Below are 72089 nucleotides of genomic sequence, written 5' to 3'. Positions count from 1 at the left end.
AATTCTAGGTCGATCTGTCCACTCTAACTCCATCAGACCTTCTCCAATATCTATTTGACTTACCAACACACTCACTTCACTGGACTCAAACAGCACTGCTGGTTCCCTGCATTCCAAGTCAACTGGAACTTTGCACATTACATGAGTCACCTGACCTGGTAGTATGACAGCATCTCTAAAGCCGACTGTGACAACAGCGCTTGTGCTCACACAAGGTTGTTTCTGAATGAAGCTCACTATCGCATGGGCTTGGTCAACTTTAATGTCCACTTTAAGAACCAACTTTAAAGGGCCACCTTTAGGAGTTCTGCAAGTGCACAGAGACCGTGCACTGCATCCTTCTTCCCTCTTATTAACCCTCTGGGGTCTGAGAGTGTTTTGGGGCCCTGGAGAAGTTTTGACATGCCCTGACATTTGTGCTTTTTTCAGTATCTGAAAACATATTAATGGCTAAAGTTTGATTACATTGTAATCAGCACAAACTGGGCTACAATAATATGCAAGCAACATTAATGTACATGTTTGTGTTTTTGAGAAAACAACGTTTATGCGTGGTTAGTGAAAATCTACATTTTTTAAGTCACTGAAATAAGGCCATGAAACGCATTCAGAACATTAGTTCACAAGACTTTTGAGAACTGGATGTGGTAGTCTAGAGTTTTTTATACAAGATAATGTGAAAATCACCTCATTCACGCGTTTACAGAAAACAATATATTGATTTAAATTTTCTAAGACATGTTTTGTGATTGAAAGGGAATATGCGAGGGAGTATATTTTAGTATATTTAGTGATTCACACCTGAGAGACAAAAAGCCCTCCTCTAATGGCCCATCAATGAGACTGTGACTGTCAGGTAGAAACAATGAGAGATTCAGAGAATGGAGTTTTAAACTATTTGTATTTTATTTACAACACAGTATCATCAAAACATACATAATGAAGGTCAAAAGCACATTATTGACTACATTGATGTTACATGTACAGCGATGTGAACAGACTTTGTCATTCCTGAAAACTGTTTTCTGGATTCTGTTCAACAAGTGAAACAAGTAAATTATACCTGATATTTAAATGATTGCTGCTTCTTTCCATGGATTTAAGAAACAAAACTCATCATCAGTAGTCCAGGTGGCAGTCTTCATGTAGCATTCATCTGTGGTGCAGGTATCAGAGCACTAGAAAAAAAAAAAAAAACATCTGTGAGCATGTTAATATCAGGAGCATCTGTAATATATACATATAGTATGATTTTGTAGTCATAGACTCACACATGCTTTATACTATCATAAAATATTGACAATTTATATCCGAGAAACTAATTATTATTGTTTAGCACGTTAAACACCTACTCACAAACAGAGTATTAAAAATAAACTAATATTACTTTTATATCCTATTGTTATACAATAAATAAATATGATTTTATAGTCATAAACACAAGCATGCTTTGTATGTATTATACAATACAAAACCATTTTATGTCTAGGAAACTAATTTACTATTGTTAAGCATGTCATAAACATCTATTCGTGAACAGAGTATATGACAGTAGTTTTGTCTAAACAATCTTAGACTATCATTCAGTGTTACAGTGTAAACACTATTACTTTTATATCACGTCATTTTTATTTTATAGAACATTAAAAACATCCTGGCGTCGTCAAACATTTCAATGCAATGAAATGAAACATACTTCATAACGTTTCACTTGATTACACGTAGTCAGGAATTATAGTTTGGAAAAAAATCTAACTACTATAATGTCTACAAGTTATATCACAGTAACACAACAACTAACAAAACGGCCCCAGGGGGTTAACTCCTCGATGACATTAAACCCCAGCAATGTTCCCTCTAATAGCTTTTTTTTCCCACAAGGAAAGGCACCTGAATAGCCAGACTCGGATCATCATTACCAGGCAGGTTTACTGTCAATTTCACCCATCCTTCAAATGGGAGAGGATCTCCATTAACAGCTGAGACACTAAAGTCATCACCATCAATTATCTCTGACAGTGGTCGCAAAGCTTGTTCTGGCAAGCAGTTACTCTTGCAGTTACAGTCAATTATACTAACTTGTGCTCCCATGTCTAACAGCGCTGTTACTGCAAAACCGTAAATGTAGCACTTGAGGATGGCTTTCTTTCCAATGAGCTGGATGACCTGGTCACAAGGACATTGTCTTTGATTCAACTAAACAGCTTTTCTTCCCATTTGAGCTTCTTTCTCTTTCGGTTGGGGCTGTGATTTCTCGGTCACTTGTCAGTGGTTTCTGGTCGTTCCCTGTCACCTTTTACCTTTTTAGACAGCCCACTGCACAATGTCCTTCCTCACCACATGCAAAGCGTGTCTGGAATTGTCTCTCGTTGTTTACTAACATGTCCTTAAAGTTTCCTGGTTTAATGACTCTCAAGACCCCTCTGATGATGTCATTTTCGCTGTGGCTAGCTGCTATTTGCTTAGTTTTACTTGTGTAGCTTATATCAGATCTATGTAGCTTATACCAGGTTAGTTTTCAGCCTAACTCTTCATAGCATTCTGCCAAGTGATTATACTCCATCTACTGTGTTTGTGTGTCAGTGGTAAGTGTCAATTGTTGTTGTTGTGGTATAAGTGACTCAATGTTATGCAAAACAGGTTTTACGTTACAGTTCTGAATTACAGCATCCACATTGCCTTTCAAAAATAACAACTGAGAACCTATTAACCCTTGTACGGTGTTCATATTTTTGTTACACAGCCAGTGTTCGTGAGTCTGGTGGACTCGCTGCATTTTTGGGTTTTTTAATTCAACACAATTAAAAAAAAAATGTTAAAATACTCAACAAACATTTACTTCATCCCAGTTACAAGCAATATAAACAGCATGGATGGTTGATATTTGTCCTTTTCCTTTGTTAGATATGAATTAAAGTGCTACAGCCTTGTGCGAGAATGGCTGGGGCAGAAGCACAAAACTATATTATGTTATCACAAATTGTTAAATAAATTACCTTTTGTTGAATAAATGCTTTGAAATGGAAATATTGAAAACATCAATTTTGGCGATAACCACTCCACCTGAAACGGGCATCAAATGCTGTTTGCCCATCATCCTGCATGCAGTGATGTTGTTTATACTCATAAAGGGCCGATTAAGTTAGCGTTAACTTTAGCGGTAACGTGAATTTACTGTTTTAACATTTTAAATTGTCATGCTTTAAATTAAATAAAAACTAAAACTCAATTGATTGTATTTCATTGGCAAATTTCATAAAAATAACTCAATATTAACTTAAAGTTAAACACAATGATAGAATATTCCGAAATAAGTTATTTAATAAGATTTCATAAAATTTTTATAAATAATAAGATATATACAATTTCATAAGATGTACAATTTCATAAATAAGATATGTAACATTACAATTTCATAAATAAGAAAGACAGTTTCATAAATAAGATAGATACATTAAATTTCATAAATAAGATAGAGACAAACAATTTCATAAGATATACCATTTATCAAACTTTGTGAATATAAACAACAACAAAAAAAAAAAATTAGAAATTAAAAAGGTTGCACAATTAAATAATATATAACTTGTTCATTCTAAGGAAAGTTAGTAAAGCAAAAAGGAAAGGAAGATGTCAGGGAAGAAAAAACAATACTCAAAAGAAACTTTAAAGGAGGCAGTTGAGGAAGTAAAGGCAAAGAGCAAATTTGAGGGAGAGAACAAAAAAAAAAAATGGTATTCTCCATACCACTCTTCAGAACTACAAAAAAAAAACCATGCCCACAATCTTCATTTTAATTCGCCCTGATACCTGCAGAAAAAGAGTTTCTTACTTTTTTTATTTTTTGGATGGTAGATCATAGCTTCCCTGTGTCAAGATCCTTTGTCAAAGTGCTGGCTACTGGTATTATCAAGGAGGGTAGCCGCACTGAGACCACCACTGTGAATTTGGAAAAGGGGCCAAGTGATGTTTGGTGGTCCAGGATTAATGCCCGCCATTCAGAATTGACCTCACGGACAGCAGATTCCCTGGACAGAGCCAGAGGCCATTGAAGATCTCTTCAAATTGTACAAAGCCCTTTATGAGAAGCACAACTTGGGGGACGAGTCACATGTCATCTATAACTGTGATGAGACTGCCTTTGGAGACAAGCCTCGGTCCAAAGAGAAGGTCCTGTGGATGGATGGGCCCCTCAACACCCTCTATGGTATCCAGGAAAAGAGCTATATGGACTTAGAGCTCTTCCTGAAATGGTTCTGCCATTTTTTTTAATCAGAAGAGATTAAAGACTACTGAGAAGAGACTACTTCTGTCAGGAAAAACACGGATTCAGTTGCAGGTACAAAAGGCTGGGAGCCGTATTCAAGGGCAGAGAGGGAAAAAGCATGGAGAGAACGGAGCACAGAGTCCTAGCAATGTCAGAGTGAGGAGATAACAGAGTTCTAGAGTCCCTCTGACGCAACATCAGAGCGGGGTGCTCCCTGTTGACTGCGCTGAAAGGGGCAGGAGTAGAGCAGCTGAAACATACAGCTCTGGTAACACCAGAGCAGGAACTGGGGAACAGGGATCTAGAAAAACAAAAGGCAGAGGGGGGCAAGAAAAAAAGTCAAATAGTATAAACCACACTGTACTTGGAGTTTGGGAAACCACTGCAAGGCATAACAGGACACGAGCAGAGCATAGCGTAATCACACAACAATGGTCAGACACAAGACTGCAGACGAGAGGAGCTTAAATAGAGGGAGAAATAAGGGACTAACTGGTCAAAGGTGTGCCAGCAGCTAATGAGATAACGATGGGGAGGGGGAACCACAACGAGCACATGGCAAACTGTCAAAACACACATGCTCCTGACAACAAACACATACAAGACAAAACCAAAAACTCGCCATATTTTTGCAACAATAATAGTTTCTCATTTTTTAAATGTACAATTTGTTTTAAACAGTTTGTTGTTATTAGTAACAGTTTGCAGTATTCTGATTGATTAATTTAATTAGTTAAATGCAAGTATTTTATATTAAATACAACATGGATGCAATTAATAAGATGATTATTGAAATTGCCCCTACAAATGGAAAAAAAAATGGCCCCGGATATGAGTTCAAGGGGTGAAATATTGCCTCTTAATGGAAAAGATTAAGATTAAATGTATTAATTAAAATTAAAATTTAAATTAAAATTATTAATTTCTGACCCTGGTTGAGAACCACTGATCTAGACTAATAGTAAAGTAGAATAGAGTTATGAAGCTGTCTTTCTTATCCTGAAACTGTGCAGGAAAATTGAAAAATATCTTCATGATTTGGAAGCAGAAACGTTCTAGAGTGGCACTAACAGTGTACTAACAATTAATGCCTTAAGACAGACAAGTTTTATAGGGCCCAATTAAATTGAATGGTTTCTTCTTTTAAAAATAAACTAAACTTTATATACCTTTAAATGGACTGTTCTGTTGTCTTTCTCTTTGTATATTTCCTTTTGCCCTGTTTTAGAATGTTTCACAATCACCAAAGGGTACCATTCATAGAAAAAAAGGTGAAGCATTTTGTTTAAATGTCCTCCAGCTGTCAGTAAGCCTTTGGATTACCAAAGGCTTTTCTTATTTTAACCTTATGTATTGTCTTCGTATAGGATAGGTCACACATTGCTGAAAGGAAAAATCACTTCCTCTGATTTTAGGGATTACTCATGGGTAAGGTTAGGTTTAGGTGTAGGGATGTGGTCAAGATTACATTTTTGGATTTAAATGTTGTTCCAGGGTCAACAACATATGTTGACCCAGGAACACATCTAACTCAGCAAAATCAGGACGTGCGTGCCTTGTGGTTTGGTTCATCTAAACCACTGATGACTAGCTTCCTCAAACCTTTTGTGGAAGAATGCAAAAGTCTTGGACAAACAGGACTTCAGTGGCAGGATCCAGTAGATCACTCAATCAAAACTGCAAGGGTCTATGCATTATGTGCTATATGTGATGCTGTTGCATGACCTTTACTGCAAAATTTCAAACAGTTTAATGGAGAGTATGGGTGTGGGCACTGTCTTCATCCAGGTGTTCAAGTGAGAAAAGGCAATGGGATTGTGCGAGTGTATCCTTTTTTGGGGGATTTACCAGAACTTAGAGATCACAGTACAACTGTGCAAATAGGTGAAATTGCCAAACATAATGAACAAAGCATTTTGGGCATAAAAGGGCCATCTCCAATTGTGGACTTGCCCAATTTTGACCTGATCAATGGCATGGTCCCTGATTACATACATTGTGTGTTGTTGGGTGTTTGCCGGCAAATGGCCACTTCATGGTTTGATTTCAAAAGCTGCAGTCAATCATGGTATATTGGTTTGAATACTGCAAGAGTGGATGGAAATCTTTTAGCAATCAAGCACCAAGCATTTTTTCCCAAATCCCAAGGTCTATTGTTGAGCAAAGGTTTTGGAAAGCTTACGAATGGCAGAACTGGCTTTTATATTACAGTTTGCCAGTCCTGAAGAAGATACTTCCAAACAAGTATCTTTGTTACTGGGCTTTACTTGTGGAGGGTGTGAGCATTTTGCTAGGTTTAGACATTAGCCAAGAGGATATTGACCATGCTCATGAGGCTCTTGCACTGTATGTTAAATCAGCTCAGTCTTTGTACGGTGAAGATCAGATGACCTACAATGTGCATTCACTCCTGCATTTGACTAAGAGTGTTGAGAATTCTGGGCCCAGTCTGCTTTCATGTTTGAGAACTATAATGGCTACTTGCTCAAGCAAGTAAAAAGCAGTAATGCAGTGCCTCAGCAGATTTGCAAAAGGGTAGCATGGTCTCGTGCATTGCCACGCACAGCTAAGGCCTGCATATCTGATATCATATCTCACCTGAAATGAAATCATTCTACACAGACATGACCTCCAGTAAACATCATGTAAGGGACGATGTTAGATATGACTGCACTTGGAGTGCCAAAGATTAGGCCATTGTCTGAAAATGATATGAATACATTGCATGCATTGCTAGATGTCCCCAGGACCTCTACTGGCAAGTACTATAACAGAATAGTTGTCAGTGGAGAGTTCATTCACACCCACCAAGACAAAGAAAAGGAACAACTCTGTTGTGATAAAGAAAGTATGACACCTTGAAAATACTGCCATCTTTCAGTGTGTCAGTGATGACCAACATCACCTATACGAAGTTGGCAAATTTGGAAATTATACAGTGCAGAAGCTGATTTGAGGATGTACTGTCAAAATATCATTGGCCTTTATGTTCATTTTCCTACAGGATTTGAAAGAGCAGTTGACAGCAACGACATTGTGAGACTGTGTATCTACATTAATTGTGAACAGTCTGGGCCTGTTGTTTGTAAACAAATCAGAACATATTACTGTAAAAAAAGTTGAGTCAAATATGTTTCTAGAACAGTGACCTAACATGTTAAAAATGAGGGGTTAAAAAGTGGCTTGAATATATTTGACAGAAAGTCATTTTTGTATATGTGTGTAGTGAACAACAGTCAAGATGGCATTCCAAGGATCAGTTTATGGCAGAGCCCTTCCTAACTGCCAGGTTTGGAGGGAGATGTGCCACACTGTGATTGGATTTTGGTGGAGTAGAATAAACAAATGTTCAGAAACATCAGATAAGATGCCAAGACAACTGCCAGACACCTCTAGCAGGACAGGGAGGGAGACCTCCTGCACCCACGACCACCTAAAAGAGGACTTCTCATTGGACTATGGGTTGACCCTCACCAATCCTAAGGTTTAGGAATGATTGCCATAAAAATTCCTTCTGAACTCTGGATGCAACAGCAGCGGCTGAAACAAAGAAAGGCCACAGAGATCCATTCAAATCCATTCATACCTATGTTTGGAGACCTTAAATTGACGTAACCCTAACCGTATTCACGTCACCCTCACATAAAGTACGGTTTATGTTGATGGCCATTGACTGTTAACATAACAGTTCATGGAAGCAGGCCGAATAACATATTATGGTATAAGTGAGCGATTGTTTTGCAGTTTCCCATCATGTTTGGATGCTCTTCATGATGTGCATAACAATTTGAAAGAGGTTTGGTAAAGAAATATTGCATGGGTAAAATGTTAAAGACACTGTTTAACTTTGTACTCCACTATATGCAAATAAGTTCCACACTAGGGCGGGCAACACCATGGCCACCACAGTCACAAGCGGCCAATAACATTCCTGGAATGGAGAGGCGCCAGATTCCAATCTCCTCCTCATCAGAAAGGGATAAATGTACCCTTCCAAAAGACACACCTTGTTCTGAGTCTCCGACACAGTTGAGACAATAGCAGATCAACAACGTTCTGAGTCTTTCATCCAGAGAGACTGTAACAGACCATCTGTGTTCTGAGTTCCAATGCTGCGAGGGAAAGAACACTTACAGATGCAACGTCCTGAGTTTCTGGCCTGATGAGGAAAGAGACTTCAAGACAACTAAGGTTCAGCTCAGCTCTTAAGTAACCTTCTATATTGCATTCGGCTGCCCTTCAGTTGCAAAGGACCCAGCAGGGACGGACCCCGTCTGACTCTTGCCACTCCGAAAGCAGCGCAGCTCAGTCCGCAAAAGACCTCCGCATAGGTAGACACTGCCTGAAACACACAGCTCCTCGACAACGCAGCCCAGCTGCAAAGGACCCTGTGAAGACCCATCTGCCCAGTCCATGCTCTAAGGACCCCTTTGGCACAACAGAAGTTCAGCAATCTCCAGGTCAGCGCATCGACGGCTACCGGAACGCAACTCTGTGCCCTCCCCACTGTACGCAATCTGCATCACCAGTGGAAGACGTCTCTACCGCCGGACTGATCACCTGACCACGTTGAACGTAACTATAAACTTACCAAACCTCTTTCCTAAAGACCTTGGCTTAGTTTATGCCTGCAGCCTATGTTTTCTAACCTGTTTAGATAACATTTACTTGGGGTCAGCATTACAAACGATAGCTATATTGTTTGTTCAAAGATAAATAAGTAGTTATTTATCGTTAAGCCTACCAGAGCCATTAAGTGGTTTTCCACAAGCAACATTACCATAGAAATCTCTTCCATTGCTACATTCAGCTCAACAGCATTGCATTCTGCCATTCTGTATTCACTCCATTTATTTGTTTTATGACTTATTCGATATTTTCTTTCATGTGTAGTTACCTATTATCTATTAGCAGTGCATACTCATTTATTGGTTTTATCACTAGTTGTTGTATTTACTCTTGCATATCTATGGTTAATAAATTTCATTAATTTTATTACAATTGTGTCTTCCTTGTGTCGATGATCCAAGGCTCTACTAGCTAGCAAAACCACCAAACTTTCAGATAAATCAGTTGACCAACTCCCTCCAGAGTGCAATTCTCAAATTATTGAACGTATTGCCGAATTAACAGTCCTTGACTGATGCATCGAATCAAGCAAGGTGGGAGCTGGTCATTTGATATACTCACATCTGCACCTTGAGTGACGTATGACCCAAAAATCACAGCGTCATTGGTGACGTGAGTCCCCTTCACTACATTTGACATAAACTACGTTAGTGGTGATATGCATAAGAATCACTCTGAGATTTTGAAAAGTTGTATATACTAAACTTAATACTGTGATAAAGTTGTGATATAGAAATTGTCAGATGAAAATGAAATCTGGTGATGTTGGATTTGAAAGAAAAACTGTTGTGTTAAATATGTAACTTTATTGTTATAGAACACACTCTAATAAATAATTTTGTAATCAAAATGTGTGCTTGTGTGTGTAGTTTAAATGTTGTGTTTCATCTAAAAATCAGTATACAGTATATGACTATAGGCATAGAGCTCCACTTAGGACAAGATAAGAGCAAGGGCATGAGTTAAGTACAGCCTTATACTGACTAGTAAACTGCTCTGTTTTATACACATCTCAAGAGATGTGGTGGACATTCATATTAAATGAGCATTCTTTCACTGTTTTTGTATCATAAAAATCTATAAGGCTTTAGTCATATGTAGGACATATATAACATATATGATGCATTTTGCATATGTGGTTTTTGCAGCATATATGTCCCTTACAATATTCTGTTGGAACATATAAGAATCACAGGTGTTTGTAACTAAACTTTTCCATATGGGCAGGGCTCATTAATGATGACTGTTTGGCCAGGGAACAGTGTGAAAGACCGATATAAAGTTGGTTCGACGTTTGACGTTGGATGTTAGATATTCAGCCGCGAAAAACTTCAATACATTCTTAGTGAATAAGTACAATTGCATACAAAATGTCTTATCTGAAAAGCATTAGAAGGTAGAACTGAACACACATCGCAGTTTATTTGTTTTAATCCTCATCGATATGTTGCAACGCATAAATGCTTTAGCAGCGGCGAGCTTGCGTTTAGGTCAGCTAGGGACCGTCTACAAAGTACATGTGAAAGACTAAAACGATTAATGTTTCCCATCGTTTTTTTTTTTTTTTTTTAGTTAACAAAACAAGAACAATTTGTGCACCAATGTGATAAAGATATAAAGACAAACACTTATAACCCTCACTTGCATTTAAATAAGAAATACTGTAAACAAGATATGTGATTGCGGTTGTATATTATTACTATTATTAAATAAATAAAATTAATAAAAGCAAAACAATATTAAATATCATTATCATTCCATAATCCAGTGGTTATGCAGTAGGTTTATTCTAGGTCTTTGTGAGAACATTTTAATGTTCATTGTATTCACAGAACTATGACACCAAAAAGTTGTTATTGAAATAAACCAATAAATAAATTAATTTAAAATAAATACACTTCTGTATCATCTTCATGGTATTTGTCTTGTTTCTGTTTTTATAAGAACATTTTTTATTTGTTTTAGTCACAGAACTATAACAGAACACATGCCATAGAAATTCAACAATTCAGTCAAAGCTGGCAAAAGTGTTGTTTTGCCGTTGCATTGACTTGAATTTGGAAATCAATCTAAAAAAAAATATATATATATATATATATATATATATATATATATATATATATATATATTATGACACTGTTTTATAACACAACTTTAAAGGGTGTGTCTTGTTACAGATTATCAAACATTTTGGTGTTGGTTTTAGCCACAGAACTATAATAGAACAACCCAGCTAGGAATGTTATTGTTGTAAGAATACTCGGAGAACATTATGTTCTGGTAATGTTTTCAGTGGCAAGTTTTATTTTAGTTCCCAGAATATTCTCTTAGGGGGCCGTTCACATATCGCGTCTTTTGCGCGTTCAAGTTCGTTATTTCAAATGCAGACGCGCGGCAGCCGCGCTCATAACGGAAGCGACGCGGCCGTGACGCGCACGCAGTGCGACCCGCTCTTTTTTTCAGGCGCGTCCGCGCCGCATCGAGTTGAAAGCATCTCAACTTTTCAGAATGCCACAAGCGCACCGCGGGTCATGTGACAAGATTCAACCAGTTAGCTTCATCCTTTCCCGTAACAAAACTGAAAGCTCAGCCAAGATGGAGAAACAGCTGATCATACTGTACATTTTTAAATAAATTCAGTAGCAGAGCTACAGCAAGTAATTTTTAGTGCTGGAAATACCTTTGTCCTTTGATGAAACTTCCGCGTCTTTATTGAGAGTGCAGGTCATGGTTGCTTAGCAAGGAGGAGGAAAGGAGGAAAGATCGGCGCGCCTAGAGTTTTCCACGCGTTTTTAGGCGCGATATTTGAACGGCCCCCTAAAAGGTAGAATAACATTCTCTAAACACATTCTACAAATGTTTATTAATAACAACATTATCCTCTAACATTCTGATCAATTTAAGTGGGAAGCTTCACATTGGATATTGGATGTGGACTCAAATGATGCTCAAGTCAAATTTAGGTCGAAAGTATAAAACCCAACCTTTGTTTACACAAGGTCTTATTGAGTTTAACCGAGGTTTAAATGTGGATGTCCTTTTGAAAGTAATAGTTTGGTTTGATGTCACCATTATGGTGAGAAGTGTTTGCTTTAGTTGGGCAAATTGACTCCTGACATCTCAATGTTTTTCTGTAGCTGCTGTAGTTGTGTTACAACAAAAACAGCATGAAAAAATGTGGTCAGCTGAAAGTCATCTATGATGATAGTGACATAGTGATAAGATTTTATGTAAACTAACTTAATTGCACCTTGTGGCAACTCAATAGTTCTGAATACTGATATTCAGCAAAATTTTAATTAGAATTTGTTTTTAATTTTAACATCAACCAAGTTAATTTGACAAACATCAAGTATCAGTGTATGAATCTCAACAATGGTGACTTGCTGCAATGTATTATGGCTGCATCATACAAAACTCATCTAGGGCTCCCAGAATGCATTGCAGCATGAAGCATGTCACCATTGTTGAGATTCGTACACTTATTCTTGATGTTTGTGTCTTTTGAAGCTCTTAGTAGATTAAAATGATTCTGGAACAGTGTGTTAAAAAAAAATACAGGTAGAAACACAAATTATTTGATTAGAACATTGCTGGATTTTACACTGTTGAAGCACATTATTACAGTCACACACATGAGTTTAATTACATAGATTAGACTTTAGATGTGATCAGATCACTACAAGATGATATCAATAACATCAGCAAGTTGTCAACATCATCTGACTACAGTTTTCCTTTCAGTTCTTGCCATGACAAAAACAGCTACAACTGCTAAAGAAAAGAGTCAAATTGTCCAACTAAAGCAAACACTTCTCACCATAATGGTGACTTCAAACCAAACCTTTACTTTCAATCAACATCCAAACCTCTGTTAATTTCAATAAAAACTTTTGTAAATGTATGACAGAAATAAAACCAATTTGGTTTATAATAAGTGAAGCTGGTAATGCTGTTTTTGGAGTTATTTAAAGACGCTGGAGCTTGACTTCAAACAAAGGTTGGGTTTTCACTTTCAACCAAAATGTGACAAAATCTGAGCAATGTAAGTCCACATCTAGTGTGATGGGAAGCTTTATTAAAATGTTAGAGGATAATGTTCTAACAATGTTATCAATAAACATTTGTGGAATGTTTTTAGAGAATTAGATCCTTTTAGGAGAGAATATTACGGGAACTAAAATAAAACGCTGAAAACGTTCCCAGAATATGAAATATTTCTAGCTGGGACATACTATTAAAAATAAAAGCAATACATAATTTAGTTAAAAATAAATACAATCTTCTATCTCAGGTTTAAAGGCTGTGTCTTGTTACAGATTTAATAAAGAATATTTTGCAGTAGTTTTGATTGTCAAAAGTGATGCAGAAGTCACGCTATTGACGTTTTAAAATAACTTGTGAAACCTTGTGAAAAAAGTGTCCTGTATTACTGCCCCCTAGAGGACGATACTGTTGATTTGACTGAGTTTGACATTCAAACTTATAAATTAATTTAAAATCAATACAGTCTTCTATCTTATCTTCAAAGGGTGTGTTTTGTTACTGGTTTCTAAAAGAACATTTTGGTGGTGGTTTTAGTCACATAACTATAGTAGAACACATACTATTGAAAATGAAACCAATGCAAGTAGTTTAAAATAAATACAATCTTCTATCTCAGCTTCAAAGGCTGTGTCTTGTTACAGATTTAATAAACAATATTTTGCAGTAGTTTTCATTGTCAAAAGTGATGCAGAAGTCATGCTATTGACATTAAAAAATCGCTTGTGAAACCTTCCAAAGAGTGTCCTGTGTTACTGCCCCCTAGAGGAACATACTGCTGTTTTGACTGAGTTTGACATTCAAACTATTTAAAAAAATCATTTAAAATGCATACAGTTTTTAATCTCAAACACACAAAAGGTGTGTCTTGTTCCTTGGGCCTAAAAGAGCATTTCCATGCAAGTTGACATACTGTCATATGTAAATCAGGATACATGCTATTGAAGTAAATTCAAATCTGTTAGTAAATTCATTTAAAATGCATGCAGTTTTCTTCTCAAATCTAAAGAATGTGTCTTATTACTGATTCCTAGAAGAACATTTTGTTGGTGGTTTTAGCCATATAACTATAATAGAACACATACTATTGAAAATGAAAGCAATACATAATTTAGTTTGAAATAAACACAATCTTCTATCTCAGTGTCTTGTCACAGATTTAAAAACAAACATTTTGCAGTAGTTTTCATTGTCAAAAGTGATGCAGAAGTCACGCTATTGACATTTAAAAATCGTTTGTGAAACCTTCCAACGAGTGTCCTGTGTCCCTAGAGGAACATACTGCTGTTTTGACTTTTGAGTTTGACATTCAAACGTATAAATTAATTTAAAATCAGTACAGTCTTCTATTTCAACTTCAAAAGATGTGTCTTGTTTCTGATTCACAGATGCACATTTCAATTCAGGTTTTACTGTGATATGTCAGGACACATGCTATTAAATTAAAATTTAAATATGTCAATAAATTAATTTAATTGCATGCACTTTTCAATCACAACTTCAAAAGCTGTGTTTTGTTACTGGTTTCTAGAAGAATATTTTAATGTTGGTTTCAGTCACAGAATTATAAGAGAACACATGCAAATGAAACTGAATTTCCAATTCAATTAGACAAAAATAAATAAATAAATAAAAAATTCAAGGGTCTGTTTTGTTTCTTTAATAACACTATTTTTTTCTGTTTGTTTTGTTTTTGTTTTTTTGAGAAAAAAAAACAGTCCATGTATAGTATATTATTTTATTGATATATAATACATAAATTATCATATGACTATGGAACAATACAAATTACGATGTAGCTAAATACAATGTAGCTCTAGATATAAATAAATAAACATACATACATAAATATTTCATTATGCATTGTGACTTCTACATCACTTCTGACAATGAAAACTACTGCAAAATGTTCTTTATGAAATCTGTGACAAGACAGCCTTTGAAGTTACGTATTTTTGAAATTACGTATTGCTTTCATTTTCAATAGTATGTGTTTTATTATAGTTTTGTGGCTAAAACCACCACCAAAATGTTCTTCTCGGAATCAGTAACAAGACACACCCTTTAGATTCGAGAAAGAAAACTGCAATCATTTTAAATGAATTTATTAACAGATTTGAATTTAATTCAATAGCATGTATCCTGATTTACACATGACAGTAGGACTTGCATGGAAATGCTATTTTAGGCCCAGGTAACAAGACACAACCTTTGCAGTTGAAAGGGAAAACTGTATGTATTTTAAATTAATTTATTTAAATAGTTGAATGTCAAACTCAGTCAAAACAGCAGTATGTTCCTCTAGGGGGCAGTAATATAGGACACTCTTTGGAAGGTTTCACAAGCAATTTTTAATATCAATAGTGTGACTTCTGCATCACTTTTGACAATGAAAACTGCTGCGAAATGTTCTTTATAAAATCTGTAACAAGACACACCCTTTGAAGTTAGGATAGAAGACTGTATTGATTTTAAATTAATTTATAAGTTCGAATGTCAAACTGTCAAAACAGCAGTATCTTCCTTTAGGGGGCAGTAATATAGGACACTCTTTGGAAGGTTTCACAAGCAATTTTTATTATCAATAGTGTGACTTCTGCATCACTTTTGACAATGAAAACTACTGCAAAATGTTCTTTATGAAATCTGTAACAAGGCACAGCCTTTGAAGCTGAGACAGAAGCTTGTATTTATTTTTAACTAAATTATGTATTGCTTTCATGTTCAATAGTATGTGTTCTATTACAGTTACATGACTAAAACCACCACCAAAATGTTCTTCTAGGAATAGGTAACAAGACACATTCTTTGAAGTTAAGATAGAAGAGTGTATGTACTTTACATTGATTGACCTACTCGTTGATATTTCAATATCATGTGCTGTGTTATAGTTTTGAGAATAAAACCAACATTTAAATGTTCGTCTATGAACCAGTAAGAAGACACAGCCTTTGAAATTGAGATGGAAAACTGTATGTTTCAAAAATGAATGTGTTAACAGATTCAAATTTAATTCAATAGCGAACATCCTGATTTACATTTGATAGTGAAAGATGGCTGTAAATACTGATCTTTGAACAAGTAACAAGACACACCACTTGGAGTTTACATATCAAACTGTGTGCATTCTAAAATTAATTTATTTAAACTTCTGCATGTCAAATTTGGTCAAAACAAGTTCAATATCTTCCTGTAGGGGGCGGTAAACTGCACAATCTTTGTCATGCTTTAAAAGCTTTTTCTCAGTGGTTTTATTTCAATAACTTTTGTTGTGCTATAGATCTGTGAATAAAACATATATCTAAATGTTCTTTCCTGAACCAGTAATAAGACACACCCCTTAAATTTGAGATTTATGTTTTATACATTTCACAAGTGAAGCATTTAGATGAAATAACTGTACTTTTTGCTCTTCGTTTTGCACTTTGCAGACGGTCCCTATCCTGCACTATTACATTATAAGCTCTATCAGTTAAAATACCTTAAGGCAGATTAAAACAAATAAAACATATTGTGTGTTCTCTTCTACATTTGGAAACAGTTAGAACACAGTATGTTTTTTGTCATTGTGCTCAATCGTTAAAGAACTATTGAAGATTTCCAAGGCTGAATCTCTAACAAATGTCAAACGTCAAACATCCAACCAACTTTATATTACTGCGGTCACACCATCCGCGCTTCGTAAAAGTGCGGTCACGCCATCTCCGCTTAAATTTCTATTGCGCGCCTATATAGATATTTACTGTAACAAACACTTCCGACCTATTACGGCGCATTTCATGTTATTCAACTACTTTTAAGAACTGCATATCAAAGTCAGGACCAATGCTATTAACAATCTCTCTATCTCCATCTCCCAAATAAAAATACTATTAATCTGACATGCGCAAAAAATCATAAAAATATGAAATCAAATTCTTTTCTGCAAACTCCAACAGATCATTGTTCTACATCCTACCACTGTGCTGATTTACATGCTGTTTAACTGTTTCATTACTTTATAACTGAATACCAAAGTCTGGACCAATACTATTATTTATTTCTCAATATAGACATTTTTTTAAAAAACATAAAAATATGAAATCAAATCGAATACTCCAACAGATTATTGTTCTGCATGTCCCCAAGTACAGAGATGAAGTTGTTTTATTGTATATTTTTTTTAATAATTGCATACCAAAGTTGACAAATGCTATTTACATTGCTGTATAGACATTTAAAAAAAAAACATAAAAATATTAAATCAAATTGTTTTCTGCTAATTCCAACAGATTATTGTTCTTCATCTCCTCATGTACCACTGTGGTGATTTTCAAGTTGTTTTACTGTATCATTTTTTAATAATTTCATACCAAATTCATGATAAATGCTATTTACATTGCTTTATAGACAAAAAAATAAAAATAAAAATAAAAATATGAAATCAAATTGTTTTTTGAAAACTCCAACAGATTATTGTTCTTCATCTCCTCATGTACCACTGTAGTGATTTTCAAGTTGTTTTACTGTGTAATTTTTTTAATAATTTCATACCAAATTCGACAAATGCTATTTACATTGTTTTATAGACATTTAAAAAAAACATACAAAATATAAAATCAAATTGTTTTTTGAAAACTCCAACAGATTATTGTTCTTCATCTCCTCATGTACCACTGTGGTGATTTTTTTAAGTTGTTTTACTGTATCATTTTTTAATAATTTCATACCAAAGTCAACAAATGCTATTTACATTGCTTTATAGACAAAAAAATAAAAATAAAAATATGAAATCAAATTGTTTTTTGAAAACTCCAACAGATTATTGTTCTTCATCTCCTCATGTACCACTGTGGTGATTTTCAAGTTGTTTTACTGTATCATTTTTTAATAATTGCATACCAACGTTGACAAATGCTGTTTACATTGCTGTATAGACATTAAAAAAAAAAACATAAAAATATTAAATCAAATTGTTTTCTGCTAATTCCAACAGATTATTGTTCTTCATCTCCTCATGTACCACTGTGGTGATTTTCAAGTTGTTTTACTGTATCATTTTTTAATAATTTCACACCAAATCTGACAAACGCTATTTACATTGCTTTATAGACATTTAAAAAAAAAAAAAAAAACATAAAAATATAAAATCAAATTGTTTTCTGCTAATTCCAACAGATTATTGTTCTTCATCTCCCCATGTACCACTGTGGTGATTTTCAAGTTGTTTTACTGTATCATTTTTTTAATAATTTTATACCAATATCATGATAAATGATATTTACATTGCTTTATAGACATTTAAAAAAAACATAAAAATATAAAATCTGAAAACTCTAACAGATTCATGTTCTTCATCTCCCCATGTACCACTGTGGAGTATTCGATTTGATTTCATATTTTTATGTTTTTTTTTTTTTTTTTTTTTTTTTTTTTTTTTAAAAAAGTCTATATTGAGAAATAAATAATAGTATTGGTCCAGACTTTGGTATTCAGTTATAAAGTAATGAAACAGTTAAACAGCATGTAAATCAGCACAGTGGTAGGATGCAGAACAATAATCTGTTGGAGTTTGCAGAAAAGAATTTGATTTCATATTTTTATGATTTTTTGCGCATGTCAGATTAATAGTATTTTTATTTGGGAGATGGAGATAGAGAGATTGTTAATAGCATTTGTCCTGACTTTGATATGCAGTTCTTAAAAGTAGTTGAATAACATGAAATGCGCCGTAATAGGTCGGAAGTGTTTGTTACCGTAAATATCTATATAGGCGCGCAATAGAAATTTAAGCGGAGATGGCGTGACCGCACTTTTACGAAGTGCGGATGGTGTGACCGCAGTCTTTATATTGGTGTGTGAAAGATGACAGATCTGTGACCGCTTCTATCAGCGAGAGCGCTCCGTATGTGCTCACAAAATTGTAGCATTTGCACATGTTTTTAAAGCCTTTTAAATTAAAATATTCCAGCGATTTAATACAATCCACCTTTTAGAACACATCAAGGGCGTTCAGGTTCAGGTGTTTGTGAGCTCACTGCAGTGTCCTCATTAATCTTCGTTGTTTGCACTTGTTTTAAAGCCGTGTAAATCAAAACATCACAGCGATTGAAGACAATACAATTACAAGATCATATTAAAGAGGTAAAATGAGTGTTTGCAAGATATTCTGTGTTTAACTGCAGAGCAACGCGTCACGTCTCGATCGCTCGCGCTCCGCAGCTCGTTGATTCTGGCTTCTCAGCGCTCGAACGGGCAAACACATACATAATTATTTCAAAATGCATAATAGCTTGGCAAATGTATTCGAAAACAATCATTTATGTCTCACGTGAACATAAACTGTTGATAAATAAATCGAAGGTGGATCATTATGATCATTATATTGGATTTGAACATTAAAGTGAGTCTGTCTTCATTCGTCTTGGCTGCTTTTATTTATTTGCTTGTTTGTTTGTTCCTTTCTTTCTTTCATCTAACAAGAATCAATATTTAATGAAAACTATGCAATGTTGTCTTACATGTTATTCTTTCATGTCTACATCTGAACATCTACAAACCTAAAACCTGCTGTTTTATGCTATTGTTTGCAATTTGCTTATTGCACAGTTTAACTGGTTTCTACACTTTTATTATCATAATAAACTTGTTGGTTAGAATAGAAAATGACAGCAGTCTAACCAGGTTCATACAAGCTGCTTTTGACTTTTTTACATTGACTTTTTGCAGTGTAAATTCTAAAAGAAAAATGTTTCAACTGTTGAAAATCAATATATATATATATATATATATATATATATATATGAAATTAGTGTTACATTTTTGCTAATGACAATTTTTGTTGTCATAAAAAGCAAAATATTATTAAAACAATACTGTTGTACTTTTTTTAATCACTATATTGTTTATATATTATAATTAACCATTTAACAAGTGACATAATGATCAATCATTACTGCTTAAAATGTCTGTTAATAAATGTAACTTTTAAAGCATGAAATAATATACCGAATCAGTAAATTTGAGTTTAATGTGGGTATATTATCAGTAAAGTAATCATTAAACATTTGTAATCATTCACAAATTATTAGCCATTAAAGGGGTCAAAGGATGCAAAGTTCACTTTCGCATGTTGTTTGAACATTAATTTGTGTTGGCAGTGTATGTACACATCTACCCCATAATAATAAAAATCCATGCAGTGGTTTTTAATTAATCTGTAAAAATAATATCTGTCACACCGACAGAGGCCGCTCCCACGATAGTTGATTGACATGAGCGCTTACCTCAGTCCCGCCGTACATCAGCTGTAACAAGTCCGACTTCCAATGTTTCGATGCTGGAGCAAGGATGTAAGTTAGGCAAGAATATCTCTGATTGAGAATTTTTAACCAAAGTACATTATAGATTTTCCATGAAGTTTTTTAGCTAAAAACTTTTACTGCTATTTAGAATAACTATCAGTGGTAAGATAAAATGTTTTGTGAATACGGGCCTGTTTTCTTTGTAAATATATTGTAAAATGTAATTTACTCCTGTGATCAAAGCTGAATTTTCAGCGTCATTACAGAAATTATTCTAATATGCTGATTTGCTGTTTAAGAAACATTTCTGATCAATGTTGAAAGCAGTTGTGCTGCTAAAAAATTTTCAGGATGCTTTGATGAATAGAAATTTCAAAAGAACAGCTTTTATTTGAAACACAAATCTTTACACTCACTTCTGATCAATTTAATACATCTTTGCTGAATAAAAATATGGATTTCTTAAAAAAATCCTGATATAAATAAATAAATAAACTTTACACTGTTGAAAAGGTTCACACAAAAGTATAAATCAGCACATTAGATCAGCACAAAAATCAGTGTATTAGAATGATTTCTGAAGGATCATGTGACTCTGACGACTGGACTAATGATGCTGAAAATAGCTTTGATCACAGCAGTCAATTACATTTTAACACATATTCACACAGAAAACATCTCAACCTTGCACTTCAGTTATATGTTATGAAATAAATCATCTTTTGTCTGAAATAATATTAACAGCAGCTGTGCTAATGCTAATCTTTCTCCTTTTGCTTTCTCCTTTTGTATCTTTATTCTTCCTCAGTTAAAATGCAAAAAAAATCTACACATAATCCTTTCCTTAAAAATTCTATTGGTGTATGGTATGAAGCTCATGACTTTTTAGGTGCAACAATTAAACTTTCGAGTCTGTCACCAATTTGGGGTAATACAATGTTTGTGCCTGGGAGAAATGATGGGGGATTTAAAAACTGGATGTACAAGGGAGCAAAACAAGTAAAAGATTTATATAAGGATGGTGTAATGATGTCGTTCCAACAATTGATGAGAGAATATGATATTCCTCAGAAACACTTCTTCAAATATCTATGTTACGAGTAGTGCTGGACGGACGAGACGGGAAACGAGATACGATACAAACAAACACTTTAATATAAATCGTCATACGAATCAGGCAGGAACACAACGGTACATCCATACACTCCAAAATAACGTTAAGGACCAACAGAGAACTCAGTAAACAAGCAGACTTATAAAGGGTGAGACTAATTACAATCACAGGTGTAGGGCATGACGATAATGACGGTTAAACCAAAACAGACAGATCGACGGGGGGAGACACTGGGAGAAACCAAAGACATAAACAGACATAACTGTGACAATCTACAGATAAGAAGTTTTATACACTCTGAAATGAAAAGAAATTTTGGAAGAATATTCTGGTTATGATTGGTAAACTGACTGAAGAAAATATTCCTTGTGATCCCAAACTCTGTTTATTTCATATATATCCAGTAAATTTTGTGGTGAACAATAATAGACGCAAACTAATTCACTTTAGTTTGCTTCAGGCCAAACGAGCTATTGCTTTAAAATGGAAGGAGATACAAGGTCCTTCCTCTATCCTTTGGATTAAAAAAATGACTAACAACCTCGTCATGGAAAAGCTGACTTATGCAATTAAAGGGAAACTTAAAGACTTTTACAATGTTTGGACTCCAATTTTAAGCTACTGTAACCAAGAGGACTTGACAGCAGGAGATGACTGATATTCAACATTCATCTCTATGTACTGGGTATCTCCATTACATAATGTAATTTCTTTTAAAAATAACTAAATACTCCGAAAAGGTAAAAGTTAAATTGTTAAATGGAGGGCTGTGAATGCTGGTGTGTGGAAAGTAGTTGAGATGTGTGTGGGTTTTTTTTTTCCTTCTTTCTTTTTGGGGGGGTTTTATGTTTTGATGTTCTGTAAGGTTCTCTTATGTATGTTTTTTTCCCCTCTTTGTCTCTTTTATTTTAATGTATTGTTCTGTATTTAAAACAAATGCAAATAAATATATTTTTGGAAAAAAAAGAAATGCACACATTAGTGAGCAGTACAGCCAGATATTCAGCTATATCTGAGCTTTACTTGACTATTTACAGCTACTGAATATATGCAAATGTTTGTAGAAGTATCTATGTCAGTCTGACATTCTTCACTGTGTTAGACTTTCATGCAGAGACTTTATATTGACTTCCCATAAGAGTTGGTGCGGCCATTTGTAAGTTTTATGGATCTGGCTTCCGGTCTCATCAGTGCTTAGCTATTTTTTAGCTATACAAAACAGCTTGTTTTGCTGCTTGATATTGCAAATTGGCATGTCTTACTATATTATTTTAATATATTATTTTGATTATGAGCTCACTGGTTTGTAGTGCAAACAGTTTTACCATTTACTGCACATTGTTCATCTTCTCGTTATTTCCCTATAAAATAAAAAACACAATTTGTTGAGTCAGCTTAAAATAATGTGTTACCCTGCCGCCTTAAAATTTTAAGTTCAGTCAACTAAATTAAGTTTAGTCAACTTGAAATGTTAAGTTGTACTAAGTCACAACTTAGATATTTGTGTTTGCTAAACTTAACAGATGGGTAAGTAACCCAGCTGCCTTAAAATTTTAAGTTGATTCAACTCAAATATCTAAGTTGTCACTTAGTATAATTTAACATTTCAAGTTGAATAAACTTTTTTTGAGTTGACTGAACTTAAAATTTTAAGGCAGCCAGGTTACAAATTATTTTAAGTTGACTCAACAAATTGTTTTTTACAGTGTAGCAGCTAATGAGCCAGTCTCACCCATAAACTTACTTCTGCATTGAAGACAAAGGTGGATAATGTTTAAAATGTATTTCAAACCAGTCACTGTGGTCTACACTTGTCTTCAGCTCCTCTAAAAACCAACCAAGACCAGTCTAACTAACATTGACTAACATTAACATTAACATAACACTAACAGTAACATTACATCAATGTAACATATTTTTTTAATAAATAAACAAAGCCAAATAAATAAAACTAAATTAGTTTAAAAAGTCATTAAAATTATAATAACTTAAAAGTGAGATATATGTGAGATATATATGCAGCATGACAAATTTAGAAAGATGAAAAGTCTCGAAAATTTGATGAAGGGAGAAAGTGAGCACAGAGAGGCTGGAGAAAAGAAAAAGAAGAAGAGAAAACTGAAGGAACGAAAGACCACTGAGCCAGCTCCACTTCTTGTGGAGGTCAAACCTCAGCAAACTCAAGTCAGTTCTCCAGTGAGATCTTCCTTCTTAAGGCCAATAGAGGCAGAACTTCCAATGCTTCCAAGTGTCTCTGAACACTTCACTCTACCAGCCATTCGCTTCAAACCCCTGCCAACAGTGACCAAACCGCCCATGCGTCCTTGTTACGTCCCTTAAGTTTTTAGAGTTGGCAGGATTATTGGTAAATGGGGAAATAACATTTAAATGTGTGTGTGTGTGTATGTAATGGTGCTGGCAGGCAAATAACGAGCAAGATTTTGATCGCAAAACTACTTTAACCATTTATTGTGCAACAGTGCTCAGTGATAAAGTGGTATTAACAAGAGTATTTACAATATTTACAGTATTTACAAAGGGTAAACAACAAAACATTTACAAAACAAAAAGAAAGAAGGTGGAAAGGGGGGAGCATGAGAGGTGCCAAATAAAAGAAATAAACAAAACACAACTAGCTAGTATTTGTAATCTAAGCTAACTACCAAAAAGAAAATGTAGGGAAAAAAGTCTTCAGCGTAACAACGCCCTAACTAAACTATTCTAATTAAGGGGAAAAACAAAATGTACAGTGGGTGGCACTCTCTCCTAAACTAGTGTGTCTAATACATCCAGAATATCCTACGTGTTGTACAATGTATGTCAAGCGACCAACTTACCTGCTCACGCCTTCCCAACCTAATGTACAATGGGGAACAGCAAAGACGGAACAGTAAATGAAAAGACTGTACACTCTTCAAACACTATACTAACAAGGGACTTTTCAGGACATATAAACACAATGTACAAGGCTATCTCAGACGGTATAACAAATAACAAAAAAGGGAGTGTACAAGCGTAACAGCGAAAAAGGTACAAATGAGCAAAAGCTGGAGAGCACGGGACAGTAACGGGACTTTAAACCGGCCGGCGTGAGATGATTGGATAATGTAAACCGGGTCATCATCATCCAGGTGGAAGAGTAACAGACTGGTGGGCCAATGGGAATACTAGCACATACTAACACACACAAACTTTGCGCAATTTACATACGTAACAGTCCTCAAAAGCCTGCTGCTGCACCTCAGAAATTCCTAACTCCTCTTCAAGTGGTTCCTCCAAGTGTCTCTGAACACTTTGCTCTACCAGCCAATCGCTTCAAGCCTTTTCCGTCAGTGACCAAACGGCCCATGCATCCTCAAATGCCAGCTCCTGCACCTGAGGAAGTGACCCTGCCAGGTACTCCTCTTCAAGTGGATCCTCCAAAACCATTGGTGGTTCCTCCACATCCCACTCCAGCACCTGATGAATTGTTTTCTCCCTGATGCTCCCAAGTGAGTCCTCCCAAACGACTGGTGGTTCTTCCGAGCCCCACTCCTGCACCTGATAAAGTTGTTGCTCTACAATGTTCTTCAGATGAAGTGTGTCCTCACAGCCTGCTGAAGCTTCAGCCAGCTACTTCTTTCCTGTTTGAACCGCCTCCACAACTCATAGGCCATAAAAGGCCATTTGGATGAAGCCTCTCAGAAAAAGAAGAAGATGGATGAGCACATGAAGAAGCTGTTCTGTGTGACCTCTCCTGAAGGTCCCAAGAATGAGACCCAGCACCATGTGAATGTCCAGAAGGAGCCAAAGAGCAAGAGAAAAGTGACACTTGTTCTGTTCATCTGGGCAGAAGAGAAGGCCAAGAAAATGGAGAAGAAAATACAGAAGGAGAAGGAGCGAAGAGATAAAGAGTTGCTGCTGGAACGCTATAGGAACGATCCAAAACTGAAGCACTTGTTGATCCACAAGAACACCCGCCACTACCGCTCCTCTGAATGAAGATCATTGTCCCTCCCCAAAATCCTCTTCACCCTTAACCCAATCCTGTGTACAAATAAAAAAAAACTGTGCAAAGTAAATGCTGAATGATGCATGCAAGTGTCCTGACTATTAAAACATAAACATATTTAATGTTCAAATGTTTAATATGAAAACATGCTTTTATATGAAGTGACTTTCAACCATTTTGAATAACATTTTTAACCAGAACAGCTACAGGAATTAAATGATTCATCTCAAATCACAACAGTAAGACCTTACACTTGATTTAAATAGGAGGTAAGTTCACAGGTAAGTTGCAGTTAAGTTTATCATGTTGTCTATGATGTGGATATTTCCAATGCATAACATGCCATGGTCTTTTCATGTTTCTTCCAGTATAAGTCCCCTTTGTTGAGTTTTGGAGCATTTCCTCCCTAAGAAAGCATACCGTATGCTATTGTTGTTTTTGACAAAAATTGTGTGTGTATATTTATATATAATGTCTCTTTCAGAGACAAAGCCTTTTAAAGGCTGTTGCACATTTATGTTAATATAAAACCTTATTTGTCACCGTGGACCACAAAACCAGTCGTAAGTAGCATGGGTATATTTAAAGAGTTCATTTGCAAAAACGGATAACTCAGTTTTTAACAATTTTCAAAAATCATGTTCTTTTATTGTGCATTCCAATTAATCTCAATCAAACTGCAGTTTGGTAAAAAAAAAAAAAAAAAACTAAAAAATACAGCTAACATAATAAAAACATGGTAACATCATAAAAAACATGATTTTTAAAAAAAACTGAGTTATCTGTTTTTGCAAATAAACTTTTCATCTGTAGCAACTGCCAACAATACATGGGTCAAAAATTCAAAATTTTTCTTTTATGCCAAAAATCATTAGAATATTAAGTAAAAGTAATGTTCCATGAAGATATTTTGTAAATTTCCTATCGTAAATATATAAAAACCTAATTTTTGATTAGTAATATGCATTGCTAAGAACTTAATTTGGATGACTTTAAAGGCGATTTTGTCAGTATTTCGATTTTTTTGCACCCTCAGATTCCAGATTTTCAAATAGTTGTATCTCGGCCAAATATTGTCGTATCATATACCAATCTCAATTTTAAAAAAAATTAACCCTTATGACTGGTTTTGTGGTCCAGTGTCATATTTAAAAGTAAACAACTCCAAATGTTCTAAACAAAGTTGTGGTAATGAGGAATATTAAAACTCAAAAATCTGTATTTTTACATTATTATAATTATGATGAGAAAAACAGTAATGTTACTTTTCCTTCATGACACTTTATTTTTTATTTACGTAGTCAACTTTACATGCTTTACATGTTTCCATACACTCTTAGAAAAAACGTACAAAGGCTGGGGTAGTACCTTTATCAAAAGGTACACTTTTGTATCTTTTGGGTACTAATATGTACTTTAAGGGACCAATATGGACTCTTTAGGTACAAATATGTACCTTTTGAAAAGGCACTGTCTTAGTAACAGCTTTTGTACCTTTTTTTCTGAGAGTTGCAACTATTACAGAAGGTTCAAATGCTCACTGATTCTTTCGAAGGAAACATATGCATTGGGGTGTAAAATTTCGAACAGAATGTTTTTTTTTGTTTTTTTTGTTTTTTTTTTTGCGGCCTAAATATTATATTTTTTCTTTTAGTACTGCCCTTGAGAAGCTACAGAAGATAAATTAACAATGATCTTCAAATTCAGAAAGTTTTTATTTAGTTTATTTAGTTGCATATGAGTCCCTCAGTTGTCCTCAGTGTGAAAAGATGGATCTCAAAATCATACAGTCATTGTTGGAAAGGGTCCAGATACACAACAATGCTGAAAAACCAAAGAATTTGTGGGACCTGATGGATTTTCTGAAGAACAGCGGGCACTAAAAAAAAAAAACACAGCTGTGGATCTTTCAGTAACAACACAGTATAAAGAATCATGGGGATATATAAACTTTTGGACAGGCTCATTTTTATAAATTCAACTATTATTTTCTCTATAATAGTGGACTATATGTAAATGTTTTATGTAAAATATTCAGGTCAAGACTAAAAAACATAACATGCATTTTGTATAATCCCTCTTATTTTGTTAAAATAATTAACATTTAACTAATTAGTTAGTGTGTATTTTTATTATACAATTTTAATAAACAGAAATCTGTCCTTATATACTGCAATTAGCCTAATATGCTTGCTTAAATGCCTGTCAATGCTGTTTTTTTTTTTTTTAAGATTTAAATATATCACAATTTCAATTTAATTTTGATTTCATTAAAATGAACCATATTACCATGTTCATGACAATTCATTTATTACTTAGCAGCCATCCTCTGGCAGTTCAATAAATAACCACAAAAACATTAAATGCAAGAATTATCCTAGAACTATCCTGTTAATTTCCAGCACATGGAACAATTTTGCAAGGTAACATGCAATAGTAATATTTTCAAACCATCAAATAATCCAATATTCCATTCACATTTGTTAAAATACATATCTTTCCCTCATTTACACACATGTATACACAAAAAATCCAAGAAACCCAGATAGCAAGCAGATGTTGATTCAGCGTTGTTTTTTGGTTGTAAAGGTCAGTGTCGGTCGTCAATCAAATTTCGATGTTCAATCAATGTTCATTATTTGGTCAGAATGTTATTACAAAAATAAAACATTGCTTTAACGTCAAAATCACGTTGGCTAATCAACCGATACAGCCGACACATTTGATTGTAATCATAACGTTGGATATAGGTTGAAACTTGGTTAGAGGAATTGGAGATCTGGGCATGCACTTATTTAACTCACTCATAGAGTGGAACAGGGTAACTACATGCATTATTTATTACTTTATATGGGCCTACTAGTTTGTCTGTCTGTCATTGAATATTAGTCCACTAAACTCTGAAGTGGAGGATGAAAGTTTAAAAAACAATAACTGGCAAAACATTTTATCTCTAGCTTTGTCAAATATTTAATGAAGGCTGTTACGTATGCGCTGCTACGTACGTGTTTTCTGCATATTCTTGCATATCTCTAGTTGTGTGTCCGTGTGTACTGTTTGTTTTAGGTGTGCAACCTGATTGGAGGAACTGCCTGTCAATCCGGTGACGCAAGACAGCGACGTACGGGATCGCGCCACCAATCATTGTTCATAAAGAAAAGTTACACACCTGTTCGAATCAGCTGAGGATGGCTTTTGCTCTGTGAAGACGGTTTTCTCTTGTGAGAAGCCAGTCTGAGAGACTGTGTGATGTCTTTGTAGTTGCTGCACTTTCAGCTTGTGGATTGCTCATTGTTGGAAGTTCATGTCGGTCACTTTGATGACGGTTTCGTTTTGTCTTAGTGTGTTCGCTATACTTAAAACCAAGCGCCGCTTCTGGTAAACAATTGTGTAAAACATCATGTACTGGCGGGAGGGGTTGTGAGCCAGGCAGTGATGCGCGGGTTGATCCAAAATGAGCGGGTACCCGCGGTCACCCGCGGTTACGAGTCATCCAAAAATATTTTTAATGATATTCGGGTCGCGGTCGGTCGGGTCGTTTGAAATAAAGATGCCAATTAAACCTTTGTAGTTTATATAGTACTAGACACAATTTTCTATGAAATACATAGGCCTACACATTATTGGCTATATTACTGGCACGAAGATGACGCACAAGCTCAGTCTGCATGTAGAGATGGAGGCGGCAAGAGAAAAGGTGAAGACTGGGGAGTAGAAGCTCCGCAAATACACAAATAGAGCAAAGAGTGGGAGACATTTGCCGAAATAATGAAAGATGATGACCAAAGTGCTGGCTTTGTCATGTGTACTTCTTGTGATGCTATTTACACATTTGATAGCCACAAAACTGGCATTCATCAGTATCTAGACAGCTGAAATGGAAAATGATGGGTTACGACGGCGTTTTAGTGCCACCTTAAAAAAAAAAATCTAAGATTACGAGATTAAACTCGTAATATTTCGAGAATAAACTCGAAACTACAAGGATAAAGTCGAAAGCTTACGAGAATAAAGTCGTAGTAATACGAGATTAAAATCGTAGTATTTTGAAAAAAAAAAAAAAAAGTCAAAATTACGAAAATAAAGTCGAATTTTTACGTGAATGTATTGTACGCTTCCATCCACAACACAAACCGACTGAAGCTGTCAATGCAACCATTAATTGCAATGCCGTACGGCTTGAGTTTATCATATGAATCCATATGCCACAATGCGTTGGGACCCCGGCTGAAGTACTGGCGACGTCGGAGACGTCGAGCGTGCCGGTGTTCAACTCCTTCAGGATCGATTGCTTTATTTGATCATCATCCTCATAATGATGACGCTGATGCGCCAAAAGACAAAGAATTTCCTTATTGCTAAATCCTAACCTAAAGTAGGATTTAACCAGATCCTCCACATCCATAGTTTCTCGCAATTCTGTGATTTTTCTCGTAATATTTCGACTTTATTCTCGAAATATTTCGACTTTTTTCTCGTAACATTTCGACTTTATTCTCGAAATATTTCGACTTTATTCTCGTAACATTTCGACTTTATTCTCGAAATATTTTGACTTCTCGAAATATTTCGACTTTTTCTCGTAACATTTCGACTTTATTCTCTTAACATTTCGACATTATTCTTGTTGTTTCGAGTTTATTCTCGAAATATTACGAGTTTAATCTCTTAATCTTAGAATATATTTTTTTGTTTGTTTTTTTTTTTTTTTAAGGTGCCACTAAAACGCCGTCGTAATGGGTCGCCTCAAGAACTGCCTGCTCTCGCCGCCGCACCTCTGAGCGCACCACGTCAGCGAGCGCACCATTTGAAAAAAATGCGAGTCAGGAAGCGGGTCGGGTACAATATTTTCTTTTTTTTTGCGGTCCGAGTTGTGGGCGGGTTAGTTGAAAACGGCGGTCGGGTTCGGGTTGTTTTTACATTGACCCGCGCATCACTGGAGCCAGGTAAGCAGGTCGCGACCTGCATGTTTTCATCACGTAGTGTTTTATTGTATAGACACACTAGGCTTAGAGAGATGGTGCTTGTTATGTATCTTTTTCGTTTGATAGTAAGTATAGTTTAGTTATGGCGTCCTGTGCGCTGAAGATGTTTTGTTTTGTATCTTTTGTTGATAGCTAGCTTATGCTGGTTTAATACTATAGTTAGTTGGGGTTCTTTGTTTTGTTTTTGTTAAGTTTTTTTTCTTTGGCACCTCTCTTTCGCTCCTTCCTCTCCGCCTGAAGTTCCGTGGAAACCAAAACGTTGTATCTTGTCACTGATTTTAAACCGAACGTTGTATCGTGTCACTGTTTTTTAAACACCCTATTTCACTTTATTGCACAAGTAAAAACAATTGTGACTAAGCGTGGTTGTCGGTGGCTCAGTTTGTTTTTTTTTTCCCCTGTTGTAAAGATTTTTTTAAAGGCCTATATGTTTTGCTCATTTTGTTGTTTTGTTCTGCACACACACGGGAGCAATTGGAGGTTCTGTGGAAAGAGCGCTGTTCATTCACAGCTGTTAATTCACAATCCCCACCTTCGATTCCTGCACTGGCAGGAATTGAAGGTGGGGATCGTAAATGAACAGCGCTCTTCCACCTTCCAACTGGCGACTTTCGGGTAACAAGCCCAACTCTCTAACCATTAGGCCATTTTCAGATGACAACACAGGCTATAAAAGGTTAATCCTAATAAATAACTATGAATTTAAAGGTTTTATTTTAGTTAATGCAAACATTTCATAAAAATATACTGTGTGCCCTGCTTATAGACACTAGACAGATAATTATGATTTATGCAACAGGTGCTCTTTAATTCATTTACACAGAACAGATAAATATTATTTAATAAAAACACAGAAATACAAACATGGATCTTCAAAAAAAATAAAAATAAAATAAATAAATAACATACAATAATTATATAAAATTATACAGATACAGTTATTAATGAGGTTACCCAATTATATATATTTATTTTATTTATTTATATAATTTTTATAAACTTTCTCATTATGACTTACAGAATTATTTTTTTTAACTGTGGCAATAACGGGCCTCTATATATATTATAGTAGGCTATTGTATTATTATAGGTCTTCAGCCCTGCTCCTGGGGACAAACTTCCTTGTTTTGCTCCAACCCTAATCAAACACACCTGAACCGGCTAAGCAAGGTCTTCAGTCCAGAAAAGTCACAGGCCAGGTGTGGTGAAGCAGGTTGGAAAGAAACATTGCAGAGTTGGAGACCTATGATAATATTACATGAAAAGGTCAGATGTTGGGTAGGCGTGACGTTTATAATGAGAATTTCGCGCACTCGTTTTCATTTTCTACTTCCTCATGGTCTCAGTTGTTATTTGCTATGTAGGGTCGAGTCCGAGCAAAGCGAATTCAGATACCGCTTCTGTCTTTCGTTTGAAACGGCCCCTGAACTACAGGTGGCGTTAATGAGCTAAGTACACAAACAATCCGTGGTGACGAAGAAGATACAAGAGTTGCCCGCCCAGTTGTTGTTCAGTACCATGAGTAATCCACGCAACGTTTACACTTTTGAGGATTATAAATGTTTCCCCGACCCAGTATTCACAGTGGAGAGGGAATGTTTGGAGCCATGTCCGGCGCCGATAGTAGTAGATAACGGCTCGTTCCAGTGTCGCGCGGGTTGGGCGTCTGGTGTTTCCCAGTTGGATCAGCCGCGGCTTGTGTTCAGATCAGTAGCTGCGCGCAGCAGAGGAGCCGCTCGCAATGATGCGCACGTGGGAAACGATATCCCGAATCTTGAGCCGCTCCGTTGGACTTTCAAGAGCGCGTTCGATCGCAACTTGGTGGTTAATTTTGACATACAGGAGCTCATCTTTGATTACGTCTTCACGCACCTTGGAATAAGCACCCAGGTAATGCAACTCTTTATCGGTAGAAAACGTTTGCAGTCAGTCCACACATATAAAGTTGGTTGGATGTTTGACGTTTGACATTTGTCAGAGATTCAGCCTTGGAAATCTTCAATAGTTCTTTAACGATTGAGCACAATGACAAAAAACATACTGTGTTCTAACTGTTTCCTAATGTAGAAGAGAACACACAATATGTTTTATTTGTTTTAATCTGCCTTAAGGTATTGTAACTGATAGAGCTTATAATGTAATAGTGCAGGATAGGGACCGTCTGCAAAGTGCAAAACGAAGAGCAAAAGTACAGTTATTTCATCTAAATGCTTCACTTGTGAAATGTATAAAACATAAATCTCAAATTTAAGGGGTGTGTAGGGGTTATTACTGGTTCATAAAAGAACATTTAGATATGTTTTATTGACAGATCTATAGCACAACAAAAGTTATTGAAATGAAACCACTGAGAAAAAGCTTGTAAAGCGTGACAAAGATTGTGCAGTTTACCGCCCCCTACAGGAAGATACTGAACTTGTTTTGACCAAATTTGACATTCAGAAGTTTAAATAAATTAATTTTAGAATGCACACAGATTGATATGTAAACTCCAGGTGGTGTGTCTTGTTACTTGTTCAAAGATCAGTATTTACAGCCATCTTTCACTATCAAATGTAAATCAGGATGTTCCCTACTGAATTAAATTTGAATCTGTTAACACATTCATTTTTGAAACATACAGTATTCCATCTCAATTTCAAAGGCTGTGTCTTCTTACTGGTTCATAGACGAACATTTAAATGTTGGTTTTATTCACAAAACTATAACACTGCACATGATGCTGAAATATCAACGAGTAGGTCAATCAATGTAAAGTACATACACTCTTCTATCTTAACTTCAAAGAATGTGTCTTGTTTCTGATTCCTATAAGAACATTTTGGTGGTGGTTTTAGTCATACAACTATAATACAACACATACTATTGAAAATGAAAGCAATACAAAATTTAGTTTGAAATAAATACAGTCTTCTGTCTCAGCTTCAAAGGCTGTGTCTTGTTATAGATTTCATAAAGAACATTTTGCAGTAGTTTTCATTGTCAAAACTGATGCAGAAGTCACGATACTGACATTTAAAAATCACTTTCAAAATTTCAAAAGGTTTTTCGCGAAACCTTCCAAAGAGTGTCCTGTATTACTGCCCCCTAGAGGAACATACTGTTGTTTTGACTGAGTTTGACATTCAAACTATTTAAATAGATTCATTTAAAATGCATACAGTTTTTAACTGCAAAGGCTGTGTCTTGTTCCTTGGGACTAAAAGAGCATTTCCATGCAAGTTTTACTGTCATATGTAAATCAGGATACATGCTGTTGAATTAAATTCAAATCTGTTAATATATTCATTTAAAATGATTGCAGTTTTCTTTCTCAAATCTAAAGGGTGTGTCTTGTTACTGATTCCTAGAAGAACATTTTGATGGTGGTTTTAGCCACACAACTATAATAAAACACATACTATTGAAAATGAAAGCAATACATAATTTAGGTAAAATAAATACAAGCTTCTATCTCGGCTTCAAAGGCTGTGTCTTGTCACAGATTTCATAAAGAACATTTTGCAGTAGTTTTCATTGTCAAAAGTGATGCAGAAGTCACCATACTGACATTTAAAAATAGCTTGTGAAACCTTTCAAAGAGAGTCCTGTATTACTGCCCCCTAGAGGAACATACTGTTGTTTTAACTGAGTTTGACATTCAAACTTATAAATTTATTTAAAATCAATACAGTTTTCTATTTCAACTTCAAAAGATGTGTCTTGTTTCTAATTCACAAATGAACATTTCAGCTCAGGTTTTACTGTCATATGTCATTCAGGACTAGGGCTGTAACGATAATCGCACGATGTCGTGAGGCGTGTTTAGTCAATGAAGCCGGTACTTTGATTAGACTTAAAGCTCCATCACGTGCGTTCAGCTGGAGCGGCAAGTAATACACAGAGCCGTAAAGCACTGACAAGCTACGCCAAAATCGCGCGCAAAATCGAATCGCGATTTTGGCGTAGCTTGTCAGTGCTTTACGGCTCTGTGTATTACTTGCCGCTCCAGCTGAACGCACGTGATGGAGCCTTACTACTAATCAAAGTACCGGCTTCATTGACTAAACGCGCCTCACGACATCGTGCGATTATCGTTACAGCCCTATTCAGGACACATGCTATTGAATTTAACATTAAAAAATCCTGTAAACTCCTTTTTTTCCCTTTATTTGTCTTGAGCAGTTAAACTGTCCAATATTCTTCAGAAAACATCTCCAGGTCTCACAAACTCTTTGGGTGAACTGTAGTAATTTTGTCTTCTGGGAAACATATAGGTTTTTTTCTGAAACTTCTGACGTATTTCATCTATTAGTTTGTCTTGTGGACTATATGTAAACATCTTTGATGCAAAATGTCTTACTTTCGGACTTGAGAACAGTTCTAAAAAAAAAAAAAAAAAAACATTTTGCAGATTCTGCAGGGGTTATGTAAACTTTTGACCACAACTGTGTCTCTTCATGGAGCTGTAAGTCAGATTAAGTCCCAGTAGTGGAGTCAAATTGACCCTTTGTATGACAGCGAGCAAATGTTTATATTTATTTATTGTTTACCAACTGTTACTTAGAATAAAAAAATTAAACGTTACCCGCCACAATAAATGATTTAAATAAACAAATAAATACATTAATTAATTAAAACTTTTTTTTTTTTCAATAATTCTCATTTTTTCATGGTTGTCCGTTGCAGTCATCCAATAATTGTAATTATTAAACATGGTTTTTGCTGTTTAAATACCTTTTATTATTATTTTATTTATTTATTTATTTATTTATTTTTTATTTTTTAATATCAGTGTTCATTGAGCAGTATCATTTCCTGTTTGAATAATTTTTCTATATTACATATCACTGAAATAACATATGGGACCAAAATTTTACTCAAATGTACAGTACCTTTTTTTTTAAAAAAAAAAAAAACCCTAGAATAATATACTGCCTTTCTTAAGAGTGCTAGACTGTACTATTTAGGTGGTGGTAATGCATAATGAAATATTTATGTATGTATGTTTATTTATATCTAGAGCTACTTTGTATTTTGCTACATCGTAATTTGTATTGTTCCATAGTCATATGATAATTTATGTATTATATATATGTATTATGTATTATATATATCTATACAATAATATGGATATACTATACTATATATATACTATACTATATATGGACTGTTTTTTTTTTTTGTCAAAACAAAAACAAAACAACCAGAAAAAATTTGTGTTATTAAAGAAACAAAACAGACCCTTTTTTTTTGCTAATTGATGTATTGAATTGTAAATTCAGTTTGAGTTGCATGTGTTTTCTTATAATTCTGTGTCTGAAACCAACATTAAAATATTCTTCTAGAAACCAGTAACAAGACACAGCTTTTGAAGTTGTGATGAAAAACTGCATGCAATTAAATTAATTTATTGACAGATTTAAATTTTAATTTAATAGCATGTGTCCTGAATGACATATGATAGTAAAACCTGAATTGAAATGTGCATTTGAGAATCAGAAACAAGACACATCTTTTGAATTTGAAATAGAAGACTGTATTGATTTTAAATTAATTTATAGTTTGAATGTCAAACTCAAAAGTCAAAACAGCAGTATGTTCCTCTGGGGAGCAGTAATACAGGACACTCTTTGGAAGGTTTCACAAGCGATTTTTGTAATGTCAATATCGTGACTTCTGCATCACTTTTGACAATGAAAACTACTGCAAAATGTTCTTTATTAAATCTGTAACAAGACACAGCCTTTGAAGCCGAGATAAAAGATTGGATTTATTTTAAACTACTTCATGCATTGGTTTCATTTTCAATAGTATGTGTTCTACTATAGTTATGTGACTAAAACCACCACCAAAATGTTCTTTTAGAAACCAGTAACAAAACACACCCTTTGAAGTTAAGATAGAAGACTGTATTGATTTTAAATTAATTTATAAGGTTGAATGTCAAACTCAGTCAAATCAACAGTATCGTCCTCTGGGGGGCAGTAATACAGGACACTCTCTGGAAGGTTTCACAAGTTATTTTTAAATGTCAATAGCGTGACTTCTGCATCACTTTTGACAATGAAAACTACTGCAAAATATTCTTTATTAAATCTGTAACAAGACAGCCTTTAAACCTGAGATAGAATATTGTATTTATTTTTAACTAAATTATGTATTGCTTTTATTTTAATAGTATGTCCCAGTTAGAAATATTTAATATTCTGGGAATGTTTTCAGTGGCAAGTTTTATTTTAGTTCCCATAATATTCTCTCCTAAAAGGATCACATTTTCTAAAAACATTCCACAAATGTTTATTGATAACATTGTTAGAACATTATCCTCTAACATTCTAATAAAGATTCCCATCACACTGGATGTGGACTTACATTGCTCAGATGTCACATTTTGGTTGAAGGTGAAAACCCAACCTTTGTTTGATGTCAAGCTCCAGCGTCTTTAAATAACTCCAAAAACAGCATTACCAGCTTCACTTATTATAAACCAAATTGGTTTTATTTCTGTCATACATTTACACAAGTTTTTATTGAAATTAACAGAGGTTTGGATGTTGATTGAAAGTAATAGTTTGGTTTGAAGTCACCAATATGGTGAGAAGCGTTTGCTTTAGTTGGACAATTTGACTCTTTCCAATCAGTCTTTTCTAGCAGTTGTAACTGTGTTTGTTATGGCAAGAACTGCAAGAAAAACTGTGGTCAGGTGATGTTGATTACTTACTGATGTTAATGATATCATCATGTAGTGGTCTGATCACATCTAGAGTCTGATCTATGTTATCAAGCTCATATTAGTGACTGTAGTAATGTGCTTCAACAGTGTAAAATCCAGCAATGTTCTGATCAAATAATCTGTATTTCTACCTGTATTTTTTTTCTTCTTTTAAAAAACACTGTTCAAGAATCATTTTAAACTACTGAGTGCTTTGACAGACACAAACATCAAGAATCAGTGTATGAATCTCAACAATGGTGACATGCTTCATGCCGCAATGCATACTGGGAGCCTTAGATGAGTTTTGTATGATGCAGCCATAATACATTGCAGCAAGTCACCATTGTTGAGATTCATACACTGATACTTGATGTTTGTGTCAAAGAAGCTTTGTTGGTTTTAAAACTTATCTAATTAAAAGTCTGCTAAATAATAGCTCTGAAAACTGATGAGTTGCCACAGTGTACAATCAAGTTAGCCTATATGAAATCAGATCACTATGTTACTATCATCATAGATGACCATCAGCTGATCACATGTTCTCATGCTGTTTTTGCCAAAACAAACACAACTACAGCAGCTAGACAAAAACATTCGAAAGTCAGGAGTCAATTTGCCCAACTAAAGCAAGCACTTCTCACCATAATGGTGACATCAAACCAAACTATTACTTACAAATGGACATCGACATTTAAACTTCTGTGTTAAACTCAATAAGACCTTGTGTAAATAAAGGTTGGGTTTTTACTTTCGACCAAAATTTGACTTCTGGGCATCATCTGAGTCCACATCCAATATCCAATGTGAAGCTTCCCACTTAAATCTATTAGAATGTTAGAGGATAATGTTGTTATTAATAAACATTTGTAGAATGTTTTTAGAGAATGTTATTCTACCTTTTATATTCTGGGAACTAAAATAAAACTTGCCATTGAAAACATTACCAGAACATAATGTTCTCTGAGTATTATTACAACAATAACATTCCTAGCTGGGGTGTTCTATTATAGTTCTGTGGCTAAAACCACCACCAAAATGTTTGCTATCTGTAACAAGACACACCCTTTAAAGTTGTGATATAAAACGGTGTCATAAATATATATTTTTTCTTTTTTTTTTTTTTTTTTTTTTAGATTGATTTTCAAATTCAAGTCAATGCAACGGCAAAACACTTTTGCCAGCTTTGACTGAATTGTTGAATTTCTATGGCATGTGTTCTGTTATAGTTCTGTGACCAAAACAAATATAAAAATGTTCTTATAAAAACAGAAACAAGACACACACCATGAAGGTGATACAGAAGTGTATTTATTTCAAATTAATTTATTTATTGGTTTATTTCAATAACAACTTTTTGGTGTCATAGTTCTGTGAATACAATGAACATTAAAATGTTCTCACAAGGAGCTGGAATAAACCTACTGCATAACCACTGGATTATGGAATGATAATGATATTTAATATTGTTTTGCTTTTATTCATTGTATTTATTAGTAATAATATATAACCGCAATCACATATCTTGTTTACAATATTTCTTATTTAAATGCAAGTGAGGGTTATAAGTGTTTGTCTTTATATCTTTATCACATTGGTGCACAAATTGCTCTTGTTTTGTTAACTAAAAAAACATTCAGAAGGGAAACCATTAATCATTTTAGTCTTTCACATGTACTTTGTAGACGGTCCCTAGCTGACCTAAACGCAAGCTCACCGCTGCTAAAGCATTTATGCGTTACAACATATCGATGAGGATTAAAACAAATAAACTGCAATGTGTGTTCAGTTCTACCTTCTAATGCTTTTCAGATAAGACATTTTGTATACAATTGCACTCATTCACTAAGAATGTATTGAGGTTTTTCGCGGCTGAATATCTGTCTAACATACAACGTCAAACGTCGAACCAATTTTATATTGGTCACATATTTTATAACATACTATGGCATGTTTTGTAAACCGACAGGTGCATGCTCATTGCTGTGTACTATGTTTTGTGTACTATGATGAGAGATGAGACTATGAGGTGGATGAACTGCGGTAAAGTTGGTTTAGTGTTTGACATTCATTAGACATTCAGTTTCATATCAGTAAAACTTTTTTGCGCCTGTTACGTTTTAGCCTAAATGAAGTCAGATAGACATAAATGTCATTTTATATGTCTAATACTTAATTTCTAGAAAAAAAAAAATATGACGTTATATATATGCGTGTGTGTATATGTATGTGTATATATATATATATATATATATATATATATATATATATATATATACACACAGTACTGTGCAAAAGTCTTAGGCCACTAGTATTTTCATCAGCTATAAAATGGTTTAAAGTCAGTTAAAATCGGTCTTTTGCTGTAGTGTGTCAGTAGGAAATATCAGATTACATTTCCAAACATTCATTTTGCCATTAATCGTAATAATCCAGTGAGATTTTTGTTTGCGCAAGGAGTCTGACAACAGCGAGTGCTCTGCACAGAGATCTGATCTCATCATCATCCAGTCTGTCAATGGAATGACATGAAGAAACAGAACAAACTCAGACAGATTAAATCCAGAAGAACTGTGGCAAAGTCTCCAGGATGCTTCAAGAAATCTACCTCCAAAGCTGCAGCACTGTTAAAAGTTTTAGGCACTTGTGTAAAAATGCTGTAAATGAGGATGCTGTCATAAATAGATTTTCTTTATCAATTACCTTCTATTAACTAAATGAAATCAACATTTGGTCTGACCATTCTTTGTGTTTACAGCAGCTTTTGCCCTACACTTGCGCAAAATTTTTCAGGTAGCTTTGCAGGTAGGTCTCTTGAAGCATCTTGAAAACGTTGCCACAGTTCTTCTAGATTTACTCTGTTTCAGTTTGTTCTGTGTCTTCATGTGATTCCAGGAAGACTGAATGATGATGAGATTAGGGCAGTGTGGAGCACTGGCTGTTGTCAGACTCCTTGTGCAAACAAAAATCTCACTAGATTATTACAATTAATGGTAAACAGAATGTTTGGAAATGTAAACCAATATTTTTTACTGACACTACAGCAAAAGATAGAAATAACTTACTTTAAACCATTTTTTAGCTGGTGAAAATACTAGTGGCCTAAAACTGTTGCACAGTACTGTGTATATATATATATATATATATATATATATATATATATATATATATATATATATATATATATATATATTACTATAGAACTATAGAAACAACTATATGACATTATACTATAAAACTGTTAATAAAATGTTCAGAAAAACATCCCTGTTATTGCACAAGACTTGAATATTGCTTTATTGTTTTTATATATGGTATTGAATCCATGTTTTTGATAAGTTTATTATATTGTACCCACTTAAATTCATTAAACTCTGACACCGTTTGAGATAAAGGTATTTAAACAACTGTAAAAATCTTCATATCTTCTTATATTTTCTATAATGCACAAGGCATGTTTTTGTTATATTTATTTTTTTTAGTTTTTATATACAGTACTGAAATCATTAAACTGACATCATTTGATATAAAGGTTTCAACCCAACTTTAAAAATCTATAAATGTTATTCTCTGTCATGCACAAGGCTTTTTTTTTTTTTTTTTTCAGATTATGGTTTTATTGTTTTTATGTGGTACTGAATCCATATTTCTTATGTTTTATAAACTGTACCCACTTAAATTCATTAAACTCTGACACTGTTTGAGATAAAGGTATCTAAACAACTGTAAAAAATCTCTAAATATTATTCCCTGTAATGCACAAGGCTTGTTTTTTTTCTGATTATGGCTTTTTTTTTCTTTTTTTTTTATATATATACAGTATTAAAACCATATTTTCATGTTTAATATACTGTACCCACTTAAATTCATTAAACTCTGACACTGTTTGAGATAAAGGTATCAAACTAACTGTAAAAACCTATAAATATTATTTCCTATAATGCACAAAGCTCGTGTTTTTTTTTGTTTTGTTTTTTCTTCAGATTGCGGCTTTATTTTTGTATAAAGTGCTGAAACTGTTTTTCAAAATTCAAAATTTTTGTTGTTTTAATATACTGTACCCACTTAAAGGAGATAAAGGTATCAGAACAACTGTAAATTATGCAAATTATTATTCCTTATGATACACAGGACTAATTTGTCAGATTATGCCTTCAGTTTTTTTCTATATTGATGAAGAGTAAAGATGCAAAAGCCCTTAAGTGCAATTGGCTATGGCAATTAATATGTTATTTTATCTGCCATGAAATGAAAGAACGAAATATAAAAATATATATATAAAAAATTAAAATAAAAATACCAGTATAAAAAAGTGCTTCGTAATATTGGGGCAGTTTGAGTTTGAAAAGCTTTACAATTGTTATTGTTTTTATAAGCTTGTTATTTTCTGATCTCATATTAGGGATGTAAAGATTACCGGTTTGATGATAAATCATGATAAAATTCCCTGTTTCATGTTTTAATTAATATTTGATTAATGTGATTTGAACAACTGATGATAAATAAATACTGTACAGCATAAAGCACAATTTTAAGCAACAGTCTCATTCACGCACGGCACGCAGAGTAGTTTTGTTTTGTGTGAAAAGACGGCAGATGTTTTAAAAGAGTGATAAAGGCATAGGTGCCAATCCCCATGGAAAAACACAAGTTCATTTTAAGCAGTAAGAAATGGACTGCAGCTTTTACGACTTTATTCTCGTTTTCATAGTTCATTTGAATCCGTTTTTGGCGTTATTTTAATGGTAAATGTCAAGAGTGCCTTATTGTATGAAAGGGTGCCAGCTAATCAAGGTCTTACTCGGTATGCTTGAAACTTCCAAGCAAGCGTGTTGAGGAAAGTTGGGGGTAAACTCTGCAGGACACCGGTCCTCCAGGAGCAAGTTCAGTGACCTCTGCTCTAAAGGTTCTGTCTTCAGAAAAGATTCAGTGGCATTTTGTTTTCACCTTCGCTCCATGTAATATCAAAGTAGTGTAATAATCTTATAGTGTAATATCTTAATCGCAGTGCTGCTTTATCCACAGAGTTCATGGCAAACAGCTGTAATTCAATATTTCCATAAGCGCCATCTAGTGTCATACAAGCTGAATGTAAATGTAAGCCTCTGTAAATCTACTGTGTGTAGTTTTTGTCTGGCCAAAAAATGGATCGAATTTGCATGAAAAACAAGCTTAATTCAGACCAGTTATCTAGATTATTTATGGAACAGAAAAAATGCATATAATTTATTAAATCAATTAGCATTTTGACTTGTCCCTTTTCTTTATTATCAAGGCTGAAATGTGAGGTTTTTCTTTTTTCTGAAACTTTTTTTGAAAATTTACATTAGATATTTGAACACGCTCGTGTTCGTGGGCAGTTTGAGTTTGAAATAACTTCTTTATGTGATCTGATGTGGATTCTCATCACAGAATGAGGCAGACGATAAATTCTGTTACTCATATTCAATGCATGTCAATTAGCAATGGCTTATGAAAATACACGAGATGGCTTGAAGAACACAGAGAAACCATATATTATTGCAGACGAGTGTTTATTGTCCTTACATTTCATCATTCAAAACATTTAACGTTATATCTTTTTATCCAGTCACAGACTCACAGCAATAGCGATGCCTTTATCCATATTAGAGAAGCTGGAACGGAACGTAATCAGTGATACTTCTTTGACGCATATGTGAATTTACTGCACGAGGGCGCCCTCTGACGTCCAGTATGAATGAAACCCATTCTATTTTGCATAAAAATTGAAAAAATAATACCTCTCTCAAAAGGAAAATTAAGCAGACATATACTAAACCACACTGTTTCCAGTGTACAGAGGTTTACGGGAGTATTTTGTTAATTTATTTCAAAAAAAAAAAATTGAAAAAAAAAATTGAAAAATGCATTGAAGTGGCAAGATATCTGAACCGAACCGAAATCCATATGGGTACCATATATTAAACATATAAAAAATATGGATTCAGTAACATATATATAAAAGAAATTAAAAAAAAAAAAAAAAAAAAAACAGGCCTTGTGCATGACAGTACCATTGGTTTGGTACCGTTATCTCAAATGGTGTTGTCCTTTAATGATTTCTGTTATTTCATCCATAAAAGTTGTAAAATTATTATAAAACGCATAAAAGGCTAATTCCAAAATTGGAGTCTTGTGCAATAACAGAGATATTTTTCTGAACGGTTTACTATTGGTTTTATAGCATAATGGCATGTAGTTTAATTTATACTATATAATTGTAGTTAATTTATATACATAAATGTAGTAATAGGAAAATAAAGAAATAAATGACTTGATAAAACAAATATTGTTCATATGTAAATAAATAAATATAATCCTGAATTATTTTTTTTTTTATAAATATAATCCTGAATTTATTTTTATTACCTTTTACTTCATGTATTATTAGGGCCCGAGCACCGGTGGTGCGAGGACCCTATTGGAATTGCTCCGTTTATTATTATTATTATTAGGGCCCGAGCACCGGTGGTGCGAGGACCCTATTGGAATTGCTCTGTTTATTATTATTATTATTATTATTAGGGCCCGAGCACTGCAGTGCGAGGACCCTATTGGAATTGCTCCGTTTATTAGGGCCCGAGCACTGCAGTGCGAGGACCCTATTGGAATTGCTCCGTTTATTATTAGGGCCCGAGCACTGCAGTGCGAGGACCCTATTGGAATTGCTCTGTTTATTATTATTAGGGCCCGAGCACTGCAGTGCGAGGACCCTATTGGAATTGCTCTGTTTCTTCTTCTTCTTCTTTATTCTTCTTCTTCTTCTTCTTCTTCTTCTTCTTCTTCTTCTTCTTCTTCTTCTTCTTCTTCTTCTTCTTCTTCTTCTTCTTCTCCAAAGTAAAAAGTCTTTTTGAGGGCCTAAACATGCTCGAAAACTCATGAAACTTTGCACACGCATCAGTCCTGGTGAAAATTTACATCTGATATGGTTTTCAGAAGTGGGTGTGGCAAAATGGCTCGATAGCGCCACCTATAAAATTTCAACGGAGTGCGCCTCGAGCTGCGTTTCACGTACATGTACGAAACTCGGTACACAGGTGTAGCACACCAATACCTACAAAAAAGTCTCCTGGTACAACATCCTAAACCCAACAGGAAGTCCGTTATATCGAATTTCCTGTACGATTTTTGTGCAGTTTTTGCCATTTTCAGGCCTCGTACTTTAACGAACTCCTCCTACAGTTTTTATCCGATCATCTTCAAATTTGCTGAGTGTTATCATAAGGCCCTTGCGATGTTAAATTGCGAAGCTTTTGAGTTTTCGTCGAGGGGCGTGTCCGTGGCGGCCTGACAAAATTTGACGTGTCCCCATGAAAAAGGAAGTGGCTGTAACTCAGGCAAACAATGTCCGATCTGCCTCAAACTTCACAGGTGTGATAAGAGTCTGGTCCTGAACACATGTCAGTGCCCATATTCAGTTATAGTCATAGCGCCACCTGCTGACAACAGGAAGTGACATGTTTTACACTGTTACGGACTCCTAGCAACATATTAAAAAACATTAGCAAGTTTTAAATAGGGTAGCAACATGCTACAATCATGCTAAAACATGCTAGCAACACTTAGCTAAGAGCTAATGCATGCTATTAATACAAAGAAAAAGAAAATTGCTGTAACTCATGCACACAATATCCAATCTGACCCAAATTTAATATTCAACATGCTACGAACATAGTAAAGCATGTTAGCAACACTTAGCTAATATGCTAAAGCATGCTAATAATACAATGAAACAGGAAGTTACTCTAACTCAGGCATACAATGTCCAATCTGCCCCAAACTTAACATGTTTGATAAGAGTCCTGGCCTGAACACATGCCCATGCCCATATTCAGTTATAGTCATAGCGCCACCTGCTGGCAACAGGAAGTCACATGTTTAATACTGTTGTGGATGCCTAGCAACATTTTTAAACTATCAACAAGTGTTAAATAGGGTAGCAACATGCTACAAACATGCTATAACATGTTAGCAACACTTAGCTAAGTGTTAAAGCATGTTACTAATGCAATGAAACAGGAAGTTACTGTAACTCAGGCATACAATGTCCAATCTGCCCCAAACTTAACATGTTTGATAAGAGTCCTGGTCTGAACACTTTTACATGCCAATATTCAGGTATAGTCATAGCGCCACCTACTGTTAACAGGAAGTGACATGTTTAACACTGTGATACACTAATAGCAACACACTAAAAAGCAATTGAGTGCTAAACTAGTTAAAAACATACTCAAACATGCTAGCAACACTTAGTGCTAAAGCATGTTGTTAAAGACATAAAACAGAAAGTTGTCGTAATTCATGTAAACAATGCCCAATCTGCCCCAAACTTCACATGTTTGATAAGAGTCCTGGTCGGAAGATATATACATGCCCATATTCAGTTATAGTCATAGCGCCACCTGCTGACAACAGGAAGTGACATGTTTAACGGTGTTACGGAGTCCTAGTAACATATTAAAAAGCATTAGCAAGTTTTAAATAGGCTAGCATCACGCTACAATCATGTTAAAACATGCTAGCAACACTTAGCTAAGAGCTAAAGCATGATATTAATACAAAGACAAATTGCTGTAACTCATGCATACAATATCCAATCTGCCCCAAACTTAATATTCAACATGCTACAAACATAGTAAAGCATGCTAGCAACATTTAGCCAAGATGCTAAAGCATGCTAATAATACAATGAAACAGGAAGTTACTGTAACTCAGGCATACAATATCCAATCTGCCCCAAACTTAACATGTTTGATAAGAGTCCTGGCCTGAACACATGCCCATGCCCATATTCAGTTATAGTCATAGCGCCACCTGCTGGCAACAGGAACTGACATGTTTAATACGGTTATGGATGCATAGCAACATTTTAAAAAGTATCAACAAGTGGTAAATAGGGTAGCAACATGCTACAAACATGCTAAAACATGTTAGCAACACTTAGCTAAGTGCTAAAGCATGTTATTAATGCAATGAAAAAGGAAGCTACTGTAACTCAGGCATGCAATGTCCGATCTGCCCCAAACTCCATGTGTTTGATAAGAGTCCTGGCCTGAACACATCTAAAGGCCAATATTCCATTACAATTATAACGCCACCAGCTGGCAACAGGAAATGACTTGTCTTACACTAACTCAAGCATACCATGTTCAATCTGCACCAAAATTCATATGTTTGATCAAAGCGCTGACCTGAAGACGTCTACATGCCAATATTCAGTTATAGGCATAGCGCCACCAGCTGGCAGCAGGAAGTTTGACACATCTAAATGACTCCTATTCCTTCTAAATTTACTATGTTAAAAGCATAGTGCCCACCGTTCACTCTTTCCCTAAAGCCACCGGTCGGCGGTGAGCCCGGGTGCGAGGGCCCGTTCATCGCTGCTTGCAGCTTTAATTTTTGTTTGTTCTTTTTTATTCTTTTTAACTTTTTATTTACATATTATTTCATTTTATTTTTATATTTAAATTCATTTATTTTTAAATGTTTTAAATATTTATCTATTCTCAAATGTATTTATTTCCAGATTTGTTTATTCATTTTTTTTATTATTATTATTTTCTGTGTGTGAATCATTGGTTGAGAACTCATGCAGTAGTGTCAGATTAAGCTAACGATAGAAATCGGAGTTTGTGGGATCAGCTGGATAGATCCAAGTAGGGATAGGCCGATAGACCATGACATGACATGATATTGAGCCGCTATCATGATTTCTCCCTAAGGGAGGGAACGAGGGACCCTCCCACGCACACTCCCGCAACCTGCCGAATGCGAATGCCATGTTTGGAAAGGAAATAGCGTGTACTACTGAACCCCTAAAGGAAATAAATACAAGATGGAAGAAAAAATGTATTTCAATACTTTCCCTCACAGTTATATCATTGGGTATTTATGCTCTATATAAATTGTGGGCATTAGGGAGCTGCTTTTAATATGTGGGGCATTAAAATCACTTTTTACTTTCACTTTCCAGATTTGCGATCGCACGTACTCTGTGTATACTACTGATCAGAGTTATTAATGTAAATACAGCCCACTTTAAGCTCAAGTGGTGTGTAGGGATGCGTGGTATACCGGTACTGGAAAAATACCAGTGTGAATTTTATTTTAAATGGTTAGATACTATCATTTTGATCAATTCGGTATTTTATACGCTGCTGTTTCGAAGTTCACCTGTGTACACCTGCAACCATAAAATAACGTTTCCAGAACATTGCAGGGTGGTTATTTGTTAATTAATAAATGGAAAAATAACTGTACAGAACATTCCCCTAATGATTATTTTTAGGTTAATTTAATTTAGTATAATTCAGAATGTACAAAAATACTGAAGAACTTGGATAAGTCAAAACACGTTTTTAAATTAGATTATTTAGCCAGGGTTTAGCATGGTGGGATAACAGAAATCGTAAAATTTGTGGGTTTGTTTCATTTTCATTTACCGCACGCCTTTTGATCTGCACATGCTACTCCAGCACATACTTAAAAAAAAAAGTTGGCAGTCAAAATGAAAACTGTTCAAAAATAACATGCGTCACCTTTGTGCCCTTAGGGTCATGTGGATCACCCTGTGGTCATCTCCGAGCCACCATGTAACCCACTTCACTGCAGACAGATGATGTCTGAGCTGCTCTTTGAGTGTTACGGAGTGCCACGGGTGGCCTATGGTGTGGACAGTCTATTCAGCTTCTATTATAACAGTGTCAGTGATGGAGCAGATCTGCCCTCTACGGGACTTGTGGTGTCATCAGGGTATCACTGCTCCCACGTGCTGCCCTTCATTAATGGCAGGTATCACAACCCATCACCGTCTCAGCTTTCAAGTTCTGTCAATTTAAATGTGTGCCAATTTGGAAGATAAAGTGCACAGGGAAGGCTGGAATAGCTGGAATATCAGTACCCAGAACCGAGTGCTTTACTCTGTGTAATGACAAAAACATTTATTTCAGTGAAAAATCTCAATTTCAACATTTTGAACAATAGGGCCCTATAATCTTTTTTTTTTTTTTTTTTTTTTTTTTTTTTCCCAGAGATTCTTGTTTTAATTTTTCTAATAATCAAATGAAGGCATTAAACGTTTATTTATTTTTAATAAAATTAATATTAAACCCTTTTATTTTTTGCCAAACAAACAGAGGTTTACTGTTAAAATTAATACATGGAGGAAAAATTGTGTGAATATTGTTAAAGTTTTAATAATGCTTGTAGTATTTATTTATTTATTTATTTATTTATTTTACAATTAGGTGGTTAATCTTGTTGTAATATTTATTTTTATCATTTAATAGTTTTTTTTAAATTTGCCAGAAATAGGAATATATAAGCGCCTACATTATACTGTACAAAAGTAATACAAGACTAATATATTTCTGTTACATGTTAAACCACACTTTTATTTTGACAGGTTGCCGGGAAGTTTTTGTGTATACAAATGCATGATATAATGCTAGTTTTCTCAAATTAAACGGTAAAATTCACATGAAGTGACTCTCACAGCAGCTCTGGAGATTAAGTCCATGCATTTATGTAGTCATATATTGAAACGCAGATAGTGAAAATTACCATGAGCGTCACGTGTGATTCAGTATTTGTGTTGTAAACAAAACCGTGTCTCTGCCATTCATACATACAGAGGCAAACCTAATATAATGGCAGGGGAAACACTGTAACTGATTGTGTTTCTGTAACTCATGCATGTTTTTAACATAATAATAGGCATAATAGGTGACCTTTAATGCGCTGGTTTCACTGAGGCACACACATACAGAGATCGGAGATAGTGCTGAGAGCACACACAGAAATGTCCAGAAGCACAGAAAAGTGAATTTTATTAATATAATTGCTTCAGTACTGAATCGTTACATTATATCTCACATCAACAAGAAAGCAAGATCTGTTTTTTAAGTTAATAAACTCTCTCTCTCTCTCTCTCTCTCTCTCTCTCCCCCCCTATAATTAATTCAAATTAACATCATTCATGCATTTAAATAAATGTGATCTTAGCGACTACATCATCTCTGTCTTAAATAAAGCTTGTAAAATGCTAAAACTCTGCTGCATATCGGATGGTTCTTTGTCTCCACGTCATGCTTTAAAATCATTCAATGCACAGCTAGCCACAGATTACATAAATACAATTATTTTGTATTGTTAGAGTTAACAGTTGGTTTAAGTATTTATGTATTTATTTATTTTTAATGTAACAAGAAACTGAGATGTCTGAAAATTACATAATAATCATAAACTATACATGCATATAATACGCTTAGTTCGACTTCAGGCATTACTGTGTTATGTTGTTCCATTTGGGTCACAACAAATTATGGCAAGTTCTTAAAGAAATAGGAGTACCAGACCACCTAACCTCTCTCCTGAGAAACCTATGTGTGGGTCAAGAAGCAACAGTTGGTACCGGACATGGAACAATTAATTAGTTTACAACTGGGAAAGGAGTACAACAGGGCTCTATATTGTCCCCCTACTTATTTATATGCAGAGTACATCATGTAAAGTGCCGGGTTATAAAAATCACAAGCCCATTCAGTGTCATGCTGGTTACTGGTTATTTATAAACTAAATAACTAAGTAAATAAAAATAAATAAATAAAAGGTTATATTTTTGAATACATCACGGATGGAATGGTCCTGAGAGCGCTGTACGAGCTCGCAGTGCCTTCTGCAGGGCAGTTAAGAGTTACAATTGTTCAAAGTGCCAAATGTGAGAAGAATCAGCACTGAAACGTTTTTTTTTTTTTTGTTTGTTTGTTTGAATTTTGAACTTTGAATGGTGATGACAATTTGAGATTTCTTAGTACTACATAAAATTCGCAACGGTTGTGATGAGAGTAGAGGTATATAGGCTGTAGTCTGATGCACTACATGTCTGCTGTAACAGTACAGTTAACAGAAGAGTGTTTTCTGTTGCAATTTATTGTAAATGCTAGTTGCGATAGGGTTGCTTTAATTTGCATTTAGGACTGCAGCATTCATCATAAAAAGTGTTTATAAGTCTGTTGTTGTTTACAAAGAAGTTTCAGTGTCTCATGATCCTTCAGAAATCATTCCTAATATGCTGCTTTGCTGCTCAAGAAACATTTACTATTTATTATCAATGTCAAACAGTTTTTGCTGCCTAACATCTTTGTGGAAACAATACCAGATACCAGAAATATCTGTGATTTTACAAAAAGAGAGAGAAATTAATTTTATTCATCATGGTGATTAAAATTGAGTGAAAAGATAAGACATTAAAATTATTACAAAGTTTCTATTTAATAAATGATTTAATTAATTAAATGAATATATTTGATAAATGCTGTTCATTGAACTTTCTATTATTCAAAGAATCCTGAAAAATAAAATGTATCCCTATTTCCCCACAAAATATGAAGCACCACAACTGTTTTCAACATTTTCTTTACATTTACATTTATTTATATTTATATAGGACCTTCTAAAAACAAAGTTAGAAAGTGCTTTAAAATAAAAAGATATAAAAATGCAGCAAATACCATCAAGACTAAGAAAAAAAAGACATACAATAAAAGTGAGTCTTAAGAAGAGATATAAAAGAGGACACCGTGGTTGCCTGTTTAAGATGTGATGATTTCTGAAAGATCATGTGAAGTTTGACACTGACATTTTCATGACATTCCAAGTGTAATCGATAGGACAACTCCCTTGTCATCACAGCCATGACTTTCAACTGTTCTGTACGCTATAAACTGAAGCTGCAGCCAGAAATGTCCACAGGCTTACCATGTTCTCCTAAAAATATTAACACTTGCTAAATAAAATCACAAAAAAACTCCACCTCAAAAGCTTAAAAAAACAACAAAGGGAGAGAGATAAAATGACCTTAAAATGTGTTAAGCACACACACAGCCTTGCCAGTTCACCTCATGAACAGAAAATATTAAATTTCTTCAAGAAATTGGAAAAGGTTTATATAAAAGCTGCTATTATGTGCTATTTAAATGGTTTAATCCCTTATGATTTACCTATGTGTGATTTGAATTGCAGGCTGGATGCTTTAAATTGTAAGCGTGTGAATTTGGGTGGAGGTCAGGCCACGGCATACCTTCAGAGACTGCTGCAGCTGAAATACCCTGCAAACCAGACTGCCATCACACTCAGCCGTATGGAGGAGCTACTGCATCAGCACAGCTATGTTGCACTAGACTACCAGCACGGTAAACCAGCACTCTTGGAATTTTGCCGTTAATTGCAAGAAAATAATTTCAGCAATTTAGAGGAAAACTTGTTTGGTCAATAAATGAAGTTTGTAGGAAGTAAAAAATTGTGCGATTTAAATGTTTGCATACAACTCAGTGTTTTGTGTTAATTATTACATACATTTGATTAATTGATTGTAGATAGGGCTGTGACAGTCGCAATGACACAGCCCTATGGTTGGTGGTTGGTTGCCCCCGGCGATACTGCATGTGATGTCACACATCTATAACAAGCATCAAATACAGTGTTTCTACAACAATTATTCTGCCGTGGCCGTGTTTAGTGTCCCCGCGGGCAGCAGCAGTGAGTGCAAGTGCCTTCGCAGCTGCTGGAAGAGATCCACGTTCATACGCACACAATAGGCTAAAGCTTGCAAAACTCCGGGAAAAGTAATTACTAGGAATGTGTCGGAAGGACATACTTGAATGAATTATTAAAAAAAAAAAACCTAGTGTTTTCTGAGCCAGTGTTTGTTTTTTTTTTGTTTTTTTTTAGTTTTAAAGTAGTATAACTATAGAAAGCGTTAAATTATTACTATATTTATCTGTAAGGCAAGTATTCGCTGAGTTTAGTTTCATTTTTGTGCAGTGCTCCTGTCCAAAACCGAGACATCAGAAAGTGCATCTTGTTTGTTTTCTTTATTTTTACAAAAGCACAACATTTTGTTAACATTGTGAGTGCACGCAAATAATATTACACTCTTTACAGTTCCGGATGATACATAATGCTTACCTTTATGAGCAAAGATTACGGCGTATTTAATTTTTGCATGTGATTGCGCTGGCGCCTCCATGTCCTGAAAGCGCATTTAGCTTCCACTCTCCAACAAACAATTGTATGCGCATAGTGCGTTTATCTAAGTTAAACGTTTAAAATAACATTGTGATATGCTTGAAGATTTTATTTTAGGCTAGTCGTGATGATTTGAGAAGGCAAAATTGATCAAACGTAGGCTGTGATCAACTCACTGCCTGCCTCTGGCCGCTTGGTCGTTACGTTACAATCTTAATTTCATTAGGGCGAAAATCTTAATTTAACAAACAAAAATGTTCCAAAGACATTTCTAAATGAACTTTATAAAGCAACAAAAAGAAATATAACCACGTTACTTTTAAAAACAAAACTGAGATATTTTAATGGATGCACCAGTGTAATGGGAAATAGACGTTTATGTTTCAAAATTATATATCAACACCGTGCCACCGACGGTAGTTGGTCCATTACCACCACGGTGGAAAAAATCTGCCACTGTCACAGCCCTAATTGTAGATCATTTTAATTTTTCGTTTTCAGTATAATATTAGTTTTGTTGCATCACTGCTTTAAGTGTGTTCCACCACTGTATTCATGCTTTCATAAATTGTAAAACAGAGCTGGATAAGTGGCGAAGTCCTAACTTTTACGAGAGGGAAGTTCACCGTGTGCAGCTGCCATTTTCAGGCCGGGCAGCTGGTGTTTGTGTGAGCGTCGAGGAGAGGAACGAGAGGAAAGCACAACAGCTTCGTCGACTACAGGAAATTAACAGTCGTCGCAGAGAAGAGAAACTGCAGGAAGACCAGAAACGACTAGAAACGCTTCTGTCTGTGCAGGTACACGCATTTACATGCAGAGAGATGAAACGCTGAGCTCCAATATGCACATGGTAACAATAAAATTTTCCTATCAGGAGCTGCTGGAGGATGGCTCTCTGGAACTGTTTCACAGGAGTCTGGTGGAGCTCAACATGGACTCAGCTGAGGAGCTTCAATCTTACATCCATAAACTCAGCATGAGTGTGGAGCAGCACAGGCTCATGAAGGCTGAGGTTTGTGGATGCAGACATAATTTTGTTTGTGGTTCTGACCTTGTGATCTCAAAGTGTTGTCTTTTATTCACGTGAATTACTAGATATTAATAATAAAACATGAGAGAATGGGGCTGGGAATAATAATCTTGTTTTGCAAATACGATTTCTTTTTGTGCAAAACTTGTTGTACGTGGTGGTGTTGAATCAGACTGCAGAGGTGGAGCAACCCACAGAAGATGGGAGTGAAATAGTACCAGATTTAAATCAGGACAATGATGAGCCTGGAAAAACTACCAGTGCGATCCAGGTAATCTTAGAGTAAAGTCAATGAATAACATCATTCAAAGTCTGCTCTACTGCACTGTTCATGAAAACATCAAGATTTGTTCGTTGTATTTGTGTTATTTCCTCTGGTCTCAGTTTTGCTCTATTGATCTACTTTGTGTTAGCCATTGTTTAACAAGGCCGAGTACCATCAGCTGTTCTTGGGCACAGAGCGTCTGCGTGTGCCAGAGATCTTATTCCAGCCATCTCTGATCGGAGAGGAGCAAATGGGCCTGATGGAGACAATGCAGTTTGTTCTGGAACAGTAAGCAGTTTTTATCCCCAGATGTGTGTTTATATCAGTGTATATTATATCAGTGTATTTACACTTGGGCAGATGAATCTGTCTCAGCAAAACACTTTTAAATCCAATCTATGATTCATATGATATACACATATAACAAGTGTTTTCTTTCAAAAATGAAGATTTTGGTAACGCTTTAGATTTGGGAACACTTCACTATTACTAGTTGCTTATTAGCATGCATACTGACTGTTTATCAGTACTTATAAAGGAAATATTAATGCATGACCATATTCTTGATTGCATAGCCCTACCCCATACCTAAACATTACTACATAAACTACCTTACTTACTTACTATCAGTAAGCAGCATAGTAGGAGCAATTAAGTTCCTTAAAGGGAACCTATTATGCCCCTTTTGTGACCTGTGCTGGCAAAAGGAATCACAATGAACACATTTTCAAAAATGAGGTATTTATTTTATTTATTTATTTATTTTACATTCTCTACTAAAAAGAACTTTTAAAATGATATACATGTTGTTGAAATTGGATGAAAAATGACTGAGCTACACCCAAGTCGGCAAAGTCAGTTCTGAGAAAAATCAAGTTAAGTTTTCAGAAGGTTCTGAAGCAAAATCACCTACCAATGTTGCACAACGTGCCTTTATGTGCATGATTTATGTCAGTTAGCAGCAGCAGTGTGAGAAGCAAGCAGGGAAACGGATACTCCTCTCAGAAAATGTACAAATAAAGATCATTTCAGATGTTTAATTAATATTTGGAGCATTGAAATTGTTAGACAAGTGCTTGAATTTTATCAAAATTGTAATTTTTCACTCATTTTTGTCTGTAGCTGAAAATTAGCCCGTCTCATTTTGCCAGCATGGGTCACATATGTAACATAAGTCTCAGGCATCCCCATAATGTGTCTGTGAAGTTTCAGCTCAAAATACCCCACAGATCTTTTATTATAGCATGTCAAATTTGGCCTTTGAGTGTGAGGAAAAATAAGCTGTTTTAGTGTGTAAACCTTTAAATCCAAATGTTGCTTCCACCCCCTTTCCAGAAAAGGGATGGAGCCTTTAGAGCTCATGCTTCTGGTTGTCCGTCTACAACTAAACTGGAGAATGTCCCAATGCCAAAATGTCAGAAATTATTTATGAAATATGCAGACAGTAATCATTTTCAGGATAAAACTACATAGCTCTGCTCTCTGTGAATGCAGTCAGAGGCCATGGTAATTTTAGCCAAACTAGCCATACAGCATGCTAACAAGCACATCCTGAAATGCAATATGGAAACATTCAGAAACTACGAGCTGATTCTTACTTGCTCTTCATATGATGTTTAAGCATGAACAGCTGGTATTGACCCAACTTTCAGAATCAGCTTCTGCAAATCCTGTGTTGGACTGACTCTTGTTTACGAAGCAGGATGACATAAAATAATTTGCACAAATGTAAGACTCAACACATTTCCTTCCATAAATGAAATGCATTCAGTCTTTTCCATCTTCTCCATGGCTCAGATGCCGAGAGTCTTTGGAGATACATCCAAAACCAAAAAGTAAATAGGAGTTATAGCAACGATATATACATGGTAGACTATGTGCGGTTTAATCAGTGTTAGGTCAATGCAAATAGGGCAGATCGTTACTAGTCGGGTGGAGAAATCTGAAACGGTTTATTTTCAGACACTGCTTCTGATTTATAGGGATTATTAAAAAAAAAAAAAAAAAAAAAAAAAAAGTAGTTTGGACTGACATCAGTGTTCAAACAGCATGTAACAGTGAATTTTGCACAATAGGTCCCCTTTAATAATCCCTTGTTTGAAAGTAAAATAGAAGCATCATCAAAGGATACTGTAAGCAGTGCAGAGAATTAATTTTGGTTACCGTTTAATTTAATTCATGTTTATTTGTATAGCACTTTTTCACAATACAAATCGTTGCAGAGCAGCTTCACTGAAAATGAAAGTTTCCACATTAGATTTGGGAGTAGTGTTATCAGTGGTGATATTCATATGGCAGAAATGTCCAGTTAAAATTATGCAGTTAATGACATGTATTCAAACAAACGTGTATTCATGAATATGTTTTGAACGCATCATGAACTTGTATTAAAAGCAATGATTATATGTTACGTTCAAACTTATAGCAAGGTAGTTTTGTGTATTGGTTCAGGGTTGTCGGCACCTTGTAGAGGTTGGCATCATCTCTTCTCAGGTGTTTGGTCATCTTGAGTCCATAAGAGGCTGGATCCAGAATGAAACTTGTGTAATTCCTAGTTCCCTTGAGATTCCCATCACATGGCAGAAACAGAAAAGCAAAAAGAGAAAAATTGGCGTAGAAACAACCCGTATCCTGAAAACCTTCATTAGCTTGTTCGGGTGTGTTTGATTAGGGTTGGAGCTAAACTCTGCAGGGACACCAGCCCTCGAGGATCAACATTCCCCACCCCTGATTTAGAAGTTTCATCTAGTCTTGAGTATCATCAGCATAACAATGGAAACTAATCTCATATTTTGTAATAATATTACCATGGTGCAACATGTATATTGAAAAAGCAAAGGGCCTAAGACAGATCCTTGTGGCACTCCATACTTTACTTGGCATTACTTGAGATGATTTTCTGTTTAAATAAACAAATTGGTTACAGTCAGACAGGTAGGATCTAAACCATCTTAAAGCTTGCCCTTAAATACCCATATAGTTTTGTAATCGATCCACAAGTATGTTATGATTTATAGTGTCAAACACAGCACTAAGATCAAGTAAAACTAGTAATGAGATGCAGCCTTGGTCTGACGCAAAAAGCAAGTCATTTATAATTCTAACAAGCGTGGTTTCTGTGCTATGATAGTGAATTCCTATTTGGAAAGAAAAGGAAAAGGAATAACGCATTCTACGTAGCCTCTAAAGCACTGGTCTCAAACTCAATTCCTGGAGGGCTACAGCTCTGCAGTTTAGCTCCAACCCTAATCTTCACAAATGCTAGAAATTTGAGCCTGTGTGATTTGAAGCTGGTTGGAGCTAAACTCTGCAGAGCTGCGGCCTTCAAGGAATTGAGTTTGAGACCACTGCACTAAAGGGACATGGTTAGCTGCTTGTTAGCGGTAGCCTGTTACATTACAGTACAGAAAAGTTCACTTTCCTCATAAGCAGAGTAAGGAGAGATTACTAATAGGATGATGGTGAATGATTTGCAGATCCTGAGCACCAGTGACAAACATCTAATCTTGTAAAATGTGTGGTAAGGACTAGCCGCTCCGTAGTATACACAGAGTACGTGATTGCGAATCTGAAAAGTGAAAGTAAAAAGCGAGCGTGCATTCAAACGTGATTTCAACGCCAAGCATATCAATAGCGGCTCCCTGATGGCCGCATTTTATATACAGTATAATTACCCAACAATATAATTGCGAGAGAAATCATTGAAATATATAGTGCACAGCATAAATGAGTGCACGCCCTCTAAAACTTAACAAATTCAGCAATTACTTTTTACTTAGATGGCATATTAGGATTCTTTGGAGATACAATGTTCCAACAAGCCTGCTTGACCAATTACCAAAGAAGAATGTCAAAATTATTTAGCAAAAATATTTTCTTATCGAAGTGATAAAATGTTGTGTTGCAAAAATGAGTACACCCTCCTGAAAGTTACTAAAAAAAAAAAAAAAAAAAGTGTATAGGTTTAAGGCTATTTTTGATCAACAGGTAAGTATACTGAACCAAAACTTTTAAAGACTTTTAGAATTTCCTGACAATAAAAGCGTTAAGTAGCCCGCTGAATCATACTCAGACTTAATGTTGGCGGCAACGGAACCACTTAAGAGAGAACTATCAAACGATACCTACCATTAAACTGTTCGTTCTACAGTTTTAGCATTATGCGTTATTATTTTTTGTATGGCCCTTAAGAGAACAACAATTTTTGAAATGCCTCCAGGGAGTCAAGGGCTAAATAATATTTTTTTCTTACACTTTTATCAGCTGTTTCTTTGCTTCATTGACCAGCTGCACATGAAATAGCTCAGTTTTGTGTTCAGTAGTAAATCTCCATCCAAAGGCCAGAGGGCTTTGAACTCCAAATATTCCCCACAGCAGCATTTACTACACAAAGCCGTAGTGTACTGCTACGCAAAACAGCTTTCACAATCACAGAATGATTTCATAATCGTTCTGCGATTATGAAAGTGGTTATGCATAACTTACTACTGGTCATAGAACCATGTTTCATTGACAAGCTGCATATGAAATTGCATTCGATCACATTTGTTTAGATGTTTGAAAACTGCCAAACTGACCCCAAACCAGCCCAAAATTAGAAATTAAATGCATATTCGGCAGTAAAATAAATATCGCCAACAGCAACATCTAAAGGTTAACATTAGTGCTGTCTGTCAATCAATAAAAAAAAAAAAAATTCTGTAATTATATTTAATCGCATATTTATTTATATTGTCATAATTTCATATTGAACCTCCAAATTAATATAGAAACAACATAAAGGTAGTATATTTTAATTAGGCTACTTTCATAAAAAAGTGCATAAATGCATTTTCCCTCAATTTACCTATTAATTATGGCCATTCAGCTTTACAGCATAATTGATAGCCATTATTTTTAACATTTTAATAGGATCTGAAATATAGAACAACTTTTAATTTGAGTTTAAAACAATCTTCACATAAACTAAATTGTCTATGCATAAACTATATGGATTAATCTTTATTCAAGCTACAAAAGTTAATTGGTGACTAGAACAGTTGAGTGATGTCTCATGACTCATGAGACAGATCTGACATTCCTCCAGTTTTCTCTTTACGGTCATTTAAGACTTTATAACTCAGTTAAGACTATGTTTACAAAGTAACTCGCCAAAACATTTTGACATTTGTGAGTGTTTTTGTCTGTTGAAGCACTACTGGCGCGCTTTCTGAAGCGACTCAGCATATGCGTACAGCCCAACATTACCTATTAAATCTAATATTTTTTTTCCTAGACTTTCAAACTAAATGTAATCATTTTTGTCCAGTGTTTGCGCCATTTCTTGCCAGAAGTTATAACTGATAAACACTGTCTTTATACTTAGACAACTCTAGTTTAACCATCTCATAACTTCCTCACTCCAACCCTTTTAATGTAATGTCAGGACATTACTTGTCTTTAAAAGTTTTCATTCAGTGTACTTACTTGTTGATCAAAAATTGCCTTAAATCTACAGTACAATGTTTTTTGTTTTGTTTTATTTAGTAACTTTCAGGAGGGTGTTCTCCTTTTCGCAACACATTTTATCACTTTGATAATAAAATCCTATTTTCCTGAATAATTTTGACATTTGTCTTTGGAGATATAATGTTCCAACAAGCCTGCTTGATCAGTTACCAAAGAACCCTAACATGTCTAGAGTAATTGCTGAATTTTAACTTTTAGAGGGGTGTACTCAGTTATGCTGTGCACTGTGTATAAATGCACTGTATACAATAGTTACAAGTTCAGTTTGAATCCAACCTGAAAAACCAAGTAATGCAGTGCTCTGTTTTTTTTTTGTTTTTTTTTTGCTCTGTGTGTGTTTGTAGGTACCCGCCTGAACAGCAGGAGGCTCTTACGAAAAATGTGTTTTTGACTGGAGGAAACCTGCAGTACCCCGGACTAAAAGAAAGAGTGCAGAGGGACCTGCTCACAATCAGACCCTTCCAGTCACATTTTAAGGTCTGATTTTTAGAAACGAAAGTCATTCTGTATGTGATCCAAAAAACTATTGTTTCCTAGATTATGGGGGTACAGTGTCTCTACAAATGAAAATTAAAAAGGCTTTTTGGTTTTTCAGGTTCAAAGGATGTTCTTCTTCTTCTTCTTCTTCTTCTTCTTCTTCTTCTTCTTCTTCTTATTATTATTATTATTATTATTATTATTATTATTAGTGGCTATGTTATTAAAATGTGCATTATATGACACAAATGCATGGAATCTTAAAGGGAGATCTGATAATGTGTCTTCTGTTCGGTAGGTGTCTCTTGCGCAACGACCGGCTCTGGACGCTTGGTATGGGGCATGTGAATGGGCACTTACAAACTCTGCTGAAGCTCAGGGATGGATCAGTCGTCATGATTATGAGGAGAATGGAGGGGAATATCTGAAAGAGCACTGTGCCTCAAACATCTTCATACCCATGAAGCTCAATAAACCATCATCAGCCACAAAACAAACACTTATGGGAAAATGCTTGACAGACACAAGTCTTCCTGACGCCACCAGCAATGATAAGGACAATGACATTTCCCTGTCCTAGTTTGAAATGTGTTGTCCTGATTGATGGAGACTTTTTACAGGTTGGACCTTTGATACTGCATGGCATTTCTGTAGCCATCAAAATATTCTTACATATACGTTTAAGGCCTGTTTATACAGTTGACATATATTTGGCATAATATTATTAGAGATTAACATCTTGTATTTTTTAGAATACAGTGCAGTTGTTTTGTGTTTTATTGTTTTTTTTTTTTTTTTTGTGGAGTAATTGGTGTACAAAAGAAGAGAATTTCACATTTACAAAATGTGAAGTACTGTTGTTGTTGCTGATTATGATGGGCTTTGTCCAGACACAGTGAAATATGATTTAATGTACAATTGCTGTTCTGATCTCACAAAAAGCCTGTGCATATTTTATTCTAATGTAGCTACTAAAGAAAAATACAATTCAGCTGTCAGGCAGAATGATGTAATTTATTAAAAAGAAAAAAAAAAACTCTTAAAATTCCTCCATTGTTTCTCATTATTTCTTTTATTATTATTATTATTATTATTATTATTATTATTATTATTTTACTTATTTAGTATAAAATCTCACGGCATTCAGGCATGCTTTTAATTGTCAGGAAATTACTTGTCTTTAAAAGTTTTCATTCAATATACTTATAAGGGCTGTCCGGTCCCTGTATGACCGGAGCAGGAGTCTGGTTCGCATTGCTGGCAGTAAGTCGGACCTGTTCCCGGTGCGTGTTGGACTCCGGCAGGGCTGCCCTTTGTCACCGGTCCTGTTCATTATTTTTATGGACAGGATTTCTAGGCGCAGCCAGGGGCTGGAGGGGGTCTGGTTTGGGGACCACAGGATCTCATCTCTGCTTTTTGCGGACGATGTGCTGTTGGCTTCCTCGAACCAGGACCTACAGCGAGCACTGGGGCGGTTTGCAGCCCAGTGTGAAGCGGCTGGGATGGGAATCAGCACCTCTAAGTCTGAGGTCATGGTTCTCAGTCGGAAAAGGGTGGCTTGTCCTCTTCAGGTTGGTGGGGAGTCCCTGCTGCAGGTGGAGGAGTTTAAGTATCTGGGGGTCTTGTTCACGAGTGAGGGAAGGATGGAGCAGGAGATCGACAGACGGATCAGTGCAGCTTCTGCAGTAATGCGGTCGCTGTACCGGTCTGTCGTGGTGAAGAAAGAGCTGAGCTGTAAGGCGAAGCTCTCGATTTACCGGTCGATCTACATTCCTACTCTCACCTATGGTCATGAGCTTTGGGTCATGACCGAAAGGATAAGATCCCGGATACAGGCGGCCGAAATGAGTTTTCTCCGTAGGGTGGCTGGGCGCTCCCTTAGAGATAGGGTAAGGAGCTCGGTCACTCGGGAGGAGCTCGGAGTAGACCCGCTGCTCCTTCACATCGAGAGAGGCCAGTTGAGGTGGCTCGGGCATCTGTTCCGGATGCCTCCTGGACGCCTCCCTGGGGAGGTGTTCCGGGCATGTCCCACCGGGAGGAGGCCCCGGGGAAGACCCAGGACACGCTGGAGGGACTATGTCTCTCGGCTGGCCTGGGAACGCCTCGGTGTTCCGCCGGAAGAGCTGGAGGAAGTGTCTGGGGAGAGGGAAGTCTGGGCATCTCTGCTTAGATTGCTGCCCCCGCGACCCAGTTCCGGATAAGCAAATGAAAATGAATGAATGAATGAATGAATGAATATACTTATCTGTTGATCAAAAATGGCTTTAAACCTACAGTAAAATGTTTATTTGTTTATTTATTTATTTATTTATTCTTAGAATTTAAATACACTTGTGCTGCATGCCAGAGTATTGCATGCTCTGTATTTAATCTAACGGGTAGAATAATATTTATGTGTCTGGTTCAATGCGCATGTGGGTCAGATGGGTGACAGTTATTTTGGTAAACTAGTTGAACCAGTTCACCAAATCAGGCTAAAATTTCTGAAACAGTTTGTGGCTTAAGCAGCACAAATCTACAAGTTGCTCGACCGAAACTCAGTTTTGGACATACCTGGGAGTCACTCTGACTCTAAATGAGCCAACGAATATGATCCTGTGATGCTGGTTTTTGCCAGCACTTTTTCAGCACCCCGTTTACTCAGAAAGCAAATTAAATTAAAGAAATAAAGTTTTTGTGGTTTCTCATGCTTTTTGTAAAAAGGTTGGTTGATTAAGACTAGACTTGAATCATTAAGGGCCACGGTTTCAGCTAATGGCACATTTTCATTTTTGGGTAAACATACACTTTATTGTCATGATTTTGAGAAAACCTGTTATCTACAATTAAATACAAACAATTATAAAGGACCCAAAGATTTAGTAATATGGCATTGTAAATTAAGAGGGGGAAAGGTATACAGGCATGCATTGGGAAATTTGTGGGCCAGTGCATCTCGTTTCCTCAAATGTTGGGCAATGAGAGTTGTCTTCTGAGGTGAAGAGATTGAACTGACATTATCTGCCCATATTTCTTTTTTATCTGCTCTCTCTGAATTTTCTCCTTCCCAACTAGTCAACCCGCTCTCAACCTATTTTCCCCTACTAATACATATGAATCTAAACTCCTCTTCCTGCCTGCCCGATCCAGTACCAACACACTTTTTCCCATCACCGATTGTCTGTTACGTATATAACCCTCCTTACCTGAAGGAGGGAACAGAGATGTTGTGTCGCCTGACGTCATGGGGTCTCACTCGGGAGCCAATGAGAATTGGAATGCCAAGCCACTCCCCCATACATACAGGTATATAAGATGGCGGCGTGCATCCACTCATTCAGGTTTGTGCTGAGGAGCCGAGACGCATTCAGGTTTCAGGATTGCGGCATGAGGGACGTAACGTATCCGTTACCTCCTTTAGGGAATGATGGTTACATATGTAACCGAGACATTATGTCGACTGATGTCATGGGGTCCCTATGGAAAACACCACAACCTGAACTGCATTACATAATTAAGGTACAAATGCTGACAGGCAAGCATGTCAGGACAAATTAAGCTCAATGCGTAACCTTCAAAACGCCTTAGAGTTTGGCCCATTGGGTGGTGGAGACAAAGAGCTGCTCGGAGCATCTCAATCATGATTCGTTGACCGAGAATGCATGCAGGTCCCCCATACACTTGATGGTAGTGAGTGCGATTAGGAGTGTCTTGAGAGACAGACATTTCAGCTCAACTGAATCAAGCAGCTCAAAGGGATCCCTCCGTAGTCCAAAGAGGACAATGGAAAGATCCCAAGAGGGGATGAGGTGTGACCTAGGAGAATTGTGTTTTAATAGATGCTTGGGGATTTTAATACTATTTTGGAAAGAATTGATGTGGAGGATTGCATGGTTTATAGACAGTATTGGGAAGGTTACTTTAGAAATATAATAGGTTACCCAATTTAAAATGAAGTTACCCAATTTAAAATGTTATAAGTAGTGTAACTTTTTTAATTAGTTTATTAAAGTAATGTAACATTACTTTTAATTACTTTTTTAAATTTCTAATATTTTTAACTGTTAATCATTTTGAAACATTTAAACCAGGCAGGTTTAACAGTACAGTAGCACAACACTGATTATTGTCAGACTTTCAAAATCCTTCATCACTTGAATCAAGATTATAATACAGTTTTTCTGAAATGCTAAAACACATTTTTTTGAAACCATCACTCATTTTCTCAAAACCTTAAACACAAATCCAAATGTTCAAACTAAATTCACAGAACCCCTGACTCCTCTGGCAAAATCAAACAATCGCTTCAAAAACATTACACCTGTACTCAAAATCAAACAAAGCTTTCAAATCATACACATATTAGTCAATACTATACGCATACAGATCATTCATTAGGCACTACATCCAAACATGGAGAACACAGTGCCCTGTGCATTGTTTACTGTATGTAGAAATTATTTTGCAATAAAAAAGATACAAAAAAACATACACTCAAAAAACATGCACACATTCAAACGAAATCACACCTAAGTTTGGTGAATATACCAAAAAAATAAAATAAAAAAGGAAACATACACACACACACATATGTACGTGTGTGTATATATATATATATAACCCTAACCCACACATACGTACATATATATATACGTACATATATATATATATATATATATATATATATATGTGTGTGTGTGTGTGTGTGTGTGCGCATATGTGTCTATCTATCTATCTGTCTATCTATATAATAATAATAATTTATTTGTATAGCACTTTTCATACATAGAATGCAACTCAAAGTGCTTCACAAGCAAAAAAAAAAAAAAAACGAGCATGGTACAAATAATTCAACAAATATAAACAAAACATAATAAAAATAGTAGAAAATTATATATATAAAAAATTATGTATATATATATATATAAATTCATACATATATGTGTGTATTTTTCCTTTTTGTTTTGGGTATATTGACCAGACTTAGGTGTGATTTCTTTTGAGTGTATTTTTTTTCTACTTTTTTTTATTGCAAAATAATTACTATATACTGTACAGTATATCACATATACACTCATATACACACTCTTCTGTACCTCTCAGATTTACAGATGCACCCGTGCTGTGCACTTTGAACTGTCTTATATTTTGTATATTTAAATATTTAGAAACAAGTATGAAGAATTTTGAATTATTGTGTGTAAACGATGACAGTCGTGTTGCAGTTGTGCTTAACTTTTGCTTTTTTGTGTTTAGGGTTTTGCATCACAAGTTCATCACAGAGCAAATTGTTTCTTAGTGAGTGAGAATGTGTTTAGAGTTTTGCAAAAAGAGTGCGTGAGATCGGCAAGCAGTGTCTAAACTGCCTAAACTTGTTTAAGGTTTTGTAGAAAGAGTGATTTAGTTGACAAATTGGTTTAGGCTATTGAGAATTTGGTTTAGGTGGGGTTTAGTGTTTCAGCAAATGTGAAAAACTGTAAGTAAGGGGTAATATACATCTTTATTTTGTGATAACAACTGGCTGGATGTACATCATCCCACTTATTACACAGCTGCTGGCCACAAAAGTATTGAAATATTTGAACACAAAGCTTCCATGAAGAAATTAGCTGCTAGAAAGTGGCAAGTTCAAATTAGACAGACATTTAAGGGATATGGTGCAGTCATACCACTTTTATTACACAACATTTCACCAAAATAAATAATTAAGTACTAGCACATACAGTACTAGTTTGTTAGTTGTCTTATAATCCACTACAGTGTACAAAACAAAATGGCAGCAGCTGCGTTTGTATGAAACAATAGAGCAAGTCCATGATACCAGGATGACAGAATTAAGAAATTGTACACATAATATTGAATTGAGTTTTAATATTTTATTAGCTAACCAAACGCAAAGCTTCCACCAAGAAAAATTATCAAGTGTATAGCGCCGACTTAAGTTGCCTGGATGAGTCTGTTTTATTAGCTTTTACTAGTTGTTATCAGGGAATAACATACCTTGGAATAACATACCTCTTACAATTAGGCATTCCACAGAGGCATGTAATAATTTATTTTAAGCGCAGATGCCACAAATTCAGACTTAACACCTCTTATTTACTTTGAGATCATTCTGAGTTACAGATTTAAAATCATAACAAGAAATAGTGTTTGTGTGTGTGTGTGTGTGTGTGTGTGTGTGTGTGTGTGTGTGTGTGTGATAATTCAGATGTAACCCCCTTTGTAAACATTAACATTTTCAAAGGTGACATTTAATTGCACATTTTTTCTCAGTAGCTGTAACTAATTACAATAACATTTATTTTGTAATTAAATAACGTAATTCCGTTACATGTGACTAGTTACTCCCCAACACTGTTTATAGAGCAGATGTGGGGAGAAGTGAATTAGAGAAAAAAAGAAGAAAGAGAAGAAAATGATGGAAAAACACAGATTGTTAGACATATGGAAGAAAAAAAAAAGAGCAAAAAGAGAATATTCCAGAAGGCAAATTGAGAACATTGTCTGTTACATAAAACCAAATAAATTCTATTTTGTTTTAAGACACTTTCCTCTCAACAGTTTTTTATAAAATGCTCAGGGAAAGTGATCATGACTTTATAAATATAATCATTGTTCTTGGTGGAGCTGAGAGAGGTCCAGGGGTGAGGGTTTTAATGCAGAACTTTGAAAAAATGAGTCTTACAAAATGCAAATAGAAATTTTCACAATAAATAGTATAAACAAAATTCTATATGAAAAAGCAAAAACAGTGTGATGGGATAACTTGGAAAAAAGGTATTAAGAAAATATCCATTGATTATTCAAAAGGAATGCAAAGAGCAAACTAAAGTAAAGAAATACTTTTAAACAAGCAATGAGAAGAAGAAATGAATTTGGAAAAGGAAATTGAAGAAGCTATAGGTCAGTTGTTGAACAATGGGAAGAGTCCTGGCCTAAATGGCTTAACATCAGAGTTTTCTTTAAAAATATTTTAACATCTATTTTGCATAATTTATTTATTTAAAAAAAAAAAAAAAAAAAAATTTAAACAGAAAAAAAATGTGTGAAAGTATGAACAAAGGAATGATTAAAAGTATCTATAAGAATAAAGGGTATAGAGAAGATCTTAAAAACTACAGGCTATTGAGTATGCTAAATACAGATTTTGGCTAAGATCTTGGCAAACAGACTGAAAGAAGTAATTGCAAACATTATAACAACAAATCAAGCATATGGTGCCCTAAATCGAGATATATCAGACACAGTAACAAATATTAGAGACTTAATGTGGTATATGAAATAAAAAGGAGAAGGAGAATATTTATTTAGTATAGATCTAGAAAAAGCATTCGATAGAGTAGAGCATAAACATTTGTTTAATTTGAAAAATTTGGGTTTGAAGAAAATTTTATTACATGGATGAAATGTTTTTATACAAAGTAAGTGGGTTTTTAACTGATTACATTGAGATTTCAAAAACTATAAGGCAGGGATGCCCATTATCAGCATTACTTTTTAATTTAGTTGCTTTTAGGAATAGCAATAAATAAAGAAAAAAAGATAAAAGGAGTTTTAGTGGAAAAGGAAGAAATGCAGCAGAAAATATTCCAAAATGCAGATGATATATTCATATATCCAAACTTATATTCAGGTCAAAATGAAGCTCTCCACTCAAAACAACTCAATCTTGCTGAAAAAACAAACTTTGACATGGCACACACACCCTCAGAAACACACACACTACAACACAGTTTTACACACTGATGAGATCAGTTCAAAACAATACTACGAAAACTGGTAATAAGTGTTGCTTGAAAAAATAAAAATAAAAAATCACATGATGAACACAACAAATGTATGCATTTGCAAGTGTTTTAATTCTTAATTTATTGTACTGTAGAGTACAGTACAAAACAGCAAACAACAACAAAAATAATTATTCTGCCTCAGCATCCTGTCTTTGGTCTGGGACAGGCCAAAGAACCTCCTAAACATCAGTTAAATTGGCTCTTGACAGGCAGCAGGGGTAAAATCCTCTTACATGCCTGATCCAACCCTGGCACGCATCAACTAAAATATATGAGACTGCTTGTTTTCTTGCCCTTGCCCCTGCCCTTCCTATTTCTCTTCCACGTTGTTGTTGTCCTCCTCCTCTTCCTCTTTCACCTCCTACTCTTCCTCTTCGAAATTACACATTACTGTATGAGGGATATTGATTGAAAAAGACTGGATAGGATACACAGTTACACTTTTACTAGTGGTCTGACAAAAAAAATATAAAGATTAAAAAATTTACAAAATAAAAATACATTACAAAGTCGTTGTGAAATAGAAAAGAAAAAGAAATATGGGCAAAGTCAGAATTTTTAACACTTGTATTGTCCTGTCTATATATGCTTCCAACTGAAGGTTAATGAGATGTTGAGATGTACCTTTGAGCTATTTCAGAGAACTGCTTTATCATTGGTTGATCTGTAGTCTCGACATTAGTGAGTCAATATTCACTTGAACATTTACAACTTGAAATTTGCAAAAGGTCTAATTAATAGAAATGCGTAGAATGTGCTTGACAGTTTATGACAAATAGATAAAAAAATGTACTTAGATTTACTGTAAAGACATATAGGATAAGCTTGATGTTGATGTTTTGAGGGGTAAAACTATAGCACAGAGAACTATATATATGTAATACATTTTGAGCAACATGCCAATAAGAACTGATAATGTAGGAAACTGCAGACAAATCAGTTGCATAATCAGTTGCATGAATGTAGCAAAGCAAACACAACTTGTTCAAAAAAATAATTTGAAACATTTTATGATGTGCACAAGTGACTAGATAATGTTTAGGTTGAACAAGTAGTTTTGAGAATTTCCTTTCTAATCTGAGAAATGCACCAAACTGTAATGTGACTTTGGCCCTTTTATCTCCAGGTTAGGTTCTGATTGGTGTGTGATAAATTTCGACTCCTAGTGTTTCCACTTGGGTAATTGTGTGCTAATTGAGCTCAAACTTTGCAGACTTGAGTGAACAACATTGAATGCTAGTGCTTCCTAAATGACCACATGGTGTAAGCACTGAGAAATGTAGGGATTTGTGTGTAGACTTTTGCAGTAACAGTTCACTAAATCTGACTCATGTGTTAAAGCAGGGGACTAGTGTTTATAGTTCAGAGAAATGGGTGTGCTTTTTGAAAAAATGGGAATTTTAGTTCAAAAGATTGGTTACAGTGTTTTAGCAATCAAGAAAAACTGTAATATTCCAAAAATGTTGTAGAGGTACAGGAGCTAAAGTCAATATGGACAAAACTGCATATATGCGGACAGGGAAGGTGGATACGTTAGAAAAACAATGGGAATTTAAAAAGCACAGGAATGAATGAAAGATTTTAGGGATAACACTTTGAAAGGATGACATGAGAACAAGAGACATGATTTGGGAAGAGGTTATAAGCAAAATGGAAAAAAGACTGAACTTTTGGAGACAAAGAGAATTGTTTTTAAAAGGGAAAGTATTTGTTTTAAATTCATTATTATTATCTCATCTGATTTTGGAAGCTAAGCAGGGCCGGGCTTGGATGGGAGACTGGGAATACCAGATGCTTTGAGCTTTTGGCTTTTCTGATCTAATACACTGATCTAATACACTGGCTGACCTTTAAATAGCCCACTCTTTGTGGCAGCCCTCGCTTACGGCCATACCACCCTGAGTGCGCATGATCTCATCTGATCTCGAAAGCTAAGCAGGTTCGGGCAATGGTGGGAAGTGAGAATCACGAAGGTTTAGGGATGTTTTATATGAATTAAAAGAAGGATTTTTACCAGTACAGTACATTGCTGACATGATGTAATGTAAGCAGCAGGAGGCAGAAACAACTCAAGTCAGTTAAAAATGCATCTGATTTCCTTGAGTGCATTCATATTGTGATGCATGAAAATAGTAAAATGGAGGCATGGAGGTGATCAGTCTGTGGCACTGCTGAGGTGATATAGAAGCCCAGGTTTCTTTGACAGTGGCCTTCAGCTCATCTGCGTTTTTTGGGCTCTTGTTTCTCAATTTCCTCTTGACAACACCCCATAGATTCTCTATGGGGTTCAGATCTGGAAAGTTTGCTGGCCAGTCAAGCACACCAACACCATGGTCATTTAACCAACTTTTGGTGCTTTTGGCAGTGTAGGCAGGTACCAAATCCTGCTGGAAAATGAAATCAGCATCTTTAAAAAGCTGGTCAGCAGAAGGAAGCATGCTCTAAAATTTCTTGGAAAACGGGCGCAGTGACTTTGGTTTTAAAAAAACACAGTAGACCAACACCAGCAGATGACATTGCACTCCAGATCATCACACTGTGGAAACTTAACACTGGACTTAAAGCAACTTGGGTTATGAGCTTCTCCACCCTTCCTCCAGACTTTAGGACCTTGGTTTCCAAATGAAATACAAAACTTGCTCTCGTCTGAAAAGAGGACTTTGGACCACTGGGCAACAGTCCATTTTTTCTTCTCCTTAGACCAGGTAAGACGCCTCTGACGTTGTCTGTGGTTCAGGAGTGGCTTAATAAGAGGAATACGACAACTGCAGCCAAATTCCTTGACATGTCTGTGTGTGGTGGCTCTTGATGCCTTGACCCCAGCCTCAGTCCATTCCTTTTGAAGTTCACACAAATTCTTGAATCGATTTTGCTTGACAAGCCTCTCAAGGCTGCGGTTCTCTCGGTTGGTTGTGCATCTTTTTCTTCCACACTTTTTCCTTCCACTCAACTTTCTGTTAACATGCTTGGATACAGCACTCTGTGAACAGCCAGCTTCTTTGGCAGTGAATGTTTGTGGCTTACCCTCCTTGTGAAGGATGACAATGATTGTCTTCTGGACAAACTGTCAGATCAACAGTCATCCCCATGATTGTGTAGCCTAGTGAACCAAACTGAGAGACCATTTTGAAGGTTTAGGAAACCTTTGGAGGTGTTTGGAGTTGATCAGTTGATTGGCATGTCACCATATTCTAATTTGTTGAGATAGTGGGTGAAGTGAATTGGTGGGTTTTTGTTAAATGTGAGCCAGAATCTTAAACTATTTCTAAATGGTCTGTGTGCACTGGATTTATTTAATATACGGGTTTTACAATTTGAGTTAAATTACTGAAATAAATGAACTTTTCCATGACATTCTAATTTATTGAGATGCACCTGTACTACAGTTAAATGTTGAACCTTAAATAAGTCAAGTCAAGTCAAGTCAAGTCACCTTTATTTATATACCGCCTTTAACAATACAGAATTGTGACAAGGCGGCTGTACAGTATTAAATAGGAAACAGTACATCAACAATGCCAAAGGCAACATTAAACATTCACATTATAGGTAAAGGTAGTTAATCAAAAACAATAAAATAAAATGCAATATTGTGTTAAGAGAAAGTGTCCCCAACTAAGCAAGCCAGAGGTGACAGCGGCAAGGAACCAAAACTCCATCGGTGACAAATGGAGAAAAAAACCTTGGGAGAAACCAGGCTCAGTCGGGGGGCCAGTTCTCCTCTGGCTAAGTTCCCGTGGTCTTGTGCCGACAGCCGTCTAGGTGATGTGGTATTTAATGTGGATCCGTCTCTGGGGCTCATCTAGTTGATGTGGACTCCGCTGACATTCAGGGCTGTAGAGGTCGTCTCTAGGTGCTGATCCACCGTCTGGGCTGGGTTCGGACTGGATCCGGGGGACTGCAGTGACCATCTGATCTGGATACGGACTGGATCTGGTGGTTGATGTGACCTCGGAATAAGAGAGAAACAGACTAATATAAAGAGAAACAGACTAATATATATAATAAACATGCAACTGGTCAATTTTTTTTTTTTTTTTTTTTTTTTTTTTATGACTTGTTTTGTGTTTGTATCATATTTCCTTTTAGTGAATAAATATTATATTAAGTTGGTGCCTGGATTGTGATTTAGATGATCTCCTAGATGCTCCCACCTGCACCTTAAAGTTTCAATATAATTTACTGGTTGCACAAACTAAGAGAACATTTCCTGTTTTCCCTTACTGTACGTACAGTACACAGATTTAAATATAGACATTACTGTATGTCACCAAAGGGTTTTTCCCATGTTCCAAAGGTTGTAGTAAGTTCCTAGTAACCAGACTGACTTACTACAGACAGTATTTTGTTAATAGCTCCATTACTGTATGTACAGTGCTCAAATAGTTAAATACATACTGTACTGTATTTCACCAAAGGGGTTTTCCCACATTCCAAAGGCTGTAGTAAGTTCCTAGTGACCAGACTGACTTACTACAGGCAGTATTTTGTCAATAACTCCCTTACTGTATGTGCAGTGGTCAAATAGTTAAATAAATACAGTACTTTTTTTCAATAAAGGGTTTTTCCCATGCTCCAAAAGTTGTAATATGTTCCTTGCGGGCAGAGTGACTTAGTACAAGTGAGATTTTTTCCAGCACCTCTCTTTATTAAATTAGAGTATATGATCATTTTTAAAAATCAATAATTGTAAATAACCAAGTGATTGTACAGTAATAAAAGGAGTTGATAAAATACCAACTTTAGTAGGTTAGTCTGGCCACAAGGAACATACTACAAACTTTGAAATGTGAAAAACACTTCAAAAATCATTGTATACTGTACTTTTCTAAAAGGAGGTACTGGCAAATTTTCACCTGTAGTAAGTCTGTCAGCGTGACCAGAAGTAGTTTTTTTATTTCATTTAAAAAAAAAAAAAAAACCCTTTGGTGCAAAACAGTACTACTTTTCCTTACTCATTTTTGTACTGTACTTACAGAAAG

At 35.4% G+C, this 72089-nt stretch overlaps 2 protein-coding genes across 3 annotated transcripts; both read left to right on the top strand.

Moving 5' to 3' along the window:
• The first annotated feature begins 31480 nt into the window (after positions 1–31480).
• actr5 (actin related protein 5) lies at positions 31481–60353 on the top strand. 2 transcript variants are annotated; one of them, XM_051119893.1, is made up of 9 exons: positions 31481–32203; positions 47581–47819; positions 51051–51220; positions 52704–52852; positions 52930–53067; positions 53258–53356; positions 53499–53638; positions 59203–59335; positions 59634–60353. In XM_051119893.1, the coding sequence occupies exons 1-9, from the start codon at positions 31832–31834 to the stop codon at positions 59913–59915; spliced, it is 1722 nt and encodes a 573-aa protein (XP_050975850.1). In that variant the 5' UTR covers positions 31481–31831; the 3' UTR covers positions 59916–60353. The 2 variants fall into 2 exon arrangements, with proteins under 2 accessions (XP_050975850.1, XP_050975849.1); XM_051119892.1 differs by having other exon boundaries at positions 31486–32203; positions 52635–52852.
• Positions 60354–60827: 474 nt separating this feature from the next.
• On the top strand, positions 60828–61536 carry LOC127171283 (uncharacterized). The gene has a single exon (XM_051119826.1). The coding sequence runs from the start codon at positions 60838–60840 to the stop codon at positions 61534–61536; it is 699 nt and encodes a 232-aa protein (XP_050975783.1). The 5' UTR covers positions 60828–60837.
• Positions 61537–72089: the final 10553 nt, after the last annotated feature.

This window comes from Labeo rohita, chromosome 9, assembly GCF_022985175.1.
Source record: "Labeo rohita strain BAU-BD-2019 chromosome 9, IGBB_LRoh.1.0, whole genome shotgun sequence".
In the NCBI taxonomy this organism is placed as follows: domain Eukaryota; kingdom Metazoa; phylum Chordata; class Actinopteri; order Cypriniformes; family Cyprinidae; genus Labeo; species Labeo rohita.
Note: the sequence above shows the minus strand (reverse complement) of the source record. Positions and strands in the feature narration are given on the sequence as shown.

What these genes read in the sequence shown, in the direction of transcription:
- actr5 (XM_051119892.1), top strand. Translation starts at nt 31,832, where the DNA reads ATGAGTAATCCACGCAACGTTTACACTTTTGAGGATTATAAATGTTTC. An exon ending in ACCTTGGAATAAGCACCCAG is followed by an intron (nt 32,204 to 47,580) that starts GTAATGCAACTC and finishes TTGTGCCCTTAG; the next exon opens with GGTCATGTGGATCACCCTGT. An exon ending in CTGCCCTTCATTAATGGCAG is followed by an intron (nt 47,820 to 51,050) that starts GTATCACAACCC and finishes TTTGAATTGCAG; the next exon opens with GCTGGATGCTTTAAATTGTA.
- LOC127171283 (XM_051119826.1), top strand. Translation starts at nt 60,838, where the DNA reads ATGGGAATCAGCACCTCTAAGTCTGAGGTCATGGTTCTCAGTCGGAAA.